The sequence below is a fragment of the Triticum aestivum genome, chromosome 2D, assembly GCF_018294505.1.
Source record: "Triticum aestivum cultivar Chinese Spring chromosome 2D, IWGSC CS RefSeq v2.1, whole genome shotgun sequence".
Lineage (NCBI taxonomy): Eukaryota > Viridiplantae > Streptophyta > Magnoliopsida > Poales > Poaceae > Triticum > Triticum aestivum.
Window position 1 is genome coordinate 56,954,314 of NC_057799.1, and position 72,089 is coordinate 57,026,402.

At 44.2% G+C, this 72,089-nt stretch overlaps 1 protein-coding gene across 1 annotated transcript; it reads right to left on the minus strand.

Annotated features, from left to right (window-relative positions):
- Nucleotides 1-26,018: 26,018 nt before the first annotated feature.
- Nucleotides 26,019-28,040, minus strand: LOC123048680 (protein ATAF2). The gene is made up of 3 exons (XM_044471727.1): nucleotides 27,715-28,040; nucleotides 27,312-27,622; nucleotides 26,019-26,784 (listed from the first exon to the last, which is right to left on the minus strand). Exons 1-3 carry the CDS (start codon nucleotides 27,890-27,892, stop codon nucleotides 26,206-26,208), a joined length of 1,068 nt encoding a protein of 355 aa, XP_044327662.1. The 5' UTR covers nucleotides 27,893-28,040; the 3' UTR covers nucleotides 26,019-26,205.
- Between the last annotated feature and the right edge of the window lie 44,049 nt (nucleotides 28,041-72,089).

Genomic DNA, 72,089 nt, shown 5'->3' on the forward strand with positions numbered 1-72,089 from the left:
CGGAATGTTGCATGCTCCAGACAGCTACTTTTTTCCCAACATGCCTTGTTGATTTAGACAGAGCTGGGGGGACGTTGCTGCCAATGAAAGCATGGATCAATTTTAATTTAACACCTTCTCACAACTTTGTCTTCAGTTGTGATGTAAATATTAGCTCTGATTAGCAAGGAAGTTAGTTTTTTATTGTTTCCGAAAGAGCATCGATGGCAAGACACACGAAACAAAAGCTGAAAGCTCACACCATTGTACAATTTCATGTCGCTGGAAAATTATTTGTATAGTACGTCAATTATGTAAACAAATGCTGGAAGCTTGATAGCATTGCCAGAAGCCTCTTCGGCATCCGGGTCCATGTGCCATGCACAAAATTATACTCCTTCGTTCCTAAATATTTGTCTTTTTACAAATTTCAAATGGGCATATTTTAGAGTGTAGATTCACTCATTTTGCTTCGTATGTGTACTCCCTCCGTTCCTAAATATTTGTCTTTCTAGAGATTTCAACAAGTGACTACATACGGAGCAAAATGAGTGAATCTACACTCTAAAATATGTCTATATACATCCGTATGTAGTAGTCCATTTGAATCTCTAAAAAGACAAATATTTGAGTAGTCACTCGTTGAAATCTCTAGAAAGACAAATACTCCGGAGTATATTTAAGAACCGAGGGGGTAGTGCACAGCCGCATGGGAGACTCAGACCGGTCGTTGCGCCGCATTAATAGTGAGTAATGAGCAGTCAAATCATAAGCCCCACCTTTCCCACTGTAAGTTGCTCGGAAGAAGCAACCATCAATACGCTCTTCTTTGAATCCGCTCATACTACTCCATCCGTCACTGTTTATAGAGCGCGCTTCAGAAAAAGAGAAAATCTCTGGGACCAAGGCGACTAGCGATCGGCCTGAAAAATAGCATTGGTAGTTATAGCACGGCGTCTATTACTAGAGGAAATAATGCGTACACACATGCATGCAGTGCTTCCACCCCGGGTACACACATGCATGCACTTACTCCACTCCGTAGTACTACATCGAGAGAAAATTGCGGTTACCACGCCCTAATTAATTGAGCATTAAACCAAACGCGTCTAAAGTCTCTCTGGTGGTGGAAATGCATTGAGAGAAATGCATCATAATGAAGCGCGCCCTGTAAACTGTGACGGAGGGAGGAGTAGTATGAAGGTGCAAAACCAAGTACGCGTATGGCCAGTCGGTCAACGCACCTCCTCTTGGCATATCACTGACATGTGGGACCGGAGTGTGAGCAAACCGATCTCAATTGACGGCAAAATGGCCAACCCGCCGTTCCTTGAGAGAGACGAGGAGCGAGAACACACAGACGGGCTCGCACGGAGGCCAAGATATATTCGAGCATGGTTGATCGATATCATCATTACATGTTGGGCTGCCGTTTTCCGCCCTTCTCCGGAATAAATGTGTACTTTATCAGAGATTAAAAAAATAAGAGTACAGAGGCTCCACCATGCGGTTCTAGTAGTAGTACTACTCGTACTACTAAACCTTGCGCTTGGCTCTTCGCCTCTTCGTGAAGTCGAACAATGATGGTACTCCGCATGTTCGGTACTACAGTGTATGCCTCTGGCAATCTGACACCGAATGAACTGATGCATGTCCACCGCCTGGGCGAGGGTACGTTGCATTAGTCAAAAGGCGTAAGCGAGCTTCACCTTGTCCTGCAAGCTTCTCCTCGTTCTGCGAGTTGACGGGACACACCAACAAGTAGTGCTAGTCCATACTCCCTCCTTTCCGGTTAATATGGCTTAATCTTTTTTGCGGGTAAATGAGAGAGCTTTATTCATATATAAGCATTCTTAGGACGATCAGCCAAGACACTGGTCACTAGGAAGCGAGGTACCCCGCAAAAAAAGAAGTAGGAAGCGAGGTGTTTCATCAAGCCAGCTCTCGGCCACATTCAAAGTGCAGCAAGCACGGTTCGCACAAAGATGCGCCGCAAGGTTTGCTGACCTGTTTACATGCTGAATAACAAAAAAAGAGGAAATATTACCGAGCGCTCCTATTTGTAACAGGATATGAGCCAGAATTAAGCGAGAATTGTGGCGAGTGTTCCATGCAATCAACTTCCATTATCACATGCGAGAACCCTCGAAGAGAACCAAATGTGTTGAAGATTGCTTTATCACATTTTAAAAATATAATAAGAGTGCAGACGCTCCTCCATCCGGTTCCTAGTACTAGTATAGTACATACCTCTATAGACTATAGTAGTAGTACTAGTACTAGTAAACTTTGCGCTTGGCTGTTCGCCTCTTCGGGAAGTGCAACAATAATAGTACTAGTATAGTGTATGCTTCTGGCAATCTGACACCGAATTAACTGTTGCACGTCCACCGCCTGAGCGAAGGAGAGCTTGCATTAGTCAAAAGTTTCTCCTTGTCCTGCGAGCCACCGCGCGCAAGCTTCTCCCGTCCTGCAAGCTTCTCCTCGTTCGGCAAGTTGACGGGACACAGCAAAGTAATGCTAGTCCATACTGCCTCCTCTCCGGTTAATATGGCTTAATTTCAAACGAGATAAATACACTGTCTGTCACTGTATATTTGTAAAAATACGGTCAGTGGACTTCATAATACGCTCATTGCGCTCAATATATACATTTTCCGGTGTTTATACGGTCACTAGCTCACCCTGGCTGAGTATGTGTGTGCATGCACGTGTAGGTTGAGCACTTGAGCGTGACCGTGTGTGTTCCGTCGTGTGCTCGGACATGCATGCATTAGGGCGTCGCGCGCGTTTTTGCGTCCATGTGTACGTGTGACTGTTGCATACACGTAGGGGGAGTACGTGTAGGGGCCACTAAAGGAGCAGTCAAATCACACAGTAAGTTAGTCGGAAGAAGCAACCATCATTTCACTCTTCAATGACACGTACGCAATATAAAATGGTTGATATGGAGAGAAAAAGAAAACCACTATATATACACTAGCAGGAGCCTAAGCTACAAGCCTGCTTGCTTGGGTTGCTCTCTTCACAAGCATAGAACGACGGTGGCCACACCGCTGGTCACATATCCGGCCTGATCCCGCAGCTGGGGGAAGGGAACAATGTTCTGCGTAGACGCGGTCGACATCGGCGAGGGAGAAAATCCACAGTCGGTGCGTCCCAATCGGGGGTCACCGCGGTATGGGCCGATGCCGCGTCCCAACCGCCCTTCTAGCTACAGCCCGACGTCCCAGGTAGTCCATCTTCCTTTTGGAGCCGGCTTGCTCCACTGCCGCAGCTCCCCACGTAGCTCCATCTCCATGTCGATCTTTCTCTACTTCTACCGGCTTCTACTTGTGATGAGTTTATGTCTCATGAACTAGTGCCAGTACTATTATTCTAATCACACTTCTTCAATATCTTTGCCATCAGGGATGCTCAGCTCGATTTTAGTGGAACTGCACAAAAGCATCGTATGATCCGAGGGTGCCAGCCGTCTTTCCTTCGACAGGTTCTACCTGGCCAGGAAATTAAATCCTGTTTAGGGTTTAGGGTTTAAGTCGTAGTGACCCCATCAGTAGTTTTTCTTTCGTACACGCTCTCACAACTTTTGTCTTTAGTTGTGAAGTAAATATTGGCTATGATCTGTGAATCATTGAGATGCATCAGCATGCGTGTTAGTTTTCCTTTGTATTTGATGGAATGTTGTAACGGGGCAACCTTGGAGTAGGAATGAAAATGGAGTGGAAAGTTTCCGTTTTTCCGGAGAAAAAATGGAAACGGAGAGAAACCAACGTTTCGTTTCGTTGGATCGCGCCATCGAGCAAAACCAACGTTTAAATCACGTCTGTCGCGTTCGTGTCTCACCCTCCTCCACGGCTCGACCCCACACGGTCGCTCGGCATGCCACTCACCGCAAACCGAGTATACGATAACTTTCCCGCCTGCTTGTCGATGGATCGCGCCATGGAGTACTAGTACTACTGGAAGAGATTGACGAGTTGGGGGAGGACAGCTAGCTGTAGCACGGACTCCCAAGAACTTTTTACATGCATGTTGTGGCCGGCTATTGCGACCTTTGAACGCGGAGCAGTCGCGTGCACCAGGAAGCGGCGCGGGCGACGCTCTCTCGGCCGGCGCGCCGCTTCAATGCCGGCGCCAGTGAGAGGTCGCGTCCGCTCTGGCCGGGCATGAATGCGGCACTGACCGTTTCGGGCGGGAAGCACGCGCGGGTGATGAAGAGGGTTCGGGTTGGTCAGGAGCGGCCGTGGCAGCGGTCCGGACGCCCGCAAACAAGAGATGTTGTACGTTAATATTGCCGCGTATATAATTAACAACGTAAATAATGTGCCAGTTGGACAAATATGATTGGAGATGGAGATGGAAATGGAATTTTACGTAAACACGGATATGCATGTCTATGTCTATGTGTGTGTGCGCGACGACTCTCGCGACCTGGAAGCGGGGGCGTGTTTTTGATCGAGTTTTCTTTCTTGGTACGTTAAAAAATTGTCCGCCAGTTTTCGTTTCTTTTTTCCGGGAACGCGCGTATTCTATTTAAAACCACTGCTATGGAGAGATTGTTTTACTCCATTATAGCCTCTTGTTTGATAGAGTTTCTCGCGTCTCGCTCTCTCACCCTCTCCATATCAAAACAAGATGACAGTGTCCACACTATCTCTCTCCTCACCGGTGGTCACAGATCCGGCCGAATCCCGTCCGCTGCGGGAGGTGAGGAGGTGCAGCGTTGACGTTGTCGCCGTCGGCGATGGAGGAAGCCGATGCGCACCGTCCTCTCGGAGCCGGCGCTGGCGCGGACGAAGGTCCTCCGCGCCCTTGTTCGCTGCCGTCGTGTGGGCAGATCCCGCCCGCCCGCCTAAGCGACATCTCGCCCACCTGAGGTATAACTTCTTGTACTGGTCCAGCTCCCCAGGTCGCTGCATGCGGGTTTTCTTCTATGCGACTACTCCCCAGCTCCCCATGTATAGTAGCTAGGGTTCGTCGGCTGGTCCAACATCACCTACTATTATAGAGGAAATGCCACTCGAAAAGTTGTCCTGATTTATGCCTCGGTGGAGGTATACATGTTGTTTCGACAAAAAGTACATGGTGGTTGTGCGGTCATTGTCCATATGCTCCTATTGCTGCTGCTAATCTAATACTATCACTGGTTAAATGAAGAAATGCTTTTTTTCTCGGGTATCCTGGTTTAGTTCCCATCAAGATAATCATGATGCTTCTGTTTGTTGGTGTACTTTTCATAATTCTTATTGACAATTGAGATGTCGTTGTTAATCTTGTAAAACAAAGTAACAACACTATATCCCTTTTTTATATTTTTGGAAACAGCGATGCGTATCTCCATACCCGGGCATGTCTTCCTCAATTTTAGTGGAACTGCACAAAATTGGATGGCCATTGTTGTTCCGCCTCACTGTCCTCTGCCACGTGGTTCTTCCTTCCTCGAGCTTGACTACTGAGAAGAAACAGACCACAGTGAGGATTTGTCGAACTTCATAGGTGCCTCACCCAAACTTGATGCCAAATGGATGATGCATCACCACGATGACCTATCGATGCTCATGGTTGCGCCTCATGGTTGCGTCGGCTGGTGAAGCTGATCGATTTTCAATGAAAAACAAGCTGTCTTCCATCAGTGCTCTTTGCTTGTTACCCACAAAGATGATATCCTTCGTCAGTTCACCTTGGTTGCGTTGGAGACGCAGTCGTCTTTCACGTTGGTGCAATTTTATCACACAATTGGCTATGAACCAAATGTTTCCTCGAAGAAGGATCGACGTTGGTACTAAGAGCATAAGTTTTGTATTGATTTCTAAGCCTTCTCACAACTTTGTCTCCAGCTCCCCTGTAATTTTATTTGTCCAGCTATTAACTTTGATTAAAAAATGGTGTGGACTAAAAACCCGGATGGACGTAGTAGCCCTCCATTTTTATTTACTCCGCATATTAGATTTGACTGAAGTCAAACTTTGTAAAGTTTGACCAAGTTTAGGCCGAACACAATAAACCATAATTATTAGAGAGGGCAAACTGTGCATACTCTCAAACTTTCCGATAATTGAAATTAAAATTCTTTATTTGTACACACTCTCACACGTTTCCGATAATTTGGCACATGTGTGGTTGTTCACTTAAGGGAGGGTAGTGTACCGCACGTGAAGGACAGGAAGTGCGACCAGGACGCGTGGATCGTTAGTTCATCGGAAGTACTCCCTCCGTTCCTAAATATTTGTCTTTCAAGTGGTTTGCAATGGACTACCACATACGGATGTATATAGACATTTTTTATAGTGTAGATTCACTCATTTTGCTCCGTATGTAGTCATTTGTTGAAATCTCTAGAATGACAAATATTTAGGAACAGAGGGAGTAGTAGTTTTCTTCACTGGTACGTTAAATAAAGAGTTTCGTTTCGTACTTACACAATTTAAAACGATTGCTATGGAGAGGATAAGAAAACCACTCCACTATATATTAGTCGTATACACGAGTACTATATGGACGCAACTTCATTGACTTTAGTGCACCTGCCTTTGGGTCTATGATAGGTGGGCCCAAAATGTGGCTGGCCCACCTGTCATACAGCCAAAAGCAGGTGCAGTTAAGGCACCGGAGCTCAGTCCGTACTACAGTATATATATAAGCTGGAGCCTCAGCGCTTGTTCACTAGGGTTTGCACTCTCCACACTCTCGCCGCACTACATATATATATACACGATGGAGGCTCAGTGTTCCTTTGCTAGGGTTTGCTATGTTCACTGTCTCTCACCCTCTTCACCAGATCTAAACAAGACTGCGTTGTGGCCTCTATCTCTCTCACCCCCCCCCCCTCACAGCTAGAGAAGGAGGCGTCCGGATCCCGTCGCACCGGGAAGGGGAGGAGGTGCAGCGTTCACTCTATAGCCTTCGGCGAGGGAGGCAATCCACTGCCGGCTGCGCTTTTCTCTTTCACCCAGCGCCTGTGCGGGAGGGCCACCGACCCCTTCTTCCTCGCTGCCGTAAGTAGTGTGGGGAGATCCGACCTCCCGCCGCACGCCTTGCCACATCCCGACGACCCTAAGGTATAAGTTTCTTTGAAACCGTCATTGGTCTAGCTGCATGCTGATCTTTTTCGATTCTGTAGTCGAATCTAGGTCTTGGTTCAAAGAGGAAAGAAGGGTGCGGTGGGGTGGAGCATGAATCTAGGACGTGGTTCAATGAGGAAAGGAGGGTGGGAAAGTAGTGTAGACTAGCTATCCAGCAGCTTTGTTGGTCGGAAAGGGAAAAAGGGGGTAACCCAGTACACACATCTGTAAGGAACATGACTCTTTGTTGAAAAGGTAAAGAAACTGGGGGGGTCGAGTAGTTTGTGCAGGACTAGATTTGCTACCCTCACATCGGAAAAAGTTTCAAAGAGAACAAATATGGGACCAACGCAGATATGCTGCTTGGCTACATACTCTGCATCACCCATTTATACGTGTGGACGCACATGGCGCTGGCATGTCCCATGTCCCATCCACATGATCATGCAGTGTGTTTTGAGATGTTGTGCTACTTGTATTGGTATTGTCTTAAATAAATGTTGAATTGAAGCTATTGTATTTTAAGCAATTCCACTCTCATAATTAACTACTGAACTATTTTAAGAGAATTTCTCTGTTAATATGAATCAATGCAACCGTTTTAGAAATGCTACTGTCCTATACTTTGTTTTCCATCAAGATAAGGTAGATGCTTCTTTTTGTGGCCGCATGTTTCATCCTCCTTTATTGGCAGTAATTGTTTCCTTTTTTGCCTCTGTTAAATCGGGGATATCTATTCAACTTGTTGCTATAGCAAACTTAAATGTCACACCGGCGACTTTACTTGATTTCAGAGTAACTGCACAAAATGAGATTGGATTTCCTATTCGTGTTGCCAGATTCGTACGTGATCTTGTGTGCGTCATGACAGGTTGGTACTTCCCTTCATCCACATGATCGTGCAGTGTGTTTTGAGATGTTGTGCTACTTGTATTGGTACTGGTTTAAATAAACGTTGAATTGTAGCTATTGTATTGCTGTCTTTTCCCATTAAGTAGTGAACAAAAATGGGACCAACCCAGACATTATGCTTGTTGCTACAACAAACTCTGCATAACCCCCTTTATAAGTAGATGGAAGCACATGTTTTTGTTGCGCCCACTCTCCCATGGAACTGTTTATGATTTTTGTTAATCTAATGCCGCTGGTAAAATTAAGCAATGCCACTCTCAGAATTAACTACTGAATCTTATTTCAAAACTGCAACACTTGTTAGGGATTGGCGGGATCACCATTTTTGTGGCCGCATGTTTCATCCTCTATTGGCTAGTAATTGATTCCTTTTTTGCCTCTGTTAAAACAGGGATATCTATTCAACTTGTTGCTCTTGTGACGTTTTGCTTCGCTTAATTTTGGTGGAACTGCACAAAATGAGACCGGATTTCCATATATGTGTTGAGATCTCTCTGAGGTCTTCCTCACGAGTTGTTTCAAATCTTGGTCTTGAAAGGTCAGTACCGACTTTCCTCAGAATTAACTACTGAATCTTAGTTCAAAACTGCAACACTTGTTAGGGATCGGCGGGAGTACCATTTCTGTTAGGGATCGGCGGGAGTACCATTTCTGTTAGGGATCGGCCGGAGTATGTATTGTTTAGATAATGTCTCTGTTATTATATATCAGTTACAGTGTTTTACAAATGGTACTATCCTTCTTTGTAGTTCTTTCTACATGTTTAACCAAGGTATTGTTAGGATAATGTCTCTGTTAAAATGAATCAGTCACATTGTTTTAGGAATGATACTTTTCTGCTTCGTCGTTCTTTATACATGTTGAAACAAGGCATTGTTAAGATAATGTCTCAGTTAATATGAATGAATCACACTGATTGAGAATTGCTACTCTCCTGGTTTGTTTCCTATTAAGATAAGGTAGATCAGTAGATGTTTTTCTTCTGGGAGTACAAGTCATCAACCATTATTTGTCAGTAATTGTTTCACTTATACCTTTTGTTGCTTACAGGGATATCAAAATTAAAGCTCGGTTTTATTCCGACTTTGATTTTAGTCTAAATGCACAAAAGGAGCCAATGTGTCTAAGGCAAACTGCTGCATTAGTGGGTCCAGTTGGTCTTACCACTTTGTAGAAAGAAGCAGTCACTGTTTGCGCTACATTACACAAGGAATGATCGAGAAGCTTTACAGAGTATTAGTAGACGCTGGTGACATGACTAGTCTGCAGAGAGCATAGGAAACTCTACAACACGTGGAGTGCACTGGGCAAAAAGTGCCCAAACAAGTACAGGAAGCCAGGACAGGACTCCAAATCTGTCAATGTCATTCTAAGCAACAATGATGGGGCATCTGGGTATGGTAATATGTTTACTGTACTTTCAGTTTGTTAGTCCACCGATTGGTGGGTTGGCAGTGGGGCCAATATTCATGTGTGTGCTGCTGTGTCTTTGTTTTCTTGCAGCATATAAATACGATATCCACAGGGATGCTCAGCTTGATTTTAGTGGAACTGCACAAAATGTCCAGATGGTTTGTGTCCTCCATAATACTTCATCATGCACAATACATCGAATGGTTCTCTAATCATTCGTCGTCACCTTGAGCCACCGGACTATATGTTTGAATGGTGCTGCCAGCGTCGGCCATTAAGAAGGGTAAGAAGAAAGACAAAAAGAGAGATGGCTGCTTTACTTGTGGTTCGGAGGAACACTGGGCAAACAAGCGCCCAAATAAGTACCAAGAAGCCAGGACACGACTCCAAGTCTGTCAATGTCACTCTAAGCAACAATGATGGGGCATCTGGGTATGGTAATCTGTTTACCGTACTTTCAGTTTGTTAGTCCACCGATTGGTGGGTTGACACTAGGGCCAATATTCATGTGTGTGCTGATGTGTCTTTGTTTTCTGGCAGCATATAAATACGAAATCCACAGGGATGCTCAGCTTGATTTTAGTGGAACTGCACAAAATGTTCAGATGGTTCGTGTCCTCCATAATACTTCATCATGAACAATACATCGAATGGTTCTCTAATCATTCGTCGTCACCTTGAGCCACCGGACTATCAGATGACAAACTGATGACAAACCCTGCCCGTTCCACAATCATAGGCATTACATATTTTGAATGGGAAAAGCTTGTCAAAGTTGACATTAGTATAATATATTGGAATTGGAAAACCTTGTCAATCTTTGCTCATTGATGTTAGCCAGAAGACATGCATTTGATATTTTTGAGTGGGACGCCCTTTACTGTGAGCAACGTCGATCGTTTTTTCATATTCGTGTCTTTAGTTCAGAAGTAAATATTTACTCTGCTGAGATGCATAGTCACATGAATGTTGACTTATGTAAGATATTTTAAGAGTTTGTTCTGAATATTGTCTATGCAATGCCACGCCTTGTGTTTGATTGCAAAGTTGAGCTTGGAATGTTGTGGAATGCGGCATCACGAGCTGTTCACCGTGCCTCCTGAGAATAATGCTTCGTATTGTTTTGCATGTCGATCTAATGCCAGTGATTTGCTTGTTAGGAAGATCATCCTCTTCTATTGTTTCCGTTCTTAAGAAGTTCATCGTCTTATGTTTCATTCATAGCCTATACGACAAGTCGGGTAGGTTAGACGTGAAACCATATGATCTTCCGACCAACTCATCATCTTAGGCCGTCATTGGATCGTCTTTTTCCAACCAAAACCGCTTGTAAAACTGACGCTTGTAAATAAAAGCAGATGGTCTCGGGCGAAGCGCTTGGTTGGTCGATTTCGACTAGTAAAATATACACTGGTCTCTCAAATTACACGCGTAACCCGCCGGTTTTACTTACAGACCTCGGGCCCTCGGTTTCATTACGCCTGTATTTTACGCGTTTTTTCCGATGATGAGTAAATTACACTTGTATCTTAATATAGGTGTGAAATAAACCAGAGCTCCCAAGCGCGGCCGTACCGTTTCATGTCGTCTCAGTCTCTCGAAGGTGCTCATAGGTGTCCGATGATCCTGGCTTCCTGAATGAGCAGCGGGCGCTGTATCAGACCATCCGTAGGGCCCGTGAGGCCCTCTCCGTCGTCTTTCGAGTTGTTGCGCTCGCCGTGGCGCCGAGCATTGTTAACATGGTCAATGAACATGAGGATTCAGGAGATGACTTTATTTTGACTGGATGACAGTAGGGACCCAGTAGGGCCATAGCCGTACGTACGCAAGTGCCTCCTTATTATGTACAACTATATTTTTTTGCTTCCTCCTGGTTTCCTGACATCACGGTCCCACACCATTGTCAACCAATGTAGTCAATATAAACGAGAGAATTCCACAAGGTGCTGCCAACAGCTGGGACCAAACAGCTCGAGCAGTATTTGTGTTTTTGAAGCGTGAGCACTGCAGAGTTTTTCTTGGCGATGTTTTCGTTGTTGTTCAGAGGAGAGCAGGGTATTAACTGGGCGGGCTGTGGCCCGTCTAGCCCAGGACAGATATCCAACCCAGATATTTTTTTTTCAAGATGAAAATGGCTAGCCCAGCTATACGTTTTTTGAGGAATACCCAGGCAAGGTCAACTTGTTATCCTCCGCCCCGCTGGGCTGCAAATCTTTCCTAGGAGGGATGCATTAGGCTTAACAAGAAAATGGGCTTTAAAAGATAATAAATGGGATGTAATTATAAAAGCTGGGCAGTAACTATAAAAATGCACCAAGCACGAAATTAGTTTATAAAATATTATTTATGGATTTTGAAAATCCTAATTTTTAATTGTTGCGTGCGCAACGTTTCATTAGATTCTTACGTAATACAAATTTATATTTAATCTGACCAGAAATTTCGGGAAAAAATATTTCGAATCCCATCAAAATGTGGGAAATTTTATTGAATTCTGTCTTGAACGGTTGGTTGAAATTATTAATCATTGTCCTAGCTAGAAAATGGGCTGTACTTTTAACAAACTATAAATGGGCTGTAGTAAATTCCATTAGAATTCAAAAATGGGATGTACATTCTTACAAATCGCAAATGGCTATAAGTTCTCTGCCGCACACTTGTGGGCCTACTAAGTTGACGCGTCCCCTAAAAAAAGAAGTTGACGCGTATGCAAGGCTTTGTCAACTTATTAGAGTCAACACACGGTTCTAGCAGCAGTGGCCGTTGGATGTCCATCCAACGGATGCCGTGCTTCTTATTCAATCTCGGATATTCTAGCTTCACCCGCCCAAAAAATGATTCCTCCCCCTGACATCTGGGGCGCACCATTTCGGAAGCTGACCTGTGGGCCTACTAAGTTGACGCATACCAAGGGCTTTGTCAACTTAATCAATATGAACGATTCTAGCTGCAGTGACCGTACGATGTCCATCCAACGGCCGTAGTGCTTCTTCAACCTCTGGTCTTCTTGCTCCAGCTGCCCAAAGCAGCGTCGGTCGTGCCGCCTGCTCCAGCCTCCTGTGGCTGCCTGAGCTGCCGCGGAGGCCTCACCGCCCCCTACTACTCCCACCAGGCCATCCCTCCACTCACCCACACACCCTGTTATTCTGCGGCCACGCCAGCCTCACACCGCAGCTGAACCAGTGAACACTCGTACTCCTCTCTGCGCGGGCTTCCACTGTCGCGTCTTCCCCGGCTCCGCGTCGTCCCTTCCTAGGCCTCGCCGTCGTCCACTGCCCTGGTGCTCTCGGCACGGCGTGGTCAACGTGGTCAAGGAACGGCTTCCATCGGACGTGGATTGTACGTGGAGAGGCTGACAGTTGGGTCCACGGCCGCAGCAAGGAAGTGCCTCCTTATTATGCGCAAAATAGTTATTCCTCCACCTAACAATGGGGACCCACCGGACGGGCCACCGTATTTCGCGGAAAAAACGTTACCGCCGCTGACAGCTCGAACCCACCACCTATATCTTTGCATGCAAGGAAGTGCCTCCTTATTACGCACAAAAAATGAATACTCCCCCTGTTAGCTGGGACCCAGTATAGTGGCAGGCTGACTTCTGGGCCTACTAAGTTAATGGGGACGGAGGGCTTTGTCAACTTAGTCAATATGCACGATTCTAGCTCCAATGACCATACGATGTCCATCGAACGGTCGTAGTGCTTCTTCAACCTCTGGTCTTCTTGCTCCAGCCGCCCAAACCAGCGCCGGTCGTGCCTCGTGCTCCTGCCTCCCGTGGCCGGCTGTGCTGCCATGGAGGCCTCACCACCCCCTACTACTCCCACTGCTGGCCAGGCCATCCCTCCACTCACCCACACCCCCTGTTATTCTGTGGCGACGGCAGCCTCATACCGCAGCCGAACCAGTGAACCCTCGTACTCCTCTTTGCGCGGGCTTCCACTGCCGCGTCTTCCCCGGCTTCGCGTCGTCCCCTTCCTAGGCCTCGCAGTCATCCACCGCCCTGGTGCTCTCGGCGTGGCGTGGTTAACATGGTCAAGGAACGGCTTCCATCGGACGTGGACTGTACTTGGAGAGGCTGACAGCTGGGTCCACGGCCGCAGCAAGAAAGTGCCTCCTTATTACGCACAAAATAATTATTCCTCCACCTGACAACGGGGACCCACCGGACGGGCCACCGTATTTTGCAAAAAAAAACGTTACTGCCGCTGACAGCTCGGACCCACCAGCTATATCTTCGCACGCAAGGAAGTGCCTCCTTATTACGCACAACAAAAATGAATACTCCCCTGTTAGCTGGGACCCAGTATAGTGGCAGGCTGACTTGTGGGCCTACTAAGTTGACGGGGACGGAGGGCTTTGTCAACTTAGTCAATATGCACGATTCTAGCTCCAGTGACCGTACGATGTCCATCCAACGACCGTAGTGCTTCTTCAACCTCTGGTCTTCTTGCTCCAGCCGCCCAAACCAGCGCCGGTCGTGCCTCGTGCTCCTGCCTCCCGTGGCCGGCTGTGCTGTCGCGGAGGCCTCACCGCCCCCTACTACTCCCACCGCTAGCCAGGCGATCCCTCCACTCACCCACACCCCGTGTTATTCTGCGGCGACGGCAGCCTCACACCGCAGCCGAACTAGTGAACCCTCGTACTCCTCTCCGCGCGGGCTTCCACTGCCGCGTCTTCCCCGGCTCCATGTCGTCCCCTTCCTAGGCCTCGCCGTCGTCCACCACCCTGGTGCTCTCGGCACGGCATGGTCAACGTGGTCAAGGAACGGCTTCCATCGGACGTGGACTGTACGTGGAGAGGTTGACAGCTGGGTCCATGGCCGCAGCAAGGAAGTGCCTCCTTATTACGCGCAAAATAATTATTCCTCCACCTGACAGCGGGGACCCACCGGACGGGCCACCGTATTTCGCGAAAAAAAACGTTTCCCCCCTGACTGCTGGGACCCACCAGCTACATCTTCGCACGCAAGGAAGTGCGTCCGGGTAAAAAAAAACGATTCGTCCCCTGACTGCTGGGACCAACCACAACTACATCTTCGCAGGCAAGGAAGTGCCTGGCAGTCGGGACCCACCTGGTCGAAGCGTACGTAGCGTTGTCATTCTGGTCGCGAACGTGTACGTACATACTGGTCGATGTAGAGGCGCGCACGTGTCGTAGTAGAGGCGTGCACGTAGCATGTACACGTACGTACAACGGCCAGTGTGCAAGAGAGAAAATACGGCCACATACGTATATACGGGCAGGGTCTCGAACGCCTACTCACGCATATGTACGGCCAGGGCTCGTGTACATGGGTGGGTCGGAACGGAGAAACAGCGTCGTCGTCATGTTCATGGGGAGCCAACCGGCTGGGTCGGAACGGAATGCGTCGTCGTGTTCGTCGGGAGGGCTTGGACGGAACAGTCGATGGAAACGAGGCCTGGCGTACCGCAGAACGGAGGAAACGGCCTTGTGTTCGACCGGCCACGTTCGAAACGGGATCCTGTTCATCGGGAGGAGTCTGGCGTACCGCAAAACGGAGGAAACGGACATCCTACGGTCGAAACGGGGGTCATGTTGATCGGGAGGGGTGTGGCGTACCGCAAAACGGAGGAAACAGACTTGTGTTGGAGCGCTACGGTCGAAACGGGGAGTCCTGTTCATCTCCACCGTCGACCCCCTCCAGCCTCCACGGGCTACTGTTCATCCACCGTCGACCTCCTCCAGTCTCCACCTGTGACTGTTCATCCACGAGCTCCTGTTCATCCAGCCTCCATCGCGCGCTACTCCACCGGCTACTGTTCAACCAGCCCCCTCCACAGGCTCCTGTTCAACCACCCCTCCACGGGCTACTGTTCATCCAGCCCTCCACCGTCTACTGTTCACCCAGCCCTCCACGGGGTGGTCCTGTTCATCCAGCCCTCCATGGGGTCCTGTTCATCCAGCCCCAACCGGCTCGATCGATCGGGGTCCTGTTCATCCACTCCCACCGGGAACTGTTCATCCAACCCCCCCAGCAACGCTCACTGTTCATCCAGAGGCAGCATCGATCGGCTTCAGTTAGCAGCAGTAGCAAAGGAATCGCTCGATCGGGTTCAGTTAACAGCCATCGATCGATCGCTAGGGTTCAGTAACGCGTAGCCTGCAATGCAATCGCTCGGGTTCAGTTAGAGCCCAACGCCTCGCTCGGGTTCAGTTAGAGACCAACGCCTCGCACCCACGCGCGGGCGTGTACGAGAGAAACGCGCATCGCTCGGCCCCGACCACCCACCATAACCGGGAACACCCCGATATTTTCATCGCCCTCGCTTCCACCATGGTTTTTTCCGTCATGGACGGCCCAAAGAATGTCATGCAGCTGTGTCTCCGACCCGCCCAGGAAGAAAAGCCCATTTTCTGTCATGATTTTTTGTCATAGAAGTAGGACCCCACCACATCTATGATGATACCGGATTTTGTCACAATTATCGTCATAGAACTGTCATAAGTATGACAGAAAAAAATTTGGTTCGGCCCAAAATGTCACGGATGTGTCTTTTTTTGTAGTGGGTGGTTCTGGACTCTGCGGCGGCTGGATCAATATTTCGTCGACTCCCCTAGGGTTTTGGGAATATTGGGGTATTTATAGAGCAAAGAGGCCGTCCGGGTGCACCCGAGGTGGGCACAACCCACCAAGGCGCGCCTGGGCCTCTGGCGCGCCCTGGTGGGTTGTGCCCGCCTCGGGGCACCCCCAGGCGCAGTCAGGGCCCATTATGTTCCTTCTGGTCCAAAAAAATCTCCGTGAAGTTTCGTTGCATTTGGACTCCGTCTGGTATTGATTTCCTGCAATGTAAAAAAACATGCAGAAAACAGCAACTGGCACTTGGCACTATGTCAATAGGTTAGTACCAAAAAATGATATAAAATGACTATAAAATGATTGTAAAACATCCAAGATTGATAATATAACAGCATGGAACAATCAAAAATTATAGATACGTTGGAGACGTATCAATAGTCATAGAAGCAATAGTTGATGAGACAACAACGATGCTACGATGGAGATCAAGGTGTCAAGCCGGTGACGATGGAGATCATGACGGTGCTTTGGAGATGGAGATAAAAGGCACAAGATGATGATGGCCATATCATGTCACATATTTTGAGTGCATGTGATGTTTATCTTTTATGCGTCTTATTTTGCTTAGTACGGCGGTAGCATTATAAGATGATCCCTCACTAAATTTCAAGGTATAAGTGTTCTCCCTAAGTATGCACCGTTGCTACAGTTCCTCGTGCCGAGACACCATGTGATGATCGGGTGTGATAAGCTCTACGTTCACATACAACGGGAGCAAGCCAGTTTTGCACGTGCATTATACTCGGGTTAAACTTCACGAGCCTAGCATATGCAGATATGGCCTCGGAACACTGAGACCGAAAGGTCGAACATTAATCATATAGTAGATATGATCAACATAGTGATGTTCACCATTGAAAACTGATCCATCTCACGTGATGATCGGACATGGTTTAGTTGATGTGGATCACATGATCATTTAGATGACTAGAGGGATGTCTATCTAAGTGGGAGTTCTTAAGTAATATGATTAATTGAACTTTAATTTATCATGAACTTAGTACCTAATAGTTTTTGCATATCTATGTTGTTGTAGACCAACGGCTCGTGCTACCGTTCCTTTGAATTTTAATGCGTTCCTAGAGAAAGCTAAGTTGAAAGATGATGGTAGCAACTACACGGACTGGGTCCGTAACTTGAGGATTATCCTCATTGCTGCACATAAGAATTACGCGCTAGGTATGCCACCCCCCTAGCAACTACAGACATTGTGAATGCCTAGCAGTTGCGTGTTGATGACTACTCGATAGTTCAGTGTGCCATGCTTAACGGCTTAGAATCGGGACTTCAAAGACGTTTTGAACGTCATGGAGCATATGAGATGTTCCACGAGTTGCAGTTAATATTTCAAGAAAATGCCCGAGTTGAGAGCTATGAAGTCTCCAACAAGTTCTATAGCTGCAAAATGGAGGAGAACAGTTCTGTCAGTGAACATATACTCAAAATGTCTAGGTATCATAACCACTTGACTCAGCTGGGAGTTAATCTTCCTGATGATAGTGTCATTGACAGAGTTCTTCAATCACTGCCACCAAGCTATAAAAGCTTCGTGATGAACTATAATATGCAAGGGATGGATAAGACAATTCCCGACCTCTTCGCGATGCTAAAGGCTGCAGAGGTAGAAATCAAGAAGGAGCATCAAGTGTTGATGGTTAACAAGACCACTAGTTTCAATAAAAAGGGCAAAGGGAAGAAGGGGAACTTCAAGAAGAACGGCAAGCAAGTTGTTGCTCAAGTGAAGAAGCCCAAGTCTGGACCTAAGCTTGAAACTGAGTGCTTCTACTGCAAAGGGACTGGTCACTAAAAACGGAACTGCCAAGTATTTGGCGGATAAGAAGGATGGCAAAGTGAAAGGTATATTTGATATACATGTTATTGTTGTGTACCTTACTAATGCTCGTGGTAGCGCCTGGGTACTTGATACTGGTTCTGTTGCTCATATTTGCAACTCGAAATAGGGGCTATGGATTAAGCAAAGATTGGCTAAGGACGAGGTGATGATGCACGTGGGAAATGGTTCCAAAGTCGATGTGATCGCCGTCGGCACGCTACCTCTACATCTACCGTCGGGATTAGTTTTAGACCTGAATAATTGTTATTTGGTGCCAGCGTTGAGCATCAACATTATATCTGGATCTTGTTTGATGCGAGACGGTTATTCATTTCAATCGGAGAATAATGGTTGTTCTATTTATATGAGTAATATCTTTTATGGTCATGCACCCTTGATGACTGGTCTATTTTTGTTGAATCTCGATTGTAGTGATACACATATTCATAATATTGAAGCCAAAAGATCCAAGGTTAATAATGATAGTCCAACTTATTTGTGGCACTGCCGTTTAGGTCATATTGGTGTAAAGAGCATGAAGAAACTCCATGTTGATGGGCTTTTGGAATCACTTGATGCTTGCGAACCATGCCACATGGGCAAGATGACTAAGACTCCGTTCTCCAGAACAATGGAGCGAGCAACAGACTTGTTGGAAATAATACATACTGATGTATGCGGTCCGATGAGTGTTGAGGATCGCGGCGGGTATCGTTATTTTCTGACCTTCACAGATGATTTGAGCAGATATGGGTATATCTACTTGATGAAACATAAGTCTGAAACATTTGAAAAGTTCAAAGAATTTCATAGTGAAGTGGAAAATCATCGTAACAAGAAAATAAAGTTTCTACGATCTGATCGTGGAGGTGAATATTTGAGTTATGAGTTTGGTCTTCATTTGAAACAATGTGGAATAGTTTCGCAACTCACGCCACCTGGAACACCATAGCGTAATGGTGTGTCCGAACATCGTAACCGTACTTTATTATATATGGTGCGATCTATGATGTCTCTTACCGATTTACCACTATCGTTTTGGGGTTATGCTTTAGGGACGACTGCATTCACGTTAAATAGGGCACCATCTAAATCTGCTGAGATGACACCATGTGAACTGTGGTTTGGCAAGAAACCTAAGCTGTCGTTTCTTAAAGTTTGGGGCTGCGATGCTTATGTGAAAAAGCTTCAACCTGATAAGCTCGAACCCAAATTTGAGAAATGTGTCTTCATAGGATACCAAGAGGAAACTGTTGGGTACACCTTCTATCACAGATCCGAAGGCAAGATTTTCGTTGCTAAGAATGGATCCTTTCTAGAGAAGGAGTTTCTCTCGAAAGAAGTGAGTGGGAGGAAAGTAGAACTTGATGAGGTAATTGTACCTTCTCCCGAATCGGAAAGTATTTCATCACAGAAATCAGTTCCAGTGATTCCTACACCAAGTAGTGAGGAAGCTAATGATGATGATCATGAAACTTCAGATCAAGTTACTACCGAACCTCGTAGGTCAACCAGAGTACGATCCGCACCAGAGTGGTACGTAATCCTGTTCTGGAAGTCATGTTACTAGACCATGACGAACCTACGAACTATGAGGAAGCGATGATGAGCCCAGATTCCGCGAAATGGCTTCAGGCCATGAAATCTGAGATGGGATCCATGTATGAGAACAAAGTGTGGACTTTGGTTGACTTGCCCGATGATTGGCAAGCCATAGAGAATAAATGGATCTTCAAGAAGAAGACTGACGCTGACAATAATGTTACTGTCTACAAAGCTCGACTTGTTGCGAAAGGTTTTTGACAAGTTCAAGGAGTTGACTACGATGAGACCTTCTCACCCGTAGCGATGCTTAAGTCTGTCCGAATCATGTTAGCAATTGCCGCATTTTATGATTATGAAATTTGGCAAATAGATGTCAAAATTGCATTCCTTAATGGATATCTTAAAGAAGAGTTGTATATGATGCAACCAGAAGGTTTTGTCGACCCTAAAGGTGCTAACAAAGTGTGCATGCTCCAACGATCCATTTATGGACTGGTGCAAGCATCTCGGAGTTGGAATATACGCTTTGATAGTATGATCAAAGCATATGGTTTTACACAGACTATTGGAGAAGCCTGTATTTACAAAAAAGTGAGTGGGAGCTCTGTAGCATTTCTGATATTATATGTGGATGACATATTGTTGATCGGAAATGATATAGAATTTCTGGATAGCATAAAAGGATACTTGAATAAGAATTTTTCAATGAAAGACCTCGGTGAAGCTGCTTATATATTGGGCATCAAGAATTATCGAGATAGATCAAGACGCTTAATTGGACTTTCACAAAGCACATACCTTGATAAAGATTTTAAGAAGTTCAAAATGGGTCAGTCAAAGAAAGGGTTCTTGCCTGTGTTACAAGGTGTGAAGTTGAGTCAGACTCAATGCCCGACCACTGCAGAAGATAGAGAGAAAATGAAAGTCATTCCCTATGCCTCAGCCATAGGTTCTATCATGTATGCAGTGCTGTGTACCAGACCTGATGTGTGCCTTGCTATAAGTTTAGCAGTGAGGTACCAAAGTAATCCAGGAGTGGATCACTGCACAGCGGTCAAGAACATCCTGAAATACCTGAAAAGGACTAAGGATATGTTTCTCGTTTATGGAGGTGACAAAGAGCTCGTCGTAAATGGTTACGTCGATGCAAGCTTTGACACTGATCCGGATGACTCAAAGTCGCAAACCGGATATGTATTTATATTGAATGGTGGAGCTGTTAGTTGGTTCAGTTCCAAGCAGAGAGTCGTGGCGGGATCTACGTGTGAAGCAGAGTACAAAGCTGCTTCGGAAGCAGCAAATGAAGGAGTCTGGATGAAGGAGTACATATCCGATCTAGGTGTAATACCTAGTGCATCGGGTCCAATGAAAATCTTTTGTGACAATACTGGAGCAATAGCCTTGGCGAAGGAATCCAGATTTCACAAGAGAACCAAACACATCAAAAGACGCTTCAATTCCATCCACGATCAAGTCAAGGAGGGAGACATAGAGATTTGCAAAATACATACGGATCTGAATGTTGCAGACCCGTTGACTAAGCCTCTTCCACGAGTAAAACATGATCAGCACCAAGACTCCATGGGTGTTAGAATCATTACTATGTAATCTAGATTATTGACTCTAGTGCAAGTGGGAGACTCAAGGAAATATGCCCTAGAGGCAATAATAAAGTTGTTATTTATATTTCCTTATATCATGATAAACGTTTATTATTCATGCTAGAATTGTATTAACTGGAAACTTAGTACATGTGTGAATACGTAGACAAACAGAGTGTCCCTAGTATGCCTGTACTTGACTAGCTCGTTAATCAAAGATGGTTAAGTTTCCTAACCATAGACATGTGTTGTCAATTGTCATTTGATGAACGGGATCACATCATTAGAGAATGATGTGATGGACAAGGCCCATCCGTTAGCTTAGCATTATGATCGTTTAGTTTTACTTCTATTGCTTTCTTCATGACTTATACACGTTCCTCTGACTATGAGATTATGCAACTCCCGAATACCGGAGGAACACCTTGTGTGTTATCGAACGTCACAACGTAACTGGGTGATTATAAAGATGCTATACAGGTGTCTCCGAAGGTGTTTGTTGAGTTGGCATCGATCGAGATTAGGATTTGTCACTCCGTGTATCAGAGAGGTATCTCTGGGCCCTCTCGGTAATGCACATCAGTATAAGCCTTGCAAGCAATGTGACTAATGAGTTAGTTATAGGATGATGCATTACGGAACGAGTAAAGAGACTTGCCGGTAACGAGATTGAGCTAGGTATGATGATACCGACGATCGAATCTCGGTCAAGTAACATACCGATGACAAAGGGAATAATGTATGTTGTTATGCAGTTTGACCGATAAAGATCTTTGTAGAATATGTAGGAGCCAATATGAGCATCCAGGTTCCGCTATTGGTTATTAACGAGAGGTGTGTCTCGGTCATGTCTACATAGTTCTCGAACCCGTAGGGTCCGCATGCTTAACGTTCGATGACGATTTGTATTATGAGTTATGTGTTTTGGTGACCGAAGTTTGTTCGGAGTCCCGGATGAGATCACGGACATGACGAGGAGTCTCGAAATGGTCGAGAGGTAAATATTGATATATTGGAAGGTTATATACGGACACCGGAATAGTTCCGAAGAAGATCGGGGATTTTTCAGATTACCGGGAGGTTACCGGAACCCCTAGGGAAAGTTAATGGGCCTATTGGGCCATAGTGGAGAGAGGGAGGCTGCCACAGGAGGTGCCCCCCCAAGCCCAATCCGAATTGGACAAGGTGTGGGGGGCGCGGCCCCCCTTTCCTTCTCCCTCTCTCTTCTTTGCCCTTTCCCCTCTCCGTTAGATGGAAGGAGGGGGGCCGAATCCTACTAGGAACGGATTCCTAGTAGGACTCCCCATCATGGCGCGCCCCCCTTGGGACGGCCTCCTCCTCCCCCTCCTTTATATACGTGGGCAGGGGGCACCCCAAAGACACAAGTGTTGTTTCTTAGCCGTGTGCGGTGCCCCCCTCCACAGTTTACCACCTCGGTCATATTGTCGTAGTGCTTAGGCGAAGCCCTGCGCGGATCACATCACCAACACCATCACCACGCCGTCGTCCTGACAGAACTCTCCCTCGACCCTCTAGTGTATCAAGAGCTCGAGGGACATCATCGTGCTGAACGTGTGCTGAACACGGAGGTGTCGTACGTTCGGTACTTGGATCGGTTGAATCGTGAAGATGTTCAACTACATCAACCGCGTTAACTAAACGCTTCCGCTTTTGGTCTATGAGGGTACGTGGACACACTCTCCCCACTTGTTGCTATGCTTCTCCTAGATAGATCTTGCGTGATCGTAGGGAATTTTTTGAATTACTACGTTCGCCAACAACCAAACCACACAAATGTGTTATGCCATCTAACCTAAACTGAACCACAAGATATCTCAACACAAGCCAAACTGGATATATTCAGGTTTATATGTGATACTAACAGTAGGATCTAGAGATGCTGGAATTAACCCAATCAAAAAACAGTGGTACACCAACTTCAATATAGCATCAAAAAACAACTACTGTGAGGAACACAATAACCGCAACTAAAGCAGAGCATCGGTATGTAGCTATAATCCCTAAAAACTTGGATCGGTCAACAAGCTAGCATCAGTACTAATTAAACAAGATCATCATGGGTTTGAGGAGCGGGGATCTCAACGTGGAGTTAGGGGGGCAGCAGGGGGCTCTCAACGTCTCTCTCGTCACCGCACTCCACGGTCGTCGCCGTCATGGCGGCCAGCCACGGCGCCGGCGACCGTCACGGTGATAGATCGGGGCCGCAAGAGGGGGGAGGAGCAGCGGAGGGGGGAGGAGCATTACCTGTGGTAGCGGGAGGTGGCGCGCGGTGGTGGCGTCGGGCGGAACCCTAACCGTGGCGGCGCGGGCGGAGGGAATCGATCGAAGTGTGGGGTACGATGCGGGGACCCCGTGCGGGGGGTTTTCTTTTGGTATAGTAGTAGCGCTGGGTACGGGCCGGCGCTACTGCTTAGCTCACTAGTTGTAGCGTTGGTGGACAGGCCATGCTACAGCTAAGTGGGCTTCCGTTCTGGGCCCTGCGGCCCATGTAACAATGGCGCGGCCCAAGCAACCAATGCTGCTGCTAAGCTATACCAGTAGCGCGCTTCCTAACTAGCGCTACTACAAATTACCAGTAGCGTGCGGTTCCAAACAAACGCTACTGCTAAACTCCTATGTATAAGCATTTTCCTAGTAGTGTCACCCGGGGCACGGGTTGTCCAGAGAAGTATCGTTTGAGCCAACGGTTAGTTTTTTTGGGGGTTGGGTATTTAAGGGCTTTGCATAGTTGCATTGGTTTGAGCTCCATGCATCAATTTCTTTGAGTGATATTCTAGGAGTTTATTACTCTTGGAGGCCAACGCCTCCTAGATGATTTGGTGGTGTTAACTTCTTTCAGAAGTTTGTGAAGAATCCTAGGTGTTCAAGGTTCCTCCGAAAGCTTTCCTGTTTGTGGTGTGCTTCAGTGAAGTTTTTAAAGGTGTGGTGGTCGCCTTCAATACAAACCCCGAGTGAATCGAAGCTCATCTATTGGGGGTGACTTGAAAGGGGAGAATACAGTGAGCTACTTGGTTGCATTCTGAAGCTTTGGCCGCGCCACTGCTCCAACCGAGATTAGCACTCTCACGAGGGTAAATTTTGGGATAAATCCACCTCCCTCACTCACTTATGGTTATCTCATTCCCGCACCCTTTACTTTCTGCAATCATACTTACTCATACTGTTATACCTTGTGCCTGTTCAAATTGCTTAGTTTTTCTTCAATTCCATATCTTGCAATATAGTTTGTGCTTGCTAGTTTCCTTAAGTGCATATATTGTTTAGCATAGTTTTTGGTGCACTTAGTCCAGTCTAGCATATTTAGTTTTTTGTGCATCATAAGTATTCGTTTAGTTTAATTCTGCATTAGGATAAAGACAAATCCGTAAAAGTTTCGAAACCCCAATTAACCCCCTTCTTGGTGACATCAAGGTCCTTTCAACATGGCAACCATCAGAAATTATATATTTCAAGCCAGTCAAAAATATTTTGCCCTAACGACACCCCCTGGAACCCCCCTTCTTCTTCTTCATCCCCGGCAGCACTCTAGCATCGCCTCGATGTCAGTCGTGGTGGGCCCAAAGACCTCGCGACTAACCCAATGAACATGCGCCAGACTTCGCATCAGCGGTCCATCGCAAATTACAAACAAACTAGAAAGAGATATCAATAGTCATGGTCATAAAAGGTTCACCACCATCAAGTTCATAGAAAAGTTCATGCAAAATACACTATAAGCATAGCAGATAACATGTTCAATTTGCTGTTCTTTTTACCCGGCGTGCCGATCCTCGCACATAAAAGCTCGACGAGGGCCTCGTTGGAGCAAACAGGGTCAGGCAGACGGGACCGGAGCAAATGTCGTGGTAGAAAACTGTGCCAGAGTAGGCATGTTCAGAGCAAACTTGGCTGAATCATACGTCAACGAGAACATACTACCCAAGCATTTCTCTCTAATCCATGCCTCGAGGTGCTCATCAACCGGGACCGGAGCGTATTGTATAATCAAACGCTCCTTTTCCGCCGTCCCATCAAAATGAAACACGTGTGCAAATGAGGTCCTCGCTGCAATGTCCACCCTGGCATCCACCGAAGGGCATCCCCGGGGAAAGCCAACGTGAACTGCTACATTATCCTCCTATAGGCGGCCCCTGTCTCCGGCTCGAGCCATCCCCACAGTGGAAACATGAGCCTCACCTCACGAGCCCATTCCACCCTCTCTAGCTATGCTGGTTCCAATCGCATGAAGAGGCGGGATGGAGGGAAAGGCAGGAGAGATGGGGGAGCCTCACAGCCGACGACAGAGATGTATCCCAATGGACAATACGGCGGGGGAGGGGGGTTAGGATTACGTCGTGCTCCACGAGGTAACCAAACCTACTTGGAAAACATCGATTGGTGCGGCGGTTATACATAAACCCCCATACACACCTCCACTAACTTCATCTAAGAACTATCCACGAGATACCCCTTACCCTTTTGTTTTCTTGACGTCAACAACATAACATATATGATATTTCTTCTCAGCCTTGTCAACCAAGATCGCCACATTTGCATATGGACGGGGCCATGTGACTTCTATCGTTTGCGACACCGCTTACAACATTGTAAAATCATCACTACAAACACAAAAACCAACCATAAACAAAACTTGCATTGAACCCGTTAAAAAGGGACCAACAAAGATTCATGGACATGTTTAACCATTCCCTTGGTTTGGCATGGAAAGTGGTCCGGAATTCGCCAACAATAAATTGACCGAAAAGATATCCCCGTAAAAATGGAAAGAAAGAAAAGAAAAAAGGAAATAGCGGATAACTGTTTGCACACTCCATGCAATCTACGGTAGCTTTGTAAATCTCAGATGATATGCCGGCTCAGTCTCTCGAAGGTGCTCATAGGGATAGGGTGTGTGTGCGCGCGTTCATAGAGTTGAGTGTATTCGTGTATGTATAAGCGCTTGCGTCTGTACTGTGTTAAAAAAAATACTACAATCATTATACTCATCATCAACGAGAGGTTGTAGTACCTCTGCACTATTTATACCTGGAAAAATGAATACACTGGAGACAAAAAAAATCGTGTACATGTCTGCTTGTTCAATAATAGAATAATTAATTCTACACCACAGTATTATCTATCGAATTCTTGATACCATATTAGCATGTAGTACAAGATTGTTTCATGTTTTTTTAAGCCTAAGATTGTTTCATGTCGCCGCGCGCGCTTACACGACCGATTTAAGTTAAAAATTACAGCTTAGAACTGAGGAAGCATCTGATGGCTGAGGCCGCCCAGCACCGACGCCGCCGCCTGCCAGCCGGTCGCCGACTGCGGCGGCGCGTCGAAGCACGACCCGTTGAGCCTCTTGGCCGATGATTCTTCCGGGCTCGCCGCCTTGCGTTTCCCCGCGCTCCCGCCGCTGCCGTCCGGCGATGACGACGACGGCGCGTAGTACGACGGCTGCACTCCGTGCGCGCTGTCGCCGACGGGGAGGAGCTGGTTCAGGGAGGGGTGGACGGCGAGGTGGTGGGTGGCGCCGTGCTCGGCCTCGGCGTCGAGGATCTGCGCGAGCGAGTAGTCGTCGAAGAGCTCGGAGAAGGACGGGATCGTGGGGAGCCTCCCGGCGTGCGGCTGCTGCTGCGTGATCATGGTTCCGCAGGCGCTGCTGCTGCTGCTGGAGTGCGCGTAGAAGCTGCAGGCGGCGTCGTCGAAGGTGCTGCCGCCGCCGGAGAGGTCGTCGTGGTCGGCCATGTGGTCGTAGTCGGACAGCGGCGGCACCATCGGCGACGCCAGGCCGGTCTTCTTGTAGATCCGGCAGAGCACCCAGTCATCCAACTGCATACATGTGAACATATCAATATCATACGCGTACCGCGCCATGCCTATCCTTGTCGAAAGCTACCGAGCTTGACGAATCAATGGCTGCCACTAGCTATGCCAGCCATCAACTGCACGCCGTGCCACTAGCTAGCTACCCACTCATCAATCGCGAAGCTAATTTCTCCTCCAATCAAAGCAGAGGAAAGCAAATTAAGCATCTCTCGTGTTCACTCGAATGGCTTGATGTGATGTGATCGATGTTAGTACAGTACTGATATCAGATTAGAGGGCAAATTGGTCATTAAATAAAGATGGATGCATAACCGATCGAGCTCTGCAACGGAACGGCCGGTGCAACCGTGCAACAAAGCAAAAGCATGGGCGGGGCTGGGCGCGAAGAGAATCAGGATAGCATGCATGCCAGCCGCATGACACTCTTGCACACGGGCATGGCCGGCGCCGCCGGTAACGAAACGAAAGAGAGCGACAGGCCATGCTCGATCGACGAATTAATCCAAGCAAGTGGGATGGGCGTTACATACCCTCATGGAGACGTTGCGGAACTTGATGGGCTTGTAGGTGTTGACGGCGGCGGCGAGGGGGTCGGCGGCGAGGCGGTACTCGTGCATGATCCAGGCGGTCTTGGTGCCCTTGGGCGGGCGGCCCTTGTAGAAGACGAGCGCCTTCTTGACGCCGACGCCCTGGCCGGTGGCGGCGTCGTGGATGGGCTTGTCGGTGCCGGTGGCCTTCCAATAGCCGGACCCGGCGGCGCGGTTGGGGCGGATGCCGTTGGGGTACTTGCGGTCCCGCGGGCTGAAGAAGTACCACTCGCAGTCGCCGTACACCGCCTGGGCTGCAGTTTCATTCATCATCAGAGCCGAACCATGGTGAGCAGAGCAGGGATAACATACAGCGCGGTGATCGGTTGATTGGTTGAGAACTTACAAGGGAGGTCCCATGGATCGAACTTGTAGATGTCGACGTCGGCGATGATGGGGACGGGGCACGGCGCGGCGGCGGCGCGGTTGCGGAGGTAGTGCAGGATGAGCTCCTCGTCCGTCGGGTGGAACCGGAACCCCGGCGGCAGCGACGTTGCCGCCCCCTGCCCCTGCGCCATCGCCATGATCGACCGCCCGACCGACACGCACGTACCTCGTACGTGCAACCACCCAGGCTCTCTAACACACACACGCACACACGATCAGAAGATGGGAGAAGCTCACACACAGTGGACCAGACCGGAATCTATCTCGGGGATGTGATCGAATGGCGGATGGGATGGACGGGCGGGCGTGTGCTTATATGGTCCAAGGTATCTTGTCAGTTAGCGCTGGGTGGCAGGGCCATGGCATTGTTGGGGTTCTCGAGGGGCAGAACCGGCAGAGGGAGGGGGTCGCGTCGCGCCGGCCCATTGGTTCGTTATTCCCCGCGTCCGGCGTGAGCGTGTGGCGTCAGCGAGCCGAGCGGGGGTGTGTGTGCGCGCGTGTGCCCGGCCCGTTCGCGCAACCGTATCTAGTAGCAGCACTCACAGGTCATAGCCGCCGCACCGCTCCTAACTTGCTCGCCAATCTCATGTGATATCTCCGCCTCTTGAATCCATCATGCATTCTCTCGACAAAAAATCTACTCGCATGTAGTAGCAAGCTGTACAAGTGTCACTGGAATCTTTCTCGCACTACAACGACCGGATGAGGTGTGCATGCGTGTGTTAGTTGGGTTTCCTTTGTCGAGCCATGCTATTCTTACGTATTACCAGTTTTATGAAAATTCAACGTACTAGTTCAATCTGAAGGTAGTTATTCCCATGTTTTGCTGAGTAATGCTACACCTACGTAGGGATTCTCACATACCTTACGTGATTGCTGATTTGGCGGTTTTTAATTCGTCACTAGTTGGGGGCACGGGCCACCCTAAAAATCAGGGGGGCGGTTTGATTAGTGTTTAAGGTAATTACGTAGTTGCATAACATAACGCCTGTTCGCAGGTGTAGCATATTTCTGTTTTGCTCTATGTAGTTATTAAAGCCAAAGGAGCATGTAAGAATAGGATTTCTAGCAGTGTCAATTACCTCGAACCCGAAACTGCTAGCAGGCTCTTCGACCCCTCACCCTGCCGCGGCACTCCTGTGGCCGCCTGGGGGAGGAAACCCTAGCCGCCCTGCTCAGGCCTCCACCTCCCCTCGCCGTTGCCTTAGCGTGCTGGTGGGTGAAGCCTGGCCAGCATAGGCGGTGGTGGGGTCTCCCCTCCACCCCCCCCCCCTCGTTGCGGTGCGACGCGGGAAGTGGCCATTGGGGGAGGGGTGGCGTCGCGCTGAGCATGGGACGCGGTGGCGCGGCCCTAGGAATTGGTGGCGCCATCCCAGGTTACTGGTGGTGGCATGGAGGGTTGTGGATAGGGCGGTGCAATTCGTGGAGAATAACAGCAAGTCAGGCGGCGAGCCCCACCTCCCTCATTCTCCGACACCTTTTTCCTGTACCTCCACACGGATTCGACTGGCTGGAGCCAGATGAAGCCATCCAGGGGTTCAACGACGCCTCTGTCATCCTTGGCAGGCGGCTCGGCCTCCGATGGTCAGGGCGTCTAGCATCCGATGGCGCACTGTGGTTGGATTCCTATTGTGCAGGGTCCATCTCCCTGTAGTGGCAGGGCCAGGGGCAGCGCCAATCTCCTCTTCCTCGCTCGGTGGCCGGGGTGCCACCGGAATGGTCACATGTGCTCTTGTTAAAGGGTGGAGGCAGATGGGGAAGGAAGCTATCGTCCAGATCTGGTCTCCATGACCGATTTGGGATCGATGATCACCGCCAAAGTTCGGGTGGTGTCGGCGTGGTGAGTGCCTTCGTCCTTGGTGTGTAGGGGCGGGAATGGAGGGGCCTTTCCATCCCTCCATCGATTGCGTGCGATGGTCGTGGTTTGATGCCAGGGTGCGGAGTCAAGGTTGGGATCTTGGACGCCGGGCCGGCGGCCCCGGGTGGCAGTCTGTCAGTTCGGCTTGTCAGCAGGAGTCTTGGCGGCGGTGTGATGAGAACCGAACCTCATGGCGAGATCTGATCTGATGTTGCTGCCCGATCTTTCACGACACACCACCTTTAGTAGTAGCAACCTCTTGCCCGTGCACGCGATGTACACGAAGTAGAGGGATCGAACATTATGGTACAACACGAGAAACCAATCTCGACGATGGTATCACGCGCAAAACAATTTCCTCGCAGAGAAATCGCGACACGAAGGTTTTCTAAAGCTTCCTCCAAAACTTAGGGATTTTTAGACAGCTTTCCCCAAAACTCGATATGGGTGTTTATCCTAAAAATACATCGTGTTTATTCATAAAAGTATAACTTGACCTACATCATACTAGCTTGGCCTTATATAATAGCTGCAAAAGCTAACTAGCTTGGGAAACAAGCATCGCATCCTAGCATCCATCTCACTTACAAGATAGATAGATAAAGAAAAGGCAACCTCTAAAACTAAGACTCTAAACATAGCTATTAGATTACTTGCCTTAAGTTTGACAAGTTAATCTATATATTAACATGGACTGTTTGCTGGTCCGTTTGTGGTCGTGAAAGTGCAACTAATCCGTGGGTGGTTTTAGTAATTAATAACAACATATACTTCATTGAACTAACGCCTATTCAAAGATAGATTTCAGGAAAGTTCAATGTTGGCATGGCAAGGACGTGTCAATGTGGACTCCTCAAAATGCCATGGAAACATATTGGCACAAAGCTCCAACACACTTAATTTTTGGTTAAGTGATCCAAGATCACAGAGTCCATAGGAAAGCCAATACTATTAAAACCGGATGAGGTTTTGATCATGACTTAGTTGCTCAAGTGCCTGAAGATATTGCTCCCAAACCCTCAACCACCTTCCCACATTCCAATCTGTCAAAACCCTAATTGTCAAACTCGGTCCCATCGAAACCTCCACATTGGGACCCACCGAGTTGATCCTAGACAGAGCCACAACCAAACCCTAGCAATTCGGTTCAACCGAGATGACGTTCGGTCCCACCAAAATGTCGTGACCAAGTTTCTATAACCCTTTCACTCTGTTTCGGAATTACCGAGTTGGTTTGATCGGAACTACCGAAATGAGGTCTCACTTAGGTCATCACATATCGGTCCCTCCGAATTGATCCTTTCGGTCTCACCGAGATGCCTAATGTTCGAATCTTTTACACAGGTCGGTCTCACTGAGATTATGTCTCAGTGTCACCGAGTTGAGTCAAAAGGTTGTAACGATTGGATTCTTGGTGAAGGCTATATATACCCGTCCACACCCACTTACTCTCTAAGAGATCCATCAGAACGAATTACACTTCCACCATTCATTTTCTGAGAGAGAACCACCCACTACTGTAGGATGCTGCTAACGCGACACTACGATCAGAGACCCTTCGACGAAACTGTGTGCGATGCAATAATCGCAAACGGTGGTGTAAAAAAACCGTCAAAAAATGTGCAAAACGTTTGCGATGACGGATGCTTCAAACATGGTTCAGATTTTAGTTGCCTGTGTGATTCAGGGCATACGGTTCAGTTCAATTAACCGTTTTCGGTGAGGAGGAACAAAAGAAACGGGCATCTAGATGAAGGTGTGTGCGATGTACAGCATACGGTTCACTCGGATGAACTGTTTGTGATTAGGCAACACAAAAGAAACGGTCAGCCAGATCAAGGTGTGCGCGATGTACATCATACAGTTCACTTGGATGAACTATTTGTGATTAGGCAACACAAAAGAAACGGTCAGCCAGATCAAGCTGTGTGCGATGTACGACATGCGGTTCACCCGGATGAACTGTTTGCGTTGAGACAAGAGAACAGAAATGGTTCAATATAACAAATACCATAAATATTGCAAGGTTCAAGTTCAAAGATTACAACGCCCAAATTCAAACATTGCAAGGTGCGTCATTTCTGAAAAGGGATCAGCCGCTGACAGGTCATGTATGGGTTTGACACAATAACTTCCAATTGCTTTGCCATATGCTCTTCCAATACGAAGTTTGGCATTTTTGGAGGCACTTCCATTCCGCAGTACCAGCCGCCTCTGATAATCATACCATTGATCTTTCCTAATTAAATGCGTGTTCAACCTCAGTACACTCAGCACCTTTGCTCTGGCAAGAAAGAACATGGCGAGTGTAATCTCCGGTGGGGTCCCTCGGTAGGAGTTCAAGGTAATATTTGAGAGATGCAGATCCAGACATTCGATGTGATTGTCGTTATCAACATCTTCCACCGGGCCTAATATGCACCGCAAAAGAAGAGAACGTGTTAGTGCCTACATGCAGTTTTGAACACTGCTACACGCCCATTTGGTTTGCAGGATTTGTAAAATGCACCAACGTGCCATCTTCGATCTGGCATGATTAACATGTGCATTAATTTGATTACAATCTAGAAACATGTAGCCTTTCACAAGAGGTTGGATTGGATGAAAAATTCCCTAAGAAAACTAGTACAGATGAATCCAAAGGAGAAATGCTTATGGACGATTGTAACCATATGAATGAAGCAACCAATATGGGGTGGGAGTGTATGTCCTAAAATCCTCCAAAATTCATTCAGAAATTGAACTCCCTTATGGTTAATATTTAACAGGAAAGGAACATCACCTCGATATACAGCTTCTTCAGGCACGGAAAGCGTCCCAGGCAACTGAAAACTTGGTCCAGGTTGGGGACGACAGATTCTAGTGCCAAGACCTTCACTGTGCCCAGAGTCTGGGTGAAGCTTCGCTGGATGACAGACAAACATACATCTTCAAAACTAGAAATAACGTTGATATCAAGAAGGAGAGGTATATAAGGCGACTGTTGTACCTGAAAGTTGTAGTATTTGACAGACGAGTAGCCCACCACTTTCAATTTCGGCACAGAAATGACACTGATTCTTGTTGGACCTTGTTGATCAACTACAAGTAATCTCTCAAGTGAAGGTGTGTCCTGGATGACCATATTGTGGTCCACCTTTTGTGATCTCTCGTTGCAGCACCAGCAACATACATAAATAGTGTGGAGAGTCCTGGAGGTGATGTGCAAGGTACTCGACCAATTCATCGCCTGAAGACGAAGGAACTCGAGTGCAGTACAGCCGCGGAGCAGGCGCTCCATGTCATCCTTTGGGATGCGGACGGCGACGAGCTCGAGGTGCTTCAGTCGTGGTAGAAAAAGAGCGGGCGCGTCATTAAGGGGGGGGAAATGGCAGTTCAGGAACTTGGCGAGGCGCAGCGTGGGCGTGAAGCGGAGCGCGGACGTTGGCAGCAAGCTCATATGCCCATCATTATAAGTTAGCTTCTCGAGCTGATCTATGACGCGGGATCGGAACCACTCGTCAAGCTTGGCTCGCTCCTTGCCATTGGAACGGTACTTGCCCGTGATAAGGCCTTTGATTGGGCCATGGTGACTGCCGAGGATCGGGGCGAACGCATCCAAGCTTTAGCGATAGCCATGGCAGAGCTTGTGGGCGTGGAGGAGGTCGACAGGGAAACGGCGGCTGTCCTCGCCCGATTTTGGATTGGGAGGAGGGATATGATGACTATCAACATATCATCGGGAAGGTTGTTGATGAAGTCTAGGCCTGCTGGAGTCGTTGTGGTTCTTTCTCGACCCGCCTCCGCTTGTTGGCAGCCTCGTTCTCCACCTCGTCGGCGGGGACGGAAACCTCTGTCTCCATATTCACGCTGTGATCCGGTGCTTCAGCAGCCCCAGCGTCGCCACTCCCTCCGATGGGGCGCTTCGGCGGCATCCTCTTACACTGACGGCTTTGAGGACTCAGATCGGTGTCGAGGATGCGGGCGGAGAGAGAGGAATTGTGTGTGTGGCGAGGATGGGGGGGTGCGGCCTCTCGGTGGCGCCATTAATTTAGACCAGTGGGAGCGAGGCGGGCGGCGTTCAAGGTTGTCTCGCTTCCCGGTGAGAACAACTGCTTAATCTCTACTATGAATGAAATCTATGCTTAATTACTGAATTTTAATTGCAAAAAATAGATAGTGATATTGATTTTTAGCTGCATATTTTGACAACTCGCAATGTCTCTTGGTTTAGCGCCAAAGTCTGGCTTTAATTTGCATATCATAATCTGGACCGTTTGCGTTGAAGAGATGCATAGATCCTGCATTGAACAGCTTGTACGCTTCCCGGTGAGCCTGCGCACCGGACTGCGCTCGCACGCCTCCCGTTCAGTAAACAACTGTCTACACGGCACCTCCTATAGCCATTAAAACCAAGACACGTGGCGTCACGTGAATGGTTAACCGAACGCACATGGTTTGAATTATACAAACGTTTGAGATATTAAAGTGGCAGCTATTTTTTTTCAAAATGCCTTTGTTGGCTGTCATTATTCGAGTGCGCCTTCTCTCAAAACGGACACGAAAAATACCACAGCATGTCGGGTGCCCTTCCATGATAGCATGCCAAGTTTCATGAATTTCAGACGAGTTTTGAATTTACTAGAATTTAAAAACCAGGCATCCCAATGTTTTGCCGGCAATCAACGGTGCCCTGGTGTTTAAAATTCATTTCCATTTCTTGCATGGGACCTAAGCATGCACCCAAGGACACAGATTTGATTTTTCAACCAATTTATATGCACTGGAGCATGCACATGTAGTTCAAATTTGAATTATGCACATAAATGCATTGAAAACTCAGTTAATGCATAAAAATGTCCAAACGAACACCGAAAAATCACAAAAATTCACACAACACTCCTGTTGTTCTATGTTGACACGAGAAAAAATTTGAAAGCAATAAGAGGCAATGGATATCGTTTCGTCCCCAAAGGTGGGACGTTCCCTACCGAAAACCATCATGCTTGTTGTGAGAAGCACCCAAACCTGCCCCAAATGGGACAATATTTGTATCCCGACATGTTGATGCCGCTCCATGATAGCATGCCAAGTTTCATGAATTTCAGACGAGTTTTGGATTTAACAGAATTTAAAAACCAAGCATCTCAATGTTTTGCCGGCAATCAACGGTGCCATGGTGTTTGAAATTCATTCCATTTTTTTGCATGGGACCTAAGCATGCACCCAATGACAAAGATTTGATTTTTCAACGAATGTATATGCAGTGGAGCATGTGCATGTAGTTCAAATTTGAATTATGCACATAAATGCATTAAAAACTAACTTAACGCATAAAAATGTCCAAACGAACCCTGAATAATTCCAATTCTTTTATGATCACTGCAGATAAAAGGTCTAGCAATTCAAACACCGTCCATGGCCGTTGTGACCCCATTATGTAATTCAAATCAAGACCAAAAATCAAGTAGATCCCACATAGTTTATTATAACCAACCATGTGAGATGCAACACAAAATATCTTTGGGCCATGTCTGAATAAGGGACCGTGTCTGATGACACTTTGCGCGCCAGTTTTTTGGCTGCAGCGATTCCAAATTTTCGGCTTCCGCAGAAATATCTACCTCCCCGCCCCCTCCCCCTTACCAAAAGCCACATTTTCCCTCTTTCCGCCTTCCTTTCCAAGTTGAAACCTTCACTCCTTGCTTGCAACGCCGCCGCCTCCTCGCCGGCGACCCTCCTTCACGCTGGTAATCCATACCCGACCCCCATCCTCCTCCTCCTTCCACATCCCACATGCCCCGACCGCCGGCGCGAGCGCGACACCTTCCACCCAAATCACCAACCCCTCCACCAAATAAGCGCCGGCCTAAGCCATGGTGCATGCAGTATAGCCAGGATCTCAAGGAGAATTTGGCAGCGGAGAAGCAAATCGTGGCCGCACGCGCGGATCACTACAAGAAATCTGTTAATCCATGACGGATTTCTGGTGACGTTCACAAGAACCGTCATGAAAACCGTCACATATAAGCAAGATACGAATGGGCCTGAAAACAGTAGCCCCTTTATGACAGACTTTGAGGGACCATCACAAAAACTGCCATGGATCGACCAGCTGCGCCTAGTCGGGCCTAGCCTTTTTTCTTCATATACCATTTGGACCGTCATGGATGGTTCTAGCTGATGTGCCATTTGTTTGGCCCAAAGTTCAGTCGAATGTAAAGAAACCAAAACTGAGAGCGCACGCGCGGCGAAAGAAAATTTTAAGTCGCCAGCGCGGGGTGTTGAATTTTTTGAGCCGGCCCATTTAATTGCAGAGTCCGCGCCAGCCTAACCCTATTTACCCTTCTCCCAGCTCCTCCCCTACCAACCTTCAGCCGCCGCCACTCTACCTATCCTCCTCGTGCCACTCCACCGGCGTCGGCGCTGAACCACCCCGCGCCGCTTCACCGCCGCCGGCGCTGAACCACCCCACGCCGGGCCGTTCCCCACCATTCCCCTCCCCTCACCATTCAGATCTCCACCAGTCCTACCCCTCGAGCCAAGGCGGCAGCGGTGGCAGCGGGACCAACGGCCGGACTTGGAAGTCCCCGAGGTCACCGGCGGCGGGGCCGACAGCAGGATTTGGAAGTCCCCGAGGTCACCGGCGGCGGGCACGGATCCAGCTCCATCCGACGGAGAGCCCATGTGAGTAAGGAATCACCCATCTTGGTTGTTCATCGGGATTGAGTGCTTACATAGTTTCGTATTTGGGTTGGGGATCTGCAGGTCTGTCTCATGGGGATGGTTAGCTGCAAGGCGGAGCGGAACACATACGTGTCCTTCACGCTCGACGACGGCACCGACTGCATCGATTTCATCAGATGGTGAGTGAAGAGCACCGACGGCCCCGACGATGTTGGCTATTAGTACGACAGTGCAAGAAATCTAGTAATATGGGAATAAACCCACAGATTCTTAACCATCTCTGATTAGTTCAGTAATTGAGTTCCAGATGTGTTTTAGGATACAAGTTGCGCGTGATTGAGACAGGTTTTCCAATTAAATGTTGCGCAAGATTCATCTCTCTTTCCATCCCTTTGTCTTGCCTTTGGTCTTCCTACGTCCAGGGGAATGGCTTGCTTGCTGTTCACTTCGTACATAATACTTGTTCTTCCCAGAATACTGTCAGACACCATACTCCATCTTATTTATTGATGATTTTTAGGGGTTCCCATGCTTGTTTATTCTGGATTTCTCTGTCAGAACTGCTTGTGTGTCCATCTGCGACAATGCTGCCGGTCAGTTTGTCTATTTCTTGCCTTCCTTGCTCCCTAGTGCTGTTCATTATACTGTCTCTTAGGAACCTCAATTACTTATTTCTGTCTACTGTGAGGTATTTGTTCAGTTTCAATCTGAATCGCCTAACTTGGAGTGACAATCTGCATTGAGCTGGTATATCTCGAATGTATGCAACAATATTTAACTACTAGATGTAAATGTAAAAAATGTTGATATAACTTCAAACATTTTAATTTTGGAAGACAATGATTACCCCAATGCAATTGGAGTTCAGTCAGTGTTTACTATTGCTCACTTGTTATACAGTGTACTGTCTATCTATGTTAGAACACTTGTTGGTTCTTTTAGGAATGGTAAATCTCACCATGGACTCATTGTTTGGGCAACAAAAAACACTTGTGTTTATTATTAGTAATCTTATGCCAATTGACAATTATTACTGAGCAAACAGAAGTGATGGCCGCATTGTGAAGAGCACCTTATATATGCGTCAGGTTTGGTAACCTGTGAATGTTCAGACGGTTGTGCTGGTGTATCCACTTCAGATTTTTATTAAAACCTGAAGTAATATTGCATTTCTTTAATGTCGTCAATACTTTCATGTAGTCTGGAACATGATGAGTCACTATTGCGCGTGTTTCAGTATGCCAAAGCTAAAAACATGTGTGGCACATCTTGTGAAAACTATCTTACTTTTGGTTGTGTCGTGTGTGCTATCTCTGCACCTGCACTTGCATGCTATTGGACAGCTTAATCTTATGCTAATAACTATGCATTTATTACTATATGACATGTAAAGTTAATTTAAGATGACCGATCATTTGGCTAGCTCCACACATGTTACAGTGTTATACTCTGTCACCTAGCTAGCTTGTCATATCAGGGTAAATATTTTGGTTTGGCATGGCTATCATAAGCAGATGATGCTTTTGTAATCCTTTTTCTTTTCTATTGGTGGCGTGTCTAACATTGCCAATACCATGATGTGGTCTATGTTCATTCACAGTTCACCATGATGGCAGGGTGCGGCAACGCGCTCCTTCAGGTTCTAGTATGTTCGTAATTTACCAATGTAAATGCTGAAATCTATTAATTTAGTCTACCATCGTTGTCTCATAGGTCCTGAACATGCTTAACTGGGAACTTAACTGGGAAGCTCAGAATGCTAATTCATGTCAATTGTAAACTAGCATCCCTTTGTGATTTATGAACTTTGAGGTATGAACTCTGTACTTTTTTCGACAGAGATAATTGTGTGCCTTGTATCTCATCTCATATGGAAGTGTGGGCGGAGATAATTATGTACCTTTTATGCCATGAAGGCTAATCAGTAAATGGGAATATCCATGCTTTTTTTCTTCCAACATATTTTACTGTTCTTCACAATTCCTAGGTGTGGTTAATCTAGGTGTGAAGGTTTGGTCTGAAAGCATTAGACTAAATTTGAACCATTAGGTTCATCTTTGTTCTAAGGAACGTGCTACGTGTTGGTCGGCAGATCTTTTAAAAAGATCCATCGAGTAGCGATCTGTCAGATCTTTTTTTTTGTAACATAGGTCTTCTTGCATAATTTTTTTTGCAGTAGAGGTCTTGTTGCAGAAAAAAATTGTGTCTCCCTTTTTTGCGACATAGGTTTTGTTGGGGAAGGGACTTTTGCAACACAAGTGATGTTGCAAAAAAAATCACAACAAAGATGTAGTTAGAATAGTGTGGTGTGCGAGCCACACATGGGAGACGCGTCATGTGCCGGAGGCGACGGACGCCTGTGTTGGATCAATAGGCTGTTCCCAAGCTTTTCCCTTGTTCTAAAGTGGTTAACTGAAGTTCTCTCATGCTCGTGAAAGAATTCTACTGTTAAAATAATGAGATCACTAGGTGGATCATTTAATTGCCTAAAATGGTTTTGCTTTTAAGTGTTTTTTATTTTACATGAAAAAAGCAAGTTTGATAGGAATTAACTTTAATTGGTGAAGAAATTATGCCTCCAGTATTACTTTTTCTGGTTTTCTAACTAGAAACTACAGTACATTGTATTGTATGAACCATCCTGTAGTGTATGAACCATACTGTATTGTATGAACCATCTGTCTTGATAGACCAAGCCCTATCAGTGTATATAAACTTGATTTTTTGTGGTACTTGATGAATAAGAAATGATGTCTCCATCCTTTGCTTAAAAATTGCTTGGAAAAGCAACTATATCATTACTCTCTAGATTCATTTGGGGGCTGGCTGTTATTACTTACTATAATTTTGTATATGTTTTGGATTCTATGCAGGTTGGCACTCAGCTGGAGATTGAAGTTTTTAGCAGGAATTACTTGGCCTCGAATAACTACCTGGAAGCATTAGTGGTGTAGTGTTGGAGATTAAATCCAGCTAGTAGTATATTTACTCGAAATTTTTAAAAATAATGCTTATAGTTCTTTCTAAATATGTATGTGATGTTTTGATACAAATATTTGTTTTCGGAAATCAGTCTAGATTGTTGGAAGTTTGTATTTTCTTACGACCAGATGCTATTGTGTGAATGAATTTGTCTTGTTGCAAATTGGGTCGCATGAAAAATCACGCTGGACAAAAAATGGGCTAATGGTTGGACAAAAAGAATAGGTATTCTAATGAATAGAACTGAAGTAAGTGGCTAATGGGTTGGACTGGACCAAAATTATTGGGCTAAAACCTTAATTGGGCTGGTTACTACATGGGCCATGTTGGCTGCCACGTCAGATCCACGTAGACGCCACCTCAGGTCCATGCTGCTACCAGGTCATGTACATCTGTGACGGCTTAGTCTGTCATGGAATCTTGGGCCCGGCGGGCCTAGGGACAGATCTATGACGGCCAAAAACCGTCAAGGAAGGTATTGTGCCCAATTATGACGCGATATACATGACGGATTTCAAGTCCGTCACGTCTGCGCATCCACGAAGTTTTTTCATTGATCCATGACAGCTTGGGACTGTCATTGATTAACAGGTTTCTTGTAGTGGATGAGGTCGCGATGGCTGCCATTCTGCCGACCCCCAGATCTTGGAGGAGCACCTCTCCGTCGAGGCCACTGTTGACGCCTGGTGCGCCGACGCCGCAACGCGGCTGGCTGCTTTAAACGATAGTTCGTGGCGTTTTCTCGAGGCCACCGTCGGTGCCTTCGACGAAGACTACGAGGTGTTTTCTCAGCGTGCATGTGCTTACCTCATCTCGAGAGCCATAAGGTTGGTGCCCGGAGCGTCCCAGGCAACTCACCACTACAACGAGGCACCCACGACGTAGAGGCCTCGCCCTCTTCCATGTCCAAGGAGCCAATCGTCATTGATATATCTGACAATGAGGAGTAGCTTGTCTTATTAGCTCACTATAAGGACCCATGTTCAGTTTGCTAGCTACTGCCTTTCCTTAACAAATTCTAGTGAATTGTGCTATCTACTTTCACCATGCAATCTTCTGCTATAGTGTATATGTTCTATATGTCGTGCAATGTGGTGTTCAATTAACTGCTTGGTTCAATTCTGCAAATGTGATGTTCAATTCTTCAGGGTGCGATATTTCCAAGTTGTTAAGCATGCTTGGTTCGGTTAACTATCTGATCTTCTATTAGGAGTATGTTATATTGTTCAATTGGTGTTTAGTTAACTGCTTGGTTTATTTGTTGTGGCTTGGTTCACTTGTTGTGGTGTTTAGTTAACTGCTTGGTTCAATTCTGCAATGCGATGTTCAATTGTTGTGGTTGCATTCTGTTATTGTATACCATGTGAGGAATAAATCGAATTTGGCTGTACTAAATACATGAGAAACAAATACAATTGCTATATTTCCAAGTTGTTAAGCATGCTTGGTTTGGTTAACTGTCTGATCTTCTATTGGGAGTATGTTATATTGTGCAATGTGGTGCTCAGTTAACGTTTGGTTCATTTGTTCTGGTGTTTAGTTAACTGCTTGGTTCAATTCTGCAATGCGATGTTCAATTGCTGTGGCTGCATTCTCATATTGTATACCATGTGAGGAATAAATCGAATTTGGCTCTACTAAATACATGAGAAACAAATACAATTGCTATATTTCCAAGTTGTTAAGCGTGCTTGGTTTGGTTAACTGTCTGATCTTCTATTAGGAGTATGTTATATTTTTCAATTGGTGTTTAGTTAACTGCTTGGTTCATTTGTTGTGGGTTGGTTCACTTGTTGTGGTGTTTAGTTAACTGCTTGGTTCAATTCTGCAATGCGATGTTCAATTGTTGTGGCTTCATTCTGTTATTGTATACCATGTGAGGAATAAATCGAATTTGGATGTACTAAATACATGAGAAACAAATACAATTGCTATATTTCCAAGTTGTTAAGCATGCTTGGTTTGGTTAACTATCTGATCTTCTATTAGGAGTATGTTATATTGTGCAATGTGGTGCTCAGTTAACGTTTGGTTCATTTGTTCTGGTGTTTAGTTAACTGCTTGGTTCAATTCTGCAATGCGATGTTCAATTCTTGTGGCTGCATTTTCTTATTGTATACCATGTGAGGAATAAATCGAATTTGGCTGTACTAAATACATGAGAAACAAATACAATTGCTATATTTCCAAGTTGTTAAGCATGCTTGGTTTGATTAACTGTCTGATCTTCTATTAGGAGTATGTTATATTGTGCAATGTGGTGCCCAGTTAACGTTTGGTTCATTTGTTGTGGTGTTTAGTTAACTGCTTGGTTCAATTCTGCAATGCGATGTTCAATTGATGTGGCTGCATTCTATTATTGTATACCATGTGAGGAATAAATCGAATTTGGCTGCACTTAATACATGAGAAACATATACAAGTGCTATATTTTCTAGTTCTTAATCATGCTTGGTTCGGATAAATGGGTTTTCCATGTGGCTTGAATTAATCTGATGAATCTGCAATGTGCTTATTTATCATCAACATATTTTACTGATAGCATGTGAACCCTTACTTAACCTGATGACTAACTACCTTATATGTGTTGCAGGGAAACAATGAGAATCACTGAGGTTTACAAGATGGTACTAACTATTATACCTTGCCTTTTTGTATTTTGTTGCCCCATTTCCAATATAGAGAAGATACTTATGCACATCCTTGTTTTCAGGCTTCACAGATGATTACCTCTCAAACCACCTCTGTGGTCAGGAGGAGAGGAAAGTTTTCATACAACACCCATGATTCAATATTGAAGTGTTCCTGAAGAGGTCGAAGGATGGACAGTCAATCATCCACAAGCACTGGCCTAAAGTTGCAAAGACCTTCAACATGAATGAAGGCTCAATATTCTCCTTCCGCTTCAGCAGTTTTCCAGATGAGATGCATCTCTCTATGTGCCGTCTATGATGCTAATTTCGAAAGGTTCTAGATGTTGCATGTGAAACTTGCTGTTGGTGCAGTTGTGTAATGGGGTAGCTGAGTGCTGAAGCTATATCATGTTGTACTCCGATGTATTTCAATTATGAAATCCTGCTTCCTTATATGGAAATGGAATATATTATGTGCTTAATATGAATGTCAATTAGATTAGTAAATGGATTATTAATAATAGGGCAATTAGCCTGCTAATTGGGTTTTCCTATTGCAAACGGTTAATGAAAAACCACCGTGGGCGATGACCTTAGGCAACGCACACAGTTTCTAGGAATAAACCGTGTTGGATCAATGAACAATCACACACGACATTCTCTTCAAAACTGTTTGCGTTACGCCAACTTGCGCAAACGTTTTCCTTGTAGTGACTGTGTGGGATGTATATACGAATGGAAATTTTTAGTGGTGACTGACTGTGTGGGATGTACTTACGACCGGAAATGATTTCGCCTGTATAATTGTAATTTTTTAGCAGTACTGTACGTATTTCTGTATTGAGTGCTCGCCGGTCGCACATGACCTCATTTTGCCGAGCGTGTGTGCCAGGAGGGCATATCCCAACGGTTTCTGGTTCGTGTGGGAACGACCCCCCTATCGCCCACACTCACTTGGCGACGGTTTCGAATGCCGTCGCGGAAAGGGGTTAAAAACCGTTTGTTTAGGACCGACGCGTACCAGTGACCTACTCATGCGTTGAGATCAAGGCATTCCAATCCAACCATTTGAACCTTGATTTCTAGCCTCCCCAAGTTGCTTTCCACTAAAATACTTCTCCTACCCAAGCCAAATATGTGAGAGAGTGATTGAGTGTTGAGGAGACTATCTTTTGAAGCACAAGAGCAAGGAGTTCATCATCAACACACCAACAGTTACCTTTTGGAGAGTGGTGTCTCCTCTATTGGTTAGGTGTTACTTGGGAGCCTCCAAGATCATGTAGAGTTGAACCAAGGAGTTTGTAAGGGCAAGGAGATCGCCTACTTTGTGAAGATCTATCCTGAGTGAGGCTAGTCCTTCGTGGGCATAAGCCATGGTGGAATAGACTTCTTCATGGACCCTTCATGGGTGGAGCCCTCCGTGGACTCGCGTAGTCGTTACCTTCCCTAGGTTGAAGTCTCCATCAACGTGGATGTACGATAGCACCACCTATCAGAACCACGCAAAAAATCACCGTCTCTTCATTAGGTTTGATTTCTCTGATCCCTCATTTATGTTCATATGCCAAGTCTTTACTTTCCACTGCACTACTCTTAGACTTGCATGTGTAGGGTGTTGATTGACTTGGTAGAATTGGTAAAACTTGCCTAGAAGTAAAATTGGGAAAAGGATAAGTTTTTATTTGCTCAAGTAGTCTAACCACCACCCCGCCTCTAGACATACTTTTGATCCTACAGGTGGACCCCGTCCCAAGGCACACAAGGATAGAGTTCTCCACGATGCAAGCCTCCTACAAATTCTTCCTATCTCTTCAAGTGGGCGTGGCATGTCAAAGTAGTAACCATCGTCATCTCCTTTAGTTCCAACTGAATAAAATTCCTGTACTTGTAATCTTGTACGAGCAGCCAGCAAATCCTCCATATTCAGACACGTTGTTCCCTGCTTATCTCCTTATATGTAGAAACTAACCATACATGCTTCATTTCTTCTATCTCCTAAAAAACTAGAATTTTTACGTGAATCAATAGCATGCCAACCGAACCGTCCAAAATATGCGTACGTGCATGCAGTTTCTCGTGGAGACATATATAATTTGTTGTCCTCTTTCATCCGTATGGATGTTGGGATATGGTCCAACTTGACACAACGGTGAATGATACGTCTCCATCGTATCTACTTTTCCAAACTCTTTTGCCCTTGTTTTGGACTCTAATTTCCATGTTTTGAACGAAACTAACCCGGACTGACGCTGTTTTCACCAGAATTGCCTTGGTTATATTTTTGTGCAGAAATAAAAGTTCTCGGAATGACCTGAAAATACACGAAGAATATTATTGGAATAAATAAAAAATATTGGCGAAAGAATCAACCAGAGGGGACCCACCAGCTGTCCACAAGGGTGGAGGGCGCCCCCCCTACCTTGTGGGTCCCCTGGACCTCCACCGACCTCAACTCCAACTCTATATATTCACGCTCGTGGAGAAAAAAAACAGAGAGAAGGATTCATTGCGTTTTAAGATACGGAGCCGCCGCGACCTCCTGTTCTTCATCGGGAGGGCAGATCTAGAGTTCGTTCAGGGCTCCGAAGAGGGGGATTCGTCGTCGTCATCATCACCAACCTTCCTCCATCACCAATTTCATGATGCTCACCGCCTTGCGTGAGTAATTCCATCGTAGGCTTGCAAGACGGTGATGGGTTGGATGACATTTACCATGTAATCGAGTTAGTTTTGTTAGGGTTTGATCCCTAGTATCCAGTATGTTCTGAGATTGATGTTGCTATGACTTTGCTTTGCTTAATGCATGTCACTAGGGCCCGAGTGCCGTGATTTCAGATCTGAATCTATTTTGTTTTCGTGAATATATTTGTGTTCTTGATCCTATCTTGCAAGTTGTAGACACCTATTAGGAGTTATGATCCGCATACCCTAAGGTGATAATAATTGGGATTCTTTCCGGTGATTACCGTAGTTTGAGGAGTTCATGTATTCACTAAGAGCTAATGCTTTGGTACGGTTCTCTATTAAAAGGAGGCCTTAATATCCCTTAGTTTCCATTAGGACCCCGCTGCCACGGGAGGGTAGGACAGAAAATGTCATGCATGTTGTTTTCCATCAGCACGTATGACTATATTCGGAATACATGCCGACATTATATTGATGAATTGGAGCTAGTTCTGTGTCACCCTAGGTTATAACTGTTGCATGATGAATGCCATCTGACATAATTATCCATCATTGATCCATTGCCTACGAGCTTTTCACATATTGATCTTTGCTACGTTACTTTGCCGCTGCCACTGTTACAATTGCTACAAAACTGCTATTGTTACTTTTGTCACCGTTACCGTTACTTCCATACTACTTTGCTACTAAAAACTTTGCTGCAGATATTAAGTCTTTCAGGTGTGGTTGAATTGACAACTTAGCTGCTAATACTTGAGAATATTCTTTGGCTCCCCTTCTGTCAAATCAATAAATTTGGGTTGAATACTCTACCCTCAAAAACTGTTACGATCCCCTATACTTGTGGGTTATCAAGACCTTTTTCTGGTGCTGTTGCCGGGGATCATACCTTCAAGCACTAACCTCCCCGGCAACGGCGCCAGAAACTGCTTGATGTCTACTACACAACCTTCTTCTTGTAGACGTTGTTGGGCCTCCAAGTGCAGAGGTTTGTAGGACAGTAGCAAATTTCCCTCAAGTGGATGACCTAAGGTTTATCAACCCGTGGGAGGCGTAGGATGAAGATGGTCTCTCTCAAACAACCCTGCAACCAAATAACAAAGAGTCTCTTGTGTCCCCAACACACCCAATACAATGGTAAATTGTATAGGTGCACTAGTTCGGCGAACAGATGGTGATACAAGTGCAATATAGATGATAGATATGAGTATTTGTGATCTGAAAAATATAAAAACAACAAGGTAGCAAGTGGTAAAAGTGAGCGTAAACGGTATTGCAATGCTAGGAAACAAGGCCTAGGGTTCATACTTTCACTAGTGCAAGTTCTCTCAACAATAATAACATAATTGGATCATATAACTATCCCTCAACATGCAACAAAGAGTCACTCCAAAGTCACTAATAGCGGAGAACAAACGAAGAGATTATGGTAGGGTATGAAACCACCTCAAAGTTATCCTTTCTGATCGATCTATTCAAGAGTCCGTAATAAAATAACATGAAGCTTTTCTTTCCGTTCGATCTATCATAGAGTTCGTACTAGAATAACACCTTAAGACACAAATTAACCAAAACCCTAATGTCACCTAGATACTCCAATGTCACCTCAAGTATCCGTGGGTATGATTATACGATATGCATCACACAATCTCAGATTCATCTATTCATCCAACACAAAGAACTTCAAAGAGTGCCCCAAAGTTTCTACCGGAGAGTCAAGACGAAAACGTGTGCCAACCCCTATGCATAAGTGCACGAGGTTACGGAACCCGCAAGTTGATCACCAAAACATACATCAAGTAGATCACGTGATATCCCATTGTCACCACAGATAAGCACATGCAAGACATACATCAAGTGTTCTCAAATCCTTAAAGACTCAATCCGATAAGATAACTTCAAAGGGAAAACTCAATTCATTACAAGAGAGTAGAGTGGGAGAAACATCATAAGATCCAACTATAGTAGCAAAGCTCGCGGTACATCAAGATCGTGCCAAATCAAGAACACGAGAGAGAGAGAGATCAAACACATAGCTACTGGTACATACCCTCAGCCCCGAGGGTGAACTACTCCCTCCTCGTCATGGAGAGCGCCGGGATGATGAAGATGGCCATCGCATAGGGATTCCCCCCTCCGGCAGGGTGCCGGAACGGGTGTAGATTGGTTTTCGGTGGCTACAGAGGCTTGCGGCGGCGGAACTCCCGATCTAGGTTATGTTTGGAAGTTTGGGTATATATAAGAGGTGTTGGCATCGGGAACAAGTCAGGTGGGTCTCCGGGCTATCCACGAGGTAGGGGCGCGCCCAGGGAGGTGGGCGCGCCTGCCACCCTCGTGGGCAGCCTGATACTCTTCTGGCCCAACTCTTTTACTCCATGGCCTTCTTCTGGTCCAAAAATAAGCTCTGTCAAGTTTCAGGTCAATTGGACTCCGTTTGGTTTTCCTTTTCTGCGATACTCAAAAACAAGGAAAAAACAGAAACTGGCACTGGGCTCTAGGTTAATAGGTTAGTCCCAAAAATCATATAAAATAGCATATAAATGCATATAAAACATCCTAGAAGGATAATATAATAGCATGAATACTTCATAAATTATAGATACGTTGGAGACGTATCAGCATCCCCAAGCTTAATTCATGCTCGTCCTCGAGTAGGTAAATGATAAAAGAAATAATTTATGAAGTGTGAATGCTAGCAGGTGCACAAGTTTGATCAATGATAATTTCAATCACCTTTTCTAGCATCATTATATGTCATAACAGTAGCTCATCTCATAAAACTTTTCATGATCAAGTAACAAGCTATTCACATGTTAAAGTATAGATCATAATCTTTTTTGAAAACTAACAAACTACGTTCCGAGTCATCAAACAATTGCAATTCATCTTATTTTCAGGAAGGGTCTATGTAAGAGCTTTGATTTAGCAAATCCCACATACTCAACTATCATATAGTCTTCCATGATTGCTACCACTCAAAGCATATTTTTAGAACAAATAGCATCCATCGAACACAGAGAAAGATAGGGGCTTAATGTTTCGCCTCCCAACTTATTTATCATATAGATAATTGTCAACAATAATAATTCATGATAAAATATATTTGAGTGGCCATATATGCTTAGATCTTTCTCCACCACATGATGCTTGCCAACTAAAAAGTAGGTTGGAATGAGAAGGAATACTACTGACTCTTGCATAAAGTAAAATATAGGCCCTTCGCAGAGGGAAGCAGGGATTTGCAGAGGTGCCAGAGCTCGAAGCTTTAAAACAGAGATGAAAATAATTTTGAGAGGTATGCTTTCATTGTCAACATAACGACCAAGAGTTCCCAATATCTTCCATACTAGATACATTATAGGCAGTTCCCAAACAGAAAGGTAAAGATTTTACTCCCCCTCCACCAACAATCACACTCCATGGCTTGTCTGAAACAACGGGTGCCGTCCAACTATCAACAATCCTGGGGGAGTTTGTTTAAATTATTTGCGAATTTGTTTTTGATCTTTTGATCATAGGACTAGGCATCCCATTTACCAGCCATTTTCTCGTGAATGATGAGTGGAGTCCACTCATCGTGAGAATAACCCACCTAGCATGGAAGATACTGACAGGCCCTAGTCGCTACATGAGCGATTCGGGCATACAAAACAGATTATTATTTGAAGGTTTAGAGTTTGGCACATGCAAATTTACTTGGAACGACAGGTAAATACCGCATATAGGTAGATATGGTGGACACTCATGGAAGAAACTTGGTTCAAGGAATTTGTATGCACAAGCAGTATTCCCGCTTAGTACAGATATTTTGGCTAGCAAAGGATTCTAAATAGCAAGCACCACATGTTAGAGGATCCATAACAATATAACTTCTATACAAATATACCCAAGCATAAGTCATTATGTTGCCTTCCTTTTCCAACTTCAACTAATTTGCTCAGGTTTGAAAATAATTAATGGGGCTCACAATCATAGAAGATGTCCAGGATAGTATATTTATATGTGAAATCTCTCTTCCTTCAATATTCTTTCATGAATTGTTTAAGTGACCAATACAATGTTTGCTAACCTTCAATAAATTTACCACCTCTACTTCTTATATGTGAAGGCATTACTCCCCATGGGAAAGGCATATGAAACATATATAATTTCAGATTTATGACATTCAACCATTTACTCATAGGATATAAGTGAAGCACACGAGTAAATGACAAACTACTCCAAAAAGATATAAGTGAAGATCAATGAGTAGTTAAATAATTATGTAGCTATGTGAAGACTCTCTCTCATTTAAGAATTTCAGATCTTGGTATATTATTCAAACAGCAAGCAAAACAAAATAAAACGACATTTCAAGGATAGCACTCATCATGTGAAGAAGCAAAAAACTTAGGCTCAACCGATACTAACCGATAATTGTTGAAGAAGAAAGGTGGGATGCCTACCGGGGCATCCCCGAGCTTAGATGCTTGAGACTTCTTGAAATATTATCTTGGGGTGCCTTGGGCATCCCCAAGCTTGAGCTTTTGTGTCTCCTTAATTCCTCTCATATCACGGTTTCCTAAATCTCGAAAGCTTCATCCACACCAAACTCAACAAGAACTCGTGAGATAAGTTAGTATAAACTAATGCAAAAACCTTATCATTTTCTACTGTAACAAATCACTAAAATTATTATTCAACATTGCATACTAAATGCCTCTGCATATTTAATACTCATATCCTCAAATAGAATCATTAAACAAGCAAACATATGCAAACAATGCAAACATAACAGCAATCTGCCAAAAAAGTACAGTCTGTAAAGAATGCAAGATTCATCATACTTCCCTAACTCCAAACATTATGAAATTCTACCACACTGTAGAAAATTTATCAGAGCTTATTATGCAAAAAGTTTCAACATTTTATCACATTCTGACTTTTCTAGGGAATTTTTGCAACAGCGGTAAACTTTCTGTTTTGAAACAGCAACATGTATACTTGCAAAATAAGCATGGTAAAAGCTATCCTTGACATTTTTATTGAAACTAGAGATGCAAAACATTATTATAAATAAAAGAAAGCAAATACTAACAAAATAAAATGACGCTCCAAGCAAAACACATATCATGTGGTGAATAAAAATATAGCTCCAAGTAAAGTTACCGATGAACGAAGAAGAAAGAGGGGATGCCATCCGGGGCATCCCCAAGATTAGGCTCTTCGTTGTCCTTGAATATTACCTTGGGGTGCCTTGGGAATCCCCAAGCTTAGGCTCTTGCCACTCCTTATTCCATAGTCCATCGAATCTTTACCCAAAACTTCAAAACTTCACAACACAAAACTTAACAGAAAACTCATAACCTCCGGTAGTATAAGAAAATAAATCACCACTTAGGTACTGTTGTTAACTCATTCTAAATTCATATTGGTGTAATATCTACTGTATTCCAACTTCTCTATGGTTCATACCCTCCGATACTACACATAGATTCATCAAAAGAAGCAAATAACACAATGAAAACAGAATCTGTCAAAAACAGAACAGTCTGTAGTAATCTGTATAAAACGTATAATTCTGGAACTCCAAAAATTCTGAAATAAATTGCTGGACCTGAGGAATTTTTCTATTAATCATCTGCAGAAATAATCAACCTAATAGCACTCTCCAGTAAAAAATGGCAGCTAATCTCGTGAGCGCAAAAGTTTCTGTTTTTTACAGCAAGATCATAAAGACTTCACCCAAGTCTTCCCAAAGGTTCTACTTGGCACATACACAAATTAAAACATAAAACCACATCTAACCAGAGGCTAGATGAATTATTTATTACTAAATAGGAGCAAAAGGCAAAGAACAAAAATAAAATTGGGTTGCCTCCCAACAAGCGCTAACGTTTAACGCCCCTAGCTAGGCATGATGATTTCAATGATGCTCACATAAAAGATAAGAATTGAAACATAAAGAGAGAATCATGAAGAATATGACGCATATTTAAGTCTAACCCACTTCCTATGCATTGGGATTTTGTGAGAAAACAACTTATGGGAACAATAATCAACTAGCATAGGGAGGCAAAACAAGCATAACTTCAAAACTTTAAGCACATAGAGAGGAAACTTGATATTATTGCAATTCCTACAAGCATATGTTCCTCCCTCATAATAATTTTCAGTAGAATCATGAATGAATTCAACAATATAACCAGCACCTAAAGCATTCTTTTCATGATCTACAAGCATAGAAAATTTACTACTCTCTACATAAGCAAAATTCTTCTCAATCGGAATAGTGGGAGTATCATAAGAGACTCGAATACTATAAATTGTTTCCACGTTAAAAGAGTAGTGTTCAGAAAAAGGGTAATCATAATCATGACAAGTTTTATAAATATAATCATCACTACTCTTTATAGCATAAGTATCATCACAATAATCATCATAGGTAGCAACTTTGTTCTCATCATAATCAATTGAAACCTCTTCCAAGATAGTGGAATCATTACTGAATAAAGTCATGACCTCTCCAAATCCACTTTCATAATTATCACAATAAGATTCAACATCCTCCAAAATAGTGGGATCATTACTTACTAAAGTTGACACTCTTCCAAACCCACTTTCATCAATATAATCATCATAAGTAGGAGGCATGCTATCATCATAACAAATTTGCATATCAAAACTTGGGAGGCTAAAAATATCATCTTCATTAGACATAGCATCCCCAAGCTTGGGACAAACATTAATTGCAGCAAATAAATTCTCAAACATGTCATTCTCATCAAACATAGCATCCCCAAGCTTGGACCTTTTCATATCATAAGCATAATCACTCTCATCATTAATAGTATGGATAGCACCAATAATATAGCAATTATCATCATCACAATGAGTAATAGGAGCAACATAATTTGGGAGGGATACCTTTTCACCTTTGCTTCTCCGTCTTTTCTTTTTCTTCTTCGCATCATGTGTGGGTTTAATCCTCTTTTCGGAGCTCCTTATTAATGAGATTGGTTGAATAGGAGGTTCCTCCTCGTTACCTGATTCATCATAAGAAATAATAGGAGAATATTGGGAAGTCTCTTCCCTTTCATTAGTATTCTCTTCATCTTCTATTTGTTTTCTTGTCTTTATGTAATTGGCAATATAAGGATTTTCAATGCAATTCACCGCACAATACATAAAAATTTCTTCTAGATCAAAATCAAGAAATCTATCAAGATTAAATTTTGGAATACCCTCAGTTATACGTTTCATTTCTTCATACCCCAAAAGAAGACTAAGCTCTTTATGATGCTCAAGGGTAATCAAGTTATCACAATTTTTGGACACGATTTGATCATGAAACAAATAGCATTGGAGCTTTAAATGACCATGTTCATTGCAAAGTTCACAAGGATGGCGATAAATATTGAATCTTTCAGCACAATCATCTAGCCTTTATTGCAACCATTTAATTACAAAATACTTATGCCTCTTGCAAAATCTATCTTCCCTATTTGGTGTGTACTTGCAAGCTCTATGTATTCCACAAAAGTTGACATGCTTATAAGAGACATTTTCATCATGACTAGTGCAATCATCATTAGTACTATGGATATTCAAAGAATCCATACTAACAACATAGCAATCATGCTCATCATTCAAAGATTTAGTGCCAAACATTCTAATGCATTCTTCCTCTAGCAATTGAGCACAATTATCGGAATCCTTATTTTCATGAAAGCTATTAAAAAGATGAAGCATATGAGGCACCCTCAATTCCATTTTTTTGTGGTTTTATTTTATAAACTAAACTAGTGATAAAACAAGAAACTAAAAGATTCGATTGCAAGATCTAAAGATATACCTTCAAGCACTCACCTCCCCGGCAACGGCGCCAGAAACTGCTTGATGTCTACTACACAACCTTCTTCTTGTAGACGTTGTTGGGCCTCCAAGTGCAGAGGTTTGTAGGACAGTAGCAAATTTTCCTCAAGTGGATAACCTAAGGTTTATCAATCCGTGGGAGGCGTAGGATGAAGATGGTCTCTCTCAAACAACCCTGCAACCAAATAACAAAGAGTCTCTTGTGTCCCCAACACACCCAATACAATGGTAAATTGTATAGGTGCACTAGTTCGGCGAAGAGATGGTGATACAAGTGCAATATGGATGATAGATATGAGTATTTGTAATCTGAAAATATAAAAAAAGCAAGGTAGCAAGTGGTAAAAGTGAGCGTAAACGGTATTGCAATGCTAGGAAACAAGGCCTAAGGTTCATACTTTCACTAGTGCAAGTTCACTCAACAATAATAACATAATTGGATCATATAACTATCCCTCAACATGCAACAAAGAGTCACTCCAAAGTCACTAATAGCGGAGAACAAATGAAGAGATTATGGTAGGGTACGAAACCACCTCAAAGTTATCCTTTCTGATCGATCTATTCAAGAGTCCGTAGTAAAATAACATGAAGCTATTCTTTTCGTTTGATCTATCATAGAGTTCATACTAGAATAACACCTTAAGACACAAATCAACCAAAACCCTAATAGCACCTAGATACTCCAATGTCACCTCAAGTATCCGTGGGTATGATTATACGATATGCATTACACAATCTCAGATTCATCTATTCAACCAACACAAAGAACTTCAAAGAGTGCCCCAAAGTTTCTACCAGAGAGTCAAGACGAAAACGTGTGCCAACCCCTATGCATAAGTTCACGAGGTTACGGAACCCGCAAGTTGATCACCAAAACATACATCAAGTAGATCACGTGATATCCCATTGTCACCACAGATAAGCACATGCAAGACATACATCAAGTGTTCTCAAATCCTTAAAGACTCAATCCGATAAGATAACTTCAAAGGGAAAACTCAATCCATTACAAGAGAGTAGAGGGGGAGAAACATCATAAGATCCAACTATAGTAGCAAAGCTCGCGGTACATCAAGATCGTGCCAAATCAAGAACACGAGAGAGAGAGAGAGAGAGAGAGATCAAACACATAGCTACTGGTACATACCCTCAGCCCCGAGGGTGAACTACTCCCTCCTCGTCATGGAGAGCGCCGGGATGATGAAGATGGCCACCGGAGAGGGATTCCCCCCTCCGGCAGGGTGCCGGAACGGGTCTAGATTGGTTTTCGGTGGCTACAGAGGCTTGCGGCGGCGGAACTCCCGATCTAGGTTATGTTCTGGAGGTTTGGTATATATAAGAGGTGTTGGCGTCGGGAACAAGTTAGGGGGGTCTCCGGGCTGTCCACGAGGTAGGGGGCGCGCCCAGGGGGGTGGGCACGCCTCCCACCCTCGTGGGCAGCCCGGGACTCTTCTGGCCCAACTCTTTTATCCATGGCCTTCTTCTGGTCCAAAAATAAGCTCCGTCAATTTTCAGGTCAATTGGACTCTGTTTGGTTTTCCTTTTCTGCGATACTCAAAAACAAGGAAAAAAGAGAAACTGACACTAGGCTCTAGGTTAATAGGTTAGTCCCAAAAATCATATAAAATAGCATATAAATGCATATAAAACATCCTAGAAGGATAATATAATAGCATGAATACTTCATTAATTAGAGATATGTTGGAGACGTATCAGTAGCTAGTGACTTTCTTGCTTGTAAGGATAGAGATGATCTTAAGAAATTATTATGCAAGTGGAAAGAAAAATCCTTGGATGCTAGAATGCAATATGATCCTAAGTTTGCTACTTCACCTATCTTTGTTAATGATAAGGATTATGAATTCTCCGTCGATCCTGAGTTAATTACTTTGGTTGAATCCGGTCATTTTCATGGTTATGAATCTGAAACTGTTGTGGCACATATTACAAAATGGAATGATATAGCCACCCTATTTGCTCATGAGGAAAAATTCGCTCTTACTATATTCTTAAGTTGTTTCCTTTCTCGTTAAACGGTGATGCTAAGTTATGGTTTAATTCTCTTGCTCCTGGTTGTGTGCATAGTCCCCAGGATATGATTTACTACTTCTCTGAAAAATATTTCCCTTCTCCTAAGAAACAAGCTGCTTTAAAGGAAATATTTAACTTTGTGCAAATTGAAGAAGAGAGTCTCCCACAAGCTTGGGGGAGGCTTCTCCAATTACTTAATGCTTTGCCTGATCATCCTCTCAAGAAAAATGAAATACTTAATATCTTTTATAATGGACTAACCGATGCTTCTAGGGACCACCTAGATAGTTGTGCTGGTTGTGTTTTCAGGGAAACAACTGTTGACCAAGCTGAATTGCTACTGAATAATATATTGAGTAATGATAATGATTGGACACTTCCTGAACCAACTCCTAAGCCAACTCCGAAGAAAAGAGGTATTCTATTTCTCAGTCCTGAAGATATGCAAGAGGCAAAGAAATCTATGAAAGAAAAAGGTATTAAAGTTGAAGATGTTAAGAATTTACCACCTATTGAAGAAATACATGGTCTTGATAACCCGACACAGGCATTAGAGGTAAATTCTCTCTATAGATTTTATGAAGGTGGTATTCCTTATAATAAGTCTGCTAGTCAATGCTTGGATGAGTTTGATAATTTTATTGTTAAATAAGAAAATTTCAATGCTTATGTTAGTAGACAATTGAAACGTAATGCTTACATGCTTGACTGCTTGGGTGATTGCATGAGTAGAACTGTTAGTGATCTTAAGATTATAAGTAAGCATGCTTCCATGGTTAAAACGCAAGTAGAACATACTTCAGGCACAGGATGATTTGCTCAATGAGTTGAATAGTAAGAACAATATAATGTTGTTAGGGTTATGACTAGAGGTGGTAAGATGACCCAGGAACCTTTGTATCCTGAAGGCCATCCTAAGAGAGTTCAGCAAGATTCTCAGAGAATTAACACTACTAGTCGTCAACCCATGCATTCGCACGGGCTAGCCAACAAATGTGAGTGCTAATGAAAATTTTATGTCGTAACCAACTTAAATTCATCATCAATGTGAGTGCTACTTGGAACATGGTTCTTTATTATTTTGCACTTTTTTTGATAAATTATGCTAATAATGGTACACAGATATAATTTGCTGGTAATATTACAAATTCTACGCATATATTAGCATTAAAATTGAACATAAAAAAGCCATGCCTGTTCAACATTATAACACATTGTTGGAAAAAAAAATCTTATCTCTAGTTCTTCAGTCTACAACACTATGCAATATTAGCAATCTAGAAAGTTTTCAATTAACAAATCATGTTTAGAGCTCCAACACTATGCAAGGTCTTGGTGCACATCACTTCTCGTTGGTTTGTATATCTAATAATCCAGGGATATCCAAATCCTACATTACCTTCAAAATTAAAATGATATACTAATTGATAAATTTATATAGTGTTTTTTCCTGTCTTTCATAATTATTGTTCATGTAACAAACAGTGTGGTACAATCTTCACCAGTTTGTTTAATATAGTATCTGCCAGTCATATATATTGACTGCATAAGACAACTCTAAGAAATGTCTACCAGTTGTGTTTTAGGGCACCCGATTCACAAACCATATCATGTTGTCGCAAGGGTACAGGACAATACGATATATATTATATTAAATTCTAAACCTTAAATAACCTTGTCTTTTAGAGTTTTCCCCCATAGTGTTTGTTTTTCAAAACCATGTGCCATGGTATCCTGCAACAATCATGGTGCAGTAAGAATATGTAATTTTCTATCATTAAAATTTTGTGTTCCTGTAGTTCAATATATAACAGCATTACGGCACTTCAATAAGAAACAAAAGAATATAACAACTCTGTCCTTCTATTTCATTGGTATTTTGTATCCATCTGGTTAAAAAATCCAAGGTAAAATTTTATCAAAATGAGGCGATCCAGATAAAACCTGTTGTAGGCAATTGGACATGCTCCTTCTGGACTCTCAAATATTTCTTGATGCACCTTGACTACGACAAAGGCGCAGATCAAGACGGTTCAAACAACTTCTTGTACGTATTTTGGTATAACTTTGTCTCCATGTACATCAAGGTCAGGTCATGATTTTTTGGCAAATCGATTGTATAGGTAGTAACTGTGGAAGAAAACTACATAAGAATTATATCATGCATATACACTACCACAAATCAATGTCCTACACCACTCAATTCAGTATCATCATCGCCACACAGATTTTACATGGATTCCACTTCCATGTGGTGGAAGATAAATGCCACAATAGAAGATGTATAGATCAGTACATAGATTTGATTGCACCAATGAATACTAACCTATAGGTCTCTGACGTCTTAGCCTGCTGATCACGTTTCACCGTTGTACATGTATGCATGCATCAACAGTGTGCATGATGTTTATTCTATGGAGATGGAAATAAGCCCATCGTCTCCAATTGAAGCTGCTTATATGGCGCCACACATTCCCGTTGTAGACGATGATGCTACTCCTGCTCAAACATGCAGCAACCGCCACAGCCCAAGAGAAACGGAGATCCGGTAACTCACGCAGATAAAACTTCGTGGCATGATATATTGAGATGAGACAATAGATGGGGGATCATTACTACGTACTACTTGTAGATAACAAAGTTATTTAACTTAAAGGTAAGATTGTGATAAGGTAAGCAATAAATTGTACTACATTTTTACAAACGTACCTGCTGTATATACTATATAGTGTACCCTCTGTGGAGCAACAGACACATACTTCGGTTCATGCTTATATATACGCCTGCAACCATGCTAGTATTGCACATTCGAAATTGATATGTACATTACCAATATCATTTGTCTATAGGAGATTATTGCATACCTCGACATGAATATATGGAGTCCCGGGTGTTCCTGGTCTATTGAACTGGACGAAAGCAGCCATGGCTTGTGGAACAACTCGTCTCGGCAGCGCTGCCTTGAACAATCCCAGGTTCTCTGATGTCTCCGTGCCTTATGGCGTCTAGCACGCTGGGTCTCCAATTCTATTTCTTCCTGTCTATAATGAATTACATACTGCATATACTATTCTGTAGAAAATAAAGAAGTATAATACCACAATAATTAGATTTAAGACAACTCAAGAAAAAGATAAGTGTTGAGAAGTGAAACATGTCGTACCATCTTGATCCCTCTAAATTTTCAAAGCAGTTTTTTCCTCCAATGAGAGAATAGGCTGGGCTGCACCTGCAGTTGCTTTTGGGATTTTTCATAGGCTGCTCATAGGCTGCTCCTGTCCATCGATAATGCGCACAACACAGAAGCAAAACGCCTGCATAGTAGGTCTGCTAATCTGAAAGTTGGACGACATACTACTCTCCAACCATGATGGAGAATCCTCTCATGGGTCATTCTGCCATGCATCGACATACAGGGTATATTCACATTAAGCCGGCCTCACCAAAGCCTTCGTCTAGGTTGCAACGGCCTGCCACTATTCAATTGACGATCTGACTCGTTCTTGTATGTTTGATTGATCGGTGTCTTTGATGCAATTCTGGGCTAAACTCCTAGCTAGCCTCAATCCGATCTGTCATGGCTACAACCGCGTAGAGGCAGACGAGGCCTACGTTGAAGAGAGGCCATGAGGATGCAGAGGCCGCAACGCCTCCTTTAGCCGAACCAACAAAAAATCAATTGGAGGCTTAGGGACGGGAGTGATAGCGAGATCAAAACTCGTCGCCTATCAGGACTGTTAGCAGGAGGAGGAAGGGCAGAGCGTCGCCTATCAGGACTCTCAGCAGGAGGAGGTGGGGGAGATGGGTTTCGGATCTTCTCCGAGGGAATCGTGATTTGTTCCTTCATGAGGAAGGAGAGGCGAGGACGTTTATCTGTTCCTTCGTGAGGAGGAAGAAAGGAGAGACGACGTTTATCTGGGTGAGGGAACGTGATTCCTGATTATTATTATTTTAATAGTAATCATGATTTGTTACTTCGTGAGCAGGAAGGAGAGAAGGAGAGGATCGCTTGGATTACTAACCATCTAATTAATCTGCTTCCAGTAGTCTTTGGTACACCCACACCTCCTCGGCTGGCCTAAAAAAGATGTTGGATTACTGCATGGGAAGAGCTTGAAAACTGATTATATTCAAGATTTCTAATATTGGAGAGGAACACGACCACATGAAGCAGTAGAGGATGGATTTCATCATACATGTTTCTCTTAGATCGATTCGAGCTCGGATCGAACACTGAAATCATGAACCTACCGCAGGCTAGACGCATCAGGGTTGATCCATGATGGGTGAGGACTTGCAGCTATTGGAGAGGATCGATCAACCTCTGGTCGGGACCCGGGCAGTGGCGGTGAACGGATGTGTGCCAGGGACGGCAGAGTTTTTTTTAGAGGGGACGGCAGAGTTCTTTTGGAAAGAAGGAAACGTGCACATAGAAGGAAACATATTTGTTAGAGAACTGGCAAGAAACAGATGAGATTATCTCTAGTATCGTACCTTTTCTGGTTTCTAGCATGGGAAATCAACCTATCTTTGTTAGTATCGTACCTTTTCTGGTTTCTAGTGTGGGAAATCAACCTATCTTTGTTGATCGTTTGTTAGATCGGAGGTGTTTTTTTTCTTTTGCTGACCTCTCATAATTTTTAGGGAACTTTTATAACGTGGGAATTTCTAGGATCGATCTACACCGTAATAACTTGGCCCCATCAGATTAACGGCTCCTAATTATTGATTAACATGAGAATTTCTTGGGAGCCTGTAATTAGTATAGGTTGGTATAGTATAGATTTCTAGGATCGATCTACACCGTAATAACTTGGCCCCACCAGATTAACGGCTCCTAATTACTGATTAACGTGAGAATTTCTTGGGAGCGTAATTAGTATAGGTAGGTATAGGTATAGGTATAGAATGCACCTAGTCCTCCTAGTAATAAAAAGAATAGGAAAACTGGTAGGACTTTGCATGCTCCTAGTGAACCTGTTACAGACACACCTGAGAATCCTAATGATATTTCTATTTGTTAATGATGATGTTCATGTTGATGCTCGACCTCGTAATGATAATGATGTGGAGATTGAACCTGCTGTTGATCTTAATGACCCACAGTCTAAGAATCAACGTTATGATAAGAGAGACTTCATTGCTAGGAAACACGGTAAAGAAAGAGAACCATGGGTTCAGAAACCCATGCCCTTTCCTCCTAAACCATCCAAAAAAAGGATGATGAGGATTTTGAGCACTTTGTTGAAATGCGTAGACCTGTCTTTTTGTTGGGGAACGTAGCAATAATTCAAAATTTTCCTACGTGTCACCAAGATCAATCTGGGAGATGCTAGCAACGAGAGAGAGGGAGTGCATCTTCATACCCTTGAAGATCACTAAGCGGAAGCGTTACAAGAACGCGGTTGATGGAGTCGTACTCGTGGCGATTCAAATCGCGGAAGATCCGATCTAGCGCCGAACGGACGGCGCTTCCGCGTTCAACACACGTAACGGCATGGTGGCAATGGAGCTCGTGGTTCTCCGGCAGGGCTTCGCCAAGCACAACGGAGGAGGAGGAGATGTATGAGGAGGAAGGGGGCTGCGCCAAGGGAAGGGTATGGCTGCCCTCCCACCCCCTCACTATATATAGGGGGAAGGGGAGAGGGGGCCGGCCCCTCTAGATGGATCTAGAGGAGGAGGCGGCGGCCAGGGGAAACCCTAGATGGGTTTGGGCGCCCCCACCCCTAGAAAACTTGCCCCCCAAGCCGGGAGGGGCGGCTGCCCTAGGGGTGGCGCCCCCACCTCTCTTGGTTATGTGAGAGGGGTTGGGAGGGGCGCACAGCCCCTAGTGGGCTGGTTTGCCCCTTCCCCTTGGCCCATAAGGCCCCCCAACGCTCTTCGGGGCCTCCGAAACCCCTTTCGGACATGCTGGCCATAGCCTGGTACCCCCGGAATAATTCCGGACTCCAATACCCTTCGTCCAATATACCGATCTTCACCTCTGGACCATTCTGGAGCTCCTCGTCATGTCCGGGATCTCATCCGGGACTCCGAACAACCTTCGGTAACCACATACTATTTCCCATAACAACTCTAGCGTCACCGAACCTTAAGTGTGTAGACCTACGGGTTCGGGAACCATGCAGACATGACCGAGACGTTCTCCGGCCAATAACCAACAGCAGGATCTGGATACCCATGTTGCCCCCCACATGTTCCACGATGATCTCATCGGATGAACCACGATGTCGGGGATTCAATCAATCCCGTATACAATTCCCTTTGTCTATCGGTATGTTACTTGCCCGAGATTCGATCGTCGGTATCCCAATACCTCGTTCAATCTCGTTACCGGCAAGTCTCTTTACTCGTTCCGTAATGCATGATCCCGTGGCTAACTCCTTAGTCACATTGAGCTCATTATGATGATGCATTACCGAGTGGGCCCAGAGATACCTCTCTGTCATACGGAGTGACAAATCCCAGTCTCGATTCGTGCCAACCCAACAGACACTTTCGGAGATACCTGTAGTGCACCTTTATAGCCACCCAGTTACGTTGTGACGTTTGGTACACCCAAAGCATTCCTACGGTATCCGGGAGTTGCACAATCTCATGGTCTAAGGAAAGGATACTTGACATTTGAAAAGCTCTTAGCAAACGAACTACACGATCTTGTGCTATGCTTAGGATTGGGTCTTGTCCATCACATCATTCTCCTAATGATGTGATCCCATTATCAATGACATCCAATGTCCATGGTCAGGAAACCATAACCATCTATTGATCAACGAGCTAGTGAACTAGAGGCTTACTAGGGACATGTTGTGGTCTATGTATTCACACATGTATTACGGTTTCCATTTAATACAATTATAGCATGAACAATAGACAATTATCATGAACAAGGAAATACAATAATAACCATTTTATTATTGCCTCTAGGTTTCCAACACTTTTTGCGTATGTGTTTGACTGATATTCTGAAAATGTCTCCTTATGCTAAGTATATGAAAGATATTGTTACAAATAAAAGAAAGATACCTGAAGCTGAAATTTCCACCATGCTTGCTAATTACACTTTTAAGGGTGGAATACCAAAGAAACTAGGAGACCCAGGAATACCAACTATACCGTGCTCCATTAAAAGAAACCATGTTAGAACTGCTTTATGTGATTTGGGAGCCGGTGTTAGTGTTATGCCTTTCTCTTTATATCGTAGACTTGGATTGAATAAGTTGACACCTACTGAAATCTCTTTGCAAATGGTTGATAAATCAACTGCTATACCCATCGGTATTTGTGAGGATGTGCCTATTGTGGTTGCAAACGTTACTATCTTAACGGACTTTGTTATTCTTGATATTCCCGAGGACGACAGTATGTCCATCATCCTTGGTAGACCCTTTTTAAATACTGCAAGTGGTGTTATTGATTGCAACAAGGGCAATGTCACTTTTCATGTTAATGGTAATGAGCATACGGTACACTTTCCGAAGAAACAACCTCAAGTGAATAGCATCAATTCTATTGGAAAATTTTCAACTATTACTATTGGAGGTTTTGAATTCCCTCTTCCTACTATCAAAAAGAAATATGATATTCTTATTGTTGGGGACATGCATATCCCCATTGAGATAACCTAGTGTTATTCGAAAATTCTCCAGTTTCATGTTATCCAAAAGAAGTTTGTTAATAAGACCTTGTTAATGGATTCCTTTTGATGAGCATGAGATGGATGAATTTAGAAAGCACAACCTTGTGTACCCACCTTTTACTTTCTGGTATTTAGAATAAATAAAGCAAAAATACTATTATCTGTCTATTTTCTGATTTATCCGTGCAATAAAAAAATGTCCCGAAAATAAAAGTTCTCCAAATGCCCTAAAAATTTAGTATGATTTTTTATAGAATATTTGAGATTTTTTGGCACTGAGTACACACCAGGGGGCTGCACTAGTGGACCACAAGGGTGGAGGGTGCGCCCTACCCCCTGGGCGTGCCCCCTGCCTTGTGGGTCCCACATGGGTCTCCCACACTTATTTCAGCACCCATCCACTTCGTCTTCCTCCAGAAAAAATCATCTGATTGCTCAAACCCGTGTTCTAGCTCATCTTGCTGCCATTTTTGATTTCCTTGCGCAAAGCTCCATTTGCAAAACTGTTTTGGGGGATTGTTCTTCGGTATGTGACTCCTCCAATGGTCCAATTAGTTTTTGTTCTAGTGCTTTATACATTGCAAATTTTTGCTGCTGTGGTGACCTTGTTCTTGAGTTTGCATGTCAAATGTATATGGTCCAAAGTAGTTTTGATGCATGATATAGCCTCTAGACACTTGTATGAGTAGTTTCTATCAATCTTGTTGAGTTTTGTTCACTTTTATTTTGAGTCACTAAAAAATTCAGAAACTTTCAGAGGAAAGAAATGATGAAAAGATGGTTGAGAGGCTCTTCAAGCCGGGGTTCAAAGGAAAATGAAAATGAAGAGAAGAAGAAGCCCAAGTACAACCTTCCTCGCACCGCGGAAGTTCGGCCGTGTGAATGGCCAAGTGATGCATTCTTGGGGGCGGTCAGAATTTATGAGGATTTCTCTTATTTGGCTGAGAATGCAGGCATCACCGACTTCCTCCACGATAAGTGTGATCAATACCTCCTACTCACTAATACCTTCATGCAAAAAAATTACTTTCATGCTAGGAAATCACCCCGCACGGTAGAGTTTCATTTATATGATGAGCATAAGGAGATGATGCTTTATGATTTTTGTGAGGTTTGCAAATTGCCTTATGAGGGCAGCGTCAATGAGCCATGTCCTAGAGATGTGGAAGATTTTATTGATGAAGTTACCGTAGGGGAAGGGAGAGGAGTGTCGGAAGCGAGAATGGCTAGTTTGCATTTTTCCTGTTTTATGCTATTACTCATTATTTGCTGGGAGATGTTTAATTGGTCGTGGAGAGAGTGGAGGCCTTAGTGCCCCTGACCTCGCTATCCTGCGCCATGCTTTACTTCGTGATAAAACTTTTAGTTTGGGCGCTATTGTTGCTCGACGGTTGAGTTTAAACCGTTCGAGGGGTCCTATCTTTGGAGGTATCTATGCCTCCCGCCTTGCTAGACGCTTCGAGATACCCATTAGGCACGATGAGGAAGAGGAGATGCTCCTACGCACTAGATACTTAGACTATAACAGTACGGTAGCGCATGATTTTATTGATGATAAGGACAAGAGACTCATATATAACCTGGTATTCAGCCAGAAGACTTGTCAGATTATTGCTTTGCCTGCACCTTCATGTTCGATTTTCATTTAGGCAGGTACCTCATTTTGCCCGAGGACATTTATGCAAATTAGGAGCGGACGCGATCCCCATTTCCTGAGCCAGAACCATCACCTGGTCCGTATGAGGAGTCTGTTTATCAGTGGGAGCCATAGGAGCTCGCTAACCAGTGGAACCCTCAGGATCCTCCTCGGTACCCAAGAGAGGGCTAATTTGATCCGTGGGCATAGACGAACTTAGGCCAAAAGCCTAAGCTTGGGGGAGTACGTATTTCTCACCGACATTACATTCATGTTCACACACTCATTTCAGTTGTCGGTGTTCATACTTTTTCATTATATTATCCATGCTAGTTTATTTTCTTTTTTCTCGCTTTCTTCTTGTGTGTTTGAAAAACTTTGAGAAAATCCGAAATAATTAGTTGTAGCTTTTTTTAGTTTCCTTTCCATGTTCATTTAGTAGTAGTATTAAAGAAAACCCAAAAAGATTTCTCGTTCTTCTTTTGCTTGTTGGGAGCTTTCCCGTGTAAATAGTTTTTCTCGTTCTTGTTTTTACTTTCTTTAGAAAAACAAAAACTCCACAAATGGTTTAGTGTGTTTCTTTGAAATTCTTTTTCCTTTCTTTGGGTCAAGAGGAGAAGACCACGATGAAAATGTTCAGTGGTTCTCATCTATATTATTGTTGATCTAACGAAGGGCCCATATTACCTTGTCTTCTCCTTTGAATAAATGTTTGCAGATTCCAGCTTAGTCCAATGCACGCGCACTCTTATCATTATCCACACCATTTGGTTGTGCAAGTGAAAGGCAATAATGACGATATATGATGAAATGATTGAGATGACGAAAAGCTGGTATGAACTCAACCTATCTTATTTTTTTGTAAATATGATTAGTTCATCGTTCTTGATTCAACCCATTATGAATGAAACATGTTTGCAAAGACAATTAGAGATTATAGTTACTCATGCCATGCTTAATTAGCTAGGAGTTTATAGTGGTTTACCTTGCGTGCCACCATGCTTTTAAAATGGTTGTGATGTAGTATGATAGGATGGTATCCTCCTTTGGATGATTTAAGTGGCTTGACTTGGCACATGTTCACGCATGTATTTCAAACAAAATCAACATAGCCTCCACGATATTTATGTTCATGGTGATTTATATCCTACTCATGCAATGTTGGTTAATCTCAATGCATGTTTATGACTGTTGTCGCTCTCTAGTTGGTCGCTGCTCAATGTTTTACTAGCCTTCACTTTTACTAAGCGGGAATACTGCTTGTGCATCCACTTCCATAAACCCAAAGTTGTTCCACATGAGTCCACCATACCTACCTATATGCGGCATTTACCTACCGTTCCAAGTAAATTTGCATATGTCAAACTCTAAACCTTCAAATAATAATCTATTTTGTATGCCTGAATCGCTCATATAGCGACTTAGGCTGTCAGTATCTTCCATGCTAGGTGGGTTATTCTCACAATGAGTGTTTATTCACTCGTCATTCACGAGAAAGCGGCCGGTATTCGGGATGCCTAGTTCCATGCTCAAATCATCAAATCAAAATATAATTTCAAATAAAACTCCCCCAAGACTGTTGTTGGTATGGACGGTATCCGTTGTTTCGGACCAGCCGTGGAGTGTTCTTGTTGATGGAGGGGGAGTAAAAACTTTACCATTCTGTTTGGGAACCGCCTATAATGTATCTATCATGGAAGATACCGAGATCGCTTGGTTGTTATGTTGACAATGAAAGCATACCGCTCAAAATTATATTCATCACTGTTTTAAAAGCTTGAGCTCTGGCACCTCTAAAAATCCCTGCTTCCCTCTGCGAAGGGCCTATCTATTTACTTTTATTGTTGAGTCATCATCCTCTTATAAAAAGCACCAGTTAGAGAGCACCACTGTCATTTGTATGCGTTGTTATTAATTGATATTGAGTATGACTATGACTGGATCCCTTTTACCATGTATTACAATGTCTAGTCAGTCCTTGATCTTCAGGGGTGCTCTGCATTTATATTTTGTGGTGTCAGAAAGGGCTAGCGAGATACCATCTTGTTATATTATATTATGATTGTTTTGAAAAAGTGTTGTCATCCGAGATTCTTTATTATTGCTCGCTAGTTGATTATGCCATTGATATGAGTAAATGTGAGACCTAAATTTATTGTGAATATGGTTAGTTCATAATCTTTGCTGAAAACATGAATGCTGGCTATACATATTTGCAACAACAAGATCAAACAGAGTTTGTAAAAGTTTTTCTTTATCACTTTCAGTTTGTCAACTGAATTGCTTGAGGACAAGCAATGGGTTAAGCTTGGGGGAGTTGATACGTCTCCATCGTATCTACTTTCCAAACTCTTTTGCCCTTGTTTTGGACTCTAATTTGCATGATTTGAATGGAACTAACCCGGACTGACACTGTTTTCAGCAGAATTGCGTTGGTGTTATTTTTGTGCAGAAATAAAATTTCTCGGAATGACCTGAAAATTTACAGAGAATATTTTTGGAATAAATAAAAAGTATTGGCGAAAGAATCAACTAGAGGGGACCCACCAGCTGTCCACAAGGGTGGAGGGCGCGCCCTACCCCCCCTCGGCGCGCCCCCCTACCTTGTGGGTCCCCTGGACCTCCACCGACCTCAACTCCAACTCTATATATTCACGTTCGGGGAGAAAAAACCCAGAGAGAAGGATTCATCGCGTTTTACAATACGGGGCCGCTGCCACCTCCAGTTCTTCATCGGGAGGGCAGATCTGGAGTCCGTTCGGGGTTCCGGAGAGGGGGATTCGTCGCCATCATCATCACCAACCTTCCTCCATCACCAATTTCATGATGCTCACCGTCGTGCGTGAGTAATTCCATCGTAGGATTGCTGGATGGTGATGGGTTGGATGAGATTTACCATGTAATCGAGTTAGTTTTGTTAGGGTTTGATCCCTAGTATCTACTATGTTCTGAGATTGATGTTGCTATGACTTTGTGTGCTTAATGCTTGTCACTAGGGCCCAAGTGCCATGATTTGAGATCCATACCTATTATGTTTTCAAGAATATATTTGTGTTCTTGATCCTATCTTGCAAGTTGTAGACACCTATTAGGAGTTTTGATCCGCATACCCCAAGGTGACAATAATTGGGATTCTTTCCGGTGATTACCGTAGTTTGAGGAGTTCATGTATTCACGAACTGCTAATGCTTTGGTCCGGTTCTCTATTAAAAGGAGGCATTAATATCCCTTAGTTTCCATTAGGACCCTGCTGTCACGGGAGGGTAGGACAAAAGATGTCATGCAAGTTCTTTTCCATAAGCACGTATGACTATATTCGGAATACATGCCTACATTATATTAATAAATTGGAGCTAGTTCTGTGTCACCCTAGGTTATAAATGTTGCATGATGAATGCCATCCGACATAATTATCCAATATTGATCCATTGCCTACGAGATTTTTTCACATATTGATCTTTGCTACGTGACTTTGCCGCTGCCATTGTTACAATTGCTACAAAACTGCTATTGTTACTTTTGGCACCGTTACCGTTACTTTCATAATACTTTGCTACTAAAAACTTTGCTGCATATATTAAGTCTTCCAGGTGCGGTTGAATTGACAACTCAACTGCTAATACTTGAGAATATTCTTTGGCTCCTCTCGTGTCGAATCAATAAATTTGGGTTGAATAGTCTACCCTCGAAAACTGTTGCGATGCCCTATACGTGTGGGATATCAGTGAACCATGTGGCGTGCTTCGTAGGAATAGCACCTAATTCTTTTTCAGCATCGTAACTTGGCCACACGTATTCTGGCATATATGCAACGTATTTTCAAAAACATCGGCTTCAGGAGAAACACCGACAACCTCGGTATTTATATTACAAGGGGTCATTTCATCCTCTCCCCCTTGAACCGAAACCGTCCTTTTTTTCGAGTCAGTCTCTTTGGCAATATTTTTATTGGTGGGCTAAACGACGGCCATAGAAATTTCAGTAGCTTTGACCTTCTTCATGTTTGTATGTTCCTGCACTTTTATCTTATCAAGATGGTCTTTCCTCCAAGCAACAAAAAGCACCTCAACCATGGGAACGAGGTCACACTTCTTACCCTTATTGACGGTATATTTGTGTGTTTGGCAATCATATGCAACATCATGCTCTTTGTACCATGGCTCGCCCAACAACAAGTGACGCAAAATTATCGGTACCGGAATCATGTCCATAAAACCTCTCAAAAATATTTTCCCAACAAAAATGGTACCATGGTCTGGTGCATGACAGTGGGCTCTTCATGACCCCAACAGAACGGGTATGGTTGTGGACGTGGTGTCATCAGCAGCTCCAACTTCTCCAATCTGAGTGCTTGCGGCGTTAATCAAGTTCATGTGATCGATCGTCATGGCACATGATCTCTCTCTCTCTCTCTCACCACCACACGGGTGTGAAATGTCAGGCCCAACGACCCTTCTCCTCCAACTGAAATCAATAGCTTAGCTTCCATGATAATCTAGTCATCTCCTTTGCAGTGTCGTAAACAACCTTGGCTCTGGTACCACCTAATGAGAACCGAACCTCGTTGCGAGATTCGATCTGATGTTGCGGCCCGATCTTTCATGACACACCACCTTCAGTAGTAGCACCCTCTCGCACGTGCACGTGATGTACACAAAGTAGAAGGATTAAACCTTATGGTTGACCACGAGAAAACCAATCTCGACAATGGTACTCACACGCAAAACAATTTCCTTGTAAAGAAATCATAACACAAAGGTTTTACAAAGAAAGGCAACTATTACATCGTACGGGTATTTACCCTAAAAACACATCATGTTTATTCATAAAAATATACCCTGGCCCTATTACATCGTACCGGCTTGGCCTTATATAATAGCTGCAAAAGCTAACTAGCTTGGGAAGGAAGCATCGCATCCTAGTATCCATCTCATGCACAAGATAGATTGATAAAAGAAAGGCAACTTCTAAAATTAAGACTCTAAAGATAGCTATTAGATTACTTGCCTTATAGTTTGACAAGTTAATCTCTATATTAACATGGACTGTTTGTTGGTCCGTTTGCGGTCGACCCCATCCCAAGGGATACAATGATAGAGTTCTCCACGACGCAAGCCTCGTGTAAATTATTTCTATCTCTTCATGTGGGCGTGGCATGTCAAAGTAGTAACCAGCGTCATCTCCTTTAATTCCAACTGAATAAAATTCATGTACTTGTAACCTTGTTCGAGCAGCCAGTAAATCCTCCATATTTAGGCGCGGGGTTCCCTGCTTCTCTCCTTTTATGTAGAAACTAACAATACATGCTTCATTTTTTTCTATCTCCTAAAAAACTATGTGCATCAATAGCATGCAAACCGGACACTCCAAAATATACATACGTGCATGCACTTTATCCTGGAGACACGTATAATTTGTTGTCCTCTTTCATTCGTTCTAGCTTGATGCATGGATGTTGAGATGTGGTGAAATATGACACAATCGTGAACCATGCGGCGTGCTTCGTACAGGTAGCAACTAATTATTGTTCAGCATCTAACTTGGTCGCACCTAATTTGCCTCACATATTCCGGTGTATATGCAGCGTATTTTCTAGCAACATCGGCTTCAAGAGAAACGTCGACCACCTCGGTATTTATATTATAAGCGGTCATCTCATCATCTCCCCCTTAAACCAAAATCGTCCTCTATTTTGAGTCTGTCTTTTTAGCAATATTTTTATCTACAGGTTGAACGACGACTACAAAATTTTCAGTAGTTTTGACCTTCTTCATGTTTGTATCTTCCTGCACTTTTAGCTTCTCAAGATGTTCTTTCCACCAAGCAACAAAAAGCTCCTCACCCATGGGCATGAGGTCACACTTCTCACCCTTCTTGATGGTATATTTGTGTGTTTGACTATCATATTCAACATCATGCTCATTGTACCATGGCTCGTCGAACAACAAGTGACACGAAATTATCAGTAATGGAATCAGGTCACATAAAATCTCACAAAAAAATTCGCAAAAAAAAGGTACCTTGGTCTGGTGCGTGACAGTGAGCTCTTCATGACCCCAACAGAACGAGTATGGTTATGGACGGGGTGTCATCGGCAGTTCCAACATCTCTACCATCTCGATGCTTACGACGTTGATCAAATTCATGTGATCGATCGTCATGGCACATGATATCTCTCTCTCTCTCACCACCACATGGGTGTGAAAAAGCCCGGCCGAGCGACCCTTCTCCTCCAACTAAAATTCATAGCTTACCTTCCATGATAATGTAGTCATCTCCTTTGCAGTGTCGTGAACAACCATGGCTCTGATACCACCTGATGAGAACCGAACCTTGTTGCAAGAGCCAATCTGATGTAGCGGCCCGATCTTTCATGACACGCTACATTCAGTACGTAATAGCAACCTCTCGCCCGTGCACGCAATGTACATGAAGTAGAGGGATTGAACCTTATGGTTCAGCACAAGAAAATAAATCTCGATGATGGTACTCATGCGCAAAACAATTTCCGCACAGAAAAATCACAACACGAAGGTTTTCTAAAGCTTCCACCAAAACTTAGGGATTTTTAGACATCTTTCCCCAAAACTCAATACGAGTATTTACCCTAAAACACATTGTGTTTATTCATAAAAATATAACCTGGCCCTCATACATCGTACTGGCTTGGCCATATATAATACCTGCAAAAGCTAACTACCTTGGGAAGCAAGCATCGCATCCTAGCATCCATCTCACTTACAAGATAGATAGATAAAGAAAATGCAACTTCTAAAACTAGGATTCTAAAGATAACTATTAGATTACTTGCGTCATAGTTTGACAAGTTAATCTCTATATTAACATGGACTGTTTGTTGGTCCGCTTGTGCTGGATCCCATCCCAAGGCACAAAAGGATAGAGTTCTTCACGATGCAAGGCTCCTAAAAATTCTTTCTACCTCTTCAGGTAGGTGTGGCATGTCAAATTAGTAACCAGCATCATCTCCTTTAATTCCATCTAAATAAAATTCTCGTGCTTGTAACCTTGTACGAGGAGCCAGTAAATCCTCCATATTTAGATGCGGTGTTCCCTGCTTATCTCCTTTTTTATGTAGAAACTCACCGTACATGCATCATTTCTTCTATCTCCTAAAAAACCAAAATCTTTACATGCATCAATAGCATGCAAACCAAACCCTCCAAAATATACGTACGTGCATGCACTTTTTCATGGAGACACATATAATTTGTTGTCCTCTTTCACTAGCTTGATGCCTAGATGTTGACATGTGGTGCAACTTGACACAACCATGAACCATGTGGCGCGCTTCATAGGAATAGTGTAGCAACTAATTCTTGTTCAACATCGTAACTTGGCCGCACGTATTCCTGTGTATATGCAATGTATTTTCGGACAACATCGGCTTCAGGTGAAACATCGATGACCTTGGTATTTATATTCCAAGGGGTCAAATCACGGTGATGGTGTCATCTTTTGGTCATGTGGGCGGTGGAGGATGTTGAGCTCAGTGATCCTGTTGTCGGTGGTGCCTCGGCAGTGGTGGCACCCAAATCTTGTGTTGTAGGGTGAAACTCTAAGATGGATCTTTCCACACTTGGAGGGGGAAAAGGGATGAACACCAAGAACACAAAGAGGAATTCACTCCAACAAAACCCAATCACACATCCACTAGAATAGCAAACACATAGATCCACAAGATTACAAGCACAATCAAAGGAAACAAGCACTAGGTAAAGTTCTTCCCACTCCTAAGAGATGAGGTCTTGATGATGGTAGTCTTCTCCAAGAGGAGGTCTTGAAATCCACAAGTGGATCCTCTCCTGAGAGGCCTTGATCTCTAATAGAGTGGTAGAAGGAGCAAAGCTCTCAAATATCTTACCCTAAACACGACCCTAGGTACAGAATATATAGGCATGGGGACGAACTGGATGAAGAGGAGGCCCAACAGCCCATCATCAGCCGGCCATCCTGTACGGCCCGTGCGCACGGCGTGCTACAACGGTAGCCCCCTGTGTAGCATGTGGACACGGGGTCTCGGGGGCCCATGCGCACGGGGTCGCCTGGGATTCCCTGTCCTGCTCCTTTGGGACTCCTTCTTCTTCCTCAAGGTCTTGGGGTGCTTCTCCTACTCCTTGGTGATGCTCCTTAGCTGCTTGGGGGTGTTCCTCTTCGTACCTAATGATACATAGTGCATTTTGTTGAGGTAGCAACCAAGTTCCATTCGTGTCCATATGCATGTCAAGTAGGAAGGAGTTCACCTCAGTTTCTATTGCGGGCGCTCAAGCTCTTGTCATAGGCCCATGTGGTGCTTGATGCGTTGGTGTAGAGTCCATGGGGATGACGG

Bases quoted from the DNA above. Each gene is read 5' to 3' on its own strand.
- LOC123048680 (XM_044471727.1), bottom strand. From the start codon at position 27,892: ATGGCGATGGCGCAGGGGCAGGGGGCGGCAACGTCGCTGCCGCCGGGG. The intron at 27,623-27,714 runs GTAAGTTCTCAA...ATGAAACTGCAG, and splicing joins CGATCCATGGGACCTCCCTT to CCCAGGCGGTGTACGGCGAC. The intron at 26,785-27,311 runs GTATGTAACGCC...ACATGTATGCAG, and splicing joins TCCGCAACGTCTCCATGAGG to TTGGATGACTGGGTGCTCTG.